This window comes from Chaetodon trifascialis, chromosome 21 (genome assembly GCF_039877785.1).
Source record: "Chaetodon trifascialis isolate fChaTrf1 chromosome 21, fChaTrf1.hap1, whole genome shotgun sequence".
In the NCBI taxonomy this organism is placed as follows: Eukaryota; Metazoa; Chordata; class Actinopteri; order Chaetodontiformes; family Chaetodontidae; genus Chaetodon; species Chaetodon trifascialis.
The window spans coordinates 14,458,885-14,530,973 of NC_092076.1; the positions used below are offsets into that span (position 1 = coordinate 14,458,885).

The following is a 72,089-nucleotide window of genomic DNA, read 5'->3' on the forward strand; positions in this document are numbered from 1 at the left end:
AACAAATCTGTCATGCACTCTGTCCCTTGTTTTGAGGATTAATTCATCTTATTCTTTGGTTGTGTGTGTTGGTTAGGATGCATTTGAATTTAGGATCGGGACTTCATGAACATTGCTGCTTAAGAACCCTTTCTGTTTTCCAGAAAGTTCCCAGGGATCCAGCGCCTATGACGCCCTGGGGCCACATCTTTTGGTGAAGGGCTCTTTTCAATATCCATCCCCTGCTTTTAGAGGCTCTGCCAGCCACCGTCTATTGTGGCACATTAAGCTACTTGTGATTTGAGGATTTCTAAAACAATGGCAACCTACGACTGAAAATGCACAAAGTGGGAAATAAAAATGGGGGAAAAAGCTCCCACGCCTTTCCTCGACGACAAAGCATGCTAGTGCTGTGCGTATTCCGGGGCTTTTATCATAATATTTTACAACAAAGGCTCTCTCCTTCTCCCTCTCTCTCTCTTTCTGTCCTCAGCCCTCGCAGTCTCACTCCCTCCCCATGTTTCCCTCCTCCTCTCCTTTTGCGCACCAGGCTCTCCCACCCTCGCCTCTTCTATTCGCTCACTGCGCTCTCATCCTCTGTGCGGCTTGTGTCTCTGCCTACTCCTGTGCGTAAGAGCGCACCGATGGACATGTAGAGCGATGCACTCCTGAAAACGCCAAACCCGACGCTTGCAAATGCCTTTCAGAAAAGACGTTCCGATGCGCAGCAGAGAGCGCGCGCTGGAGAGCTGTTAGTCGAAGTCAAGTTCATCCCACGGAGATTGTTTTAATCCTGCGCGGTTTCCCCCCTTTTTTTGGATGATGATATGTTAATAAAGATGTTCATCAGCGCGGATGACGGTGCGTTGCTATTTGGATGTGTGTTTCTGGACTTTTCAGCATATCATGACCGTGCGCCCTTTTTCCTCTCTCCAAGTCTTTTCGTTTCTGCGTGAAGTTGAACGAAGGAGAAAGCACGATGAGAGGGAAATACTTTCTCTTGGGCTTCTTGTTGCTCAAACTTATGGCTCTTGTGTGCAAGGCTGACGGGGAGCCGGGACTGCTCGGAGGCTTCGTAATGATCGCCACCTCCAACGGCTCCAGGGAGGAGGAGAGCGTGTCCGAGGAGACCCCGCACACGGAGGACAAATGTCGGGGTTACTACGACGTGATGGGCCAGTGGGACCCGCCGTTCATCTGCAAAACGGGCAATTATCTGTACTGCTGCGGCACCTGTGGCTTCCGCTTCTGCTGCTCCTACAAACACTCGCGACTGGACCAGAGCACCTGTAAAAATTATGACACTCCGGTGTGGATGAAGACCGGACAGACCCCCTACAAAAAAATGAACAAGATGCACGACAGCACCAAAGACAAGACGAACTTAATTGTTTACATCATATGTGGAGTAGTGGCCATCATGGCTCTTGTGGGGATTTTCACCAAACTGGGGCTGGAGAAGGCGCACCGGCCTCAGAGAGAGAACATGTCCAGGTAAGCCCCCCCTCCTCTCTCCCCCCTTTCTCTCATCCCCGCGCTCTCTCACTGCTTCTCTCGGTGCGCTTGTTTACAAAGAGGCTTGCAGTAGTAGCCTACGCGCGCAGTGATCTGGAGCGCGCAACGTGTCGTTCTTTTCTTCATCTGCCTCTGTGCACAGTACATAATGGGAATACATAGGAGCACGGCAGCATAGCATTATTAAACTAGCATTTGCTTCACATGTATTAGGCATATTCTGTTTCACACACGGGCTGTGGTTTCTGGGCAACCAGAGCAACTTATGTCACCTTCTGTATTGAGACTCTTTATGATGTGCACGCTCTCTCCACTCCAGTCCATCTATCCATTGTGGTGTAGCATCACATTACGTGAGCTACTCTTCCCTCATCAGGCGGGGGCGGTTTCTTTCACTGGAGTAAGGCGGCATTGCGCTCCATTGTGTATCTGTCTGAGTGGAGATCAGTGAAAATGCTTTTATGCACCTTCACAGTGTAATCTGATAAGCACGAGAGCACAGTGTGTGCAGTGATGGCAGCAAAAACAGGACGAGTGAAATCTTTCTCATTCATCAGGGGATCCCAATGTTTTGCACTTTGCTGCACAGTTTCGTGAAAAGATGCTGGGCAGCAGCGGAGCCAGTGTGAATAATTAAATTATGCATGTTATGTACAGTTCCTCATGTCTGCACCCCTCATCCATCACCGCCTCTCTTGTCTCTCTCCCCTTCTCTCTTCTGTCTGTCTGACAGGGCCGTCGCCAGCGTGCTGCAGGGCGGGTGTCCAGGTGAGCAGTATCGGGGGGAGGAGGCCCTCGGGATGCATTCACAGCACTATGTTTCCAGGGCCACAAACCTCCGTGAGTTTTTTATTTATTTATTTTTATGTTCTGGGAGTTTTGGACAGCTCTTGGCCGGCCGTTGTGAACTGTGTGTATAACTTAAAGCAGCATATGGAGGTGTGGGTGGGGTGTGTGTCAGCGAAAAAAGCTGCTGATTTGAAGCGATGTGAATGTGTCCAGGTTGGTGTCAGAGGCCCTGATGAAGTCATCTGGAGGGATGTAAGTGTGTGCCAGTTAGGGATCAAGTCGCTCGAGTGTTTCAAACCAAACTCGTATCTGGTTGATGGTGCATAGTTGGAAAATCCTCAGAGATACGGCATAAGCACAGGGAGAACACACACATCCCTGCAGGCGTGTTCCTATTTTGTTTCAAATGACAGCATTGGGTTTTTGTTTTATCTCGCACCGGCCAGATATCCATCCATTTCATAACAGGCTCGAAAGAGAAGATCTGCCTGCCTTTTCTGCAGCTTTTCAAATCCAACCGGTTTTGTTCACCGTTTTATTTTGGTTCATGCCCACATGATATAATGAGAGAGAGAAAAGGGAAGTGGGTGTGTGTGTGTGAGTCGGTGAGGAAGTGGTGGTGGTAGTGACTTTGTGTGTGTGTAGGGGGATCGGGGGGGCTGGGAGTTTGAAGGGTGGTGTTGGTGGTGGTAGAATACAGAGTGTATGAATGCCATCTATTTCTGTTGTGTCCCGTGGGCTGCAACAGCACCGAGCTTCTTTTTGTTTTAACACCGGAGATCAAACAGATGAATGTACACAAAAACACACACACCAATGTGCAAAGGCCAGCGCATACAGTAGACACACATCACAAATACATGGAAATAGTCAGTAAACAGACTTCAGATTCCCTCAAAGCCAAACTGTGTTACTTGGGCCAAAACTAAAAGCAGATCACCATTGAGGATATGTTTGAGACACGTAGTGACTGCGCTCATGCTCGTCTTTTTAGAGGACTTTCTTCCCCTCGTTTCTTGTGCTACTGTCAGGCTACACATGAATGGCACCCTGTGCAAGAGCACCTGACTGCAGCTGAAATCTGCACATCAGAAAAACTGTATCTTGCCTTTTTGACTGCATTTCACACTTTTGGTGAACAGTAACTAAAATAATGAATGCATCTCACTAAGTTATTTAACCTGGTGTTGGGTTTTACAGTCCTAGTTTTAAGAGGACTGAAAAGTTTTGCCCGTTGGAGATTTTTTTTGGCCATTTTCCAGTGCAAATAAAGTGGCATCAAGAATTCGTGTTCCTATTGGAGCTTCGCTTTTGCTTGGGTTGAAAAAAGAACGATTTTTTGGTCCTAGACACAAGATTAAAAAGCCAATCTTGCCTCTTACAGCTTAGCTTTAACAGTTTCGTAAAAGCAGCAATAGTGTCCCCATTTTTTTCCTGCAGGTTACGGCTCCTTTTTGAAAACTTTACTCACAGTTCACAGTTCAAACCATCAACGGTGAGCAGGAGAGAAATTCTGGGATTTTTGGGAGCTGCCGAGTGCTGTAACAGACAGGAAGTGCACATGTAAGGAAGTGGTGGGGGGGTTGAGTAACTACTGTTTGCGAGAATGAGATAAATATGTAATCCTACAACAGCTCCCCTGGCTAACGACAAGGTGACATAACCCTACTCAGCGTGAAGCACTACGCCCACAGACTCTATCAACATCATGATGAGAGCACAGCTCACGGAAAGGAGGAAGGAAAGGTTGCATTAATTAAAATGGTGAAATTTGGGGGGGGGGGGGGTTCTCAGTCTCAAAAAAAAAAAGCGCTACCAAGAAAAGAGATAAATAACACCCTCAGTCTGGGTCTTCTTTCTGTCCTCACAGTGGGAGAGATGAGATAACGGGGTGACCTATCACCGGAGTGGAAGGAGGACACTGCTGTGAAATAGCGATATTATTTGCAATGTCGAACCTGCTCTGCTGACCCCTCTAATCCTCTGGCTTTTGGGTGATCATGTGGAATGTTATTAACCTCGGTGATCTGCCTGGATCCTCCCCTGACGGCAACCTGATTGGTTTACGGGGCCCTCAGAAGGCGAAGGAGACGATTCATCACCGGGCGTGGGGAGGGGGTGGTTGGAGAGGAGAGGAATTAGATATGGATTTGCTGGATATGGACATGTTATTCTTATTTCAAATGATTAGCGGAAGATAAATAGGCTGGAAAGGGTGAGATGATTCTTCATGAAGAGCGCCGTTGTTAATGCAATGGATGGACGAGGAAGGCAGGAAAAGTGTGAAGAGGGAGGCAATTGTAATGTACAGATAAGTGCTCGGGTTTAAAGGGTCAGTGTACGTGTGCACAAGCAGGTGCAAACAAAGGGAGTTTGCTCAGATAAAGTGCACGATTGTGCTGGAAAATCTATTTTTAGTGCAAACCATGTATTGATTATAGCTTATGGCCAGATTGCCCTATTACCGGTATCAATTAATCTGGTCTGGCAGGTCTTGACTCCTTGTATAGGAGGAGAAAATTACTTTGGGGCATCATGTCAGTCAAAGAATGTTATTTGTTTGCAAAGGAATCACCGATGACCACATTTCCTTTATCGTTTATGCACTTTATTCATTCAGAGGTTTAAAAAAAAAAAACATGTGATACTCCTACCCTCAATGCAGGCTTTGCTGTGTCTTGATAATTTGTAGTCATTATCACATGCGCCATACAAGTGAGAAACACACAGCATCAATTAGTAATACAGAAGCCCGAGGTTGGTGTTTGTTATGTCGTGGGCCCCTGTGCGTATCCAGCAGGGCCCTCCCTTAAACCGACTGCATATTAAAAATGGACATTTTGGTTGCTTTGTGAACCAGAACCATGCCAGCCCACCAATCCCCGAGTGGGCCGGCTGGCAGACTTTCATGTCATCTCAGAACCCCGAGACTTTGTTTGAATCCTTAAAAGGCTGAAAATCCCACGTCTCTTCACTTTCAGCATCAAAGAGCTGAGGAGAGAAAGAAGGGAGGGATGGAGAAAGAGGGGAAAGTGAGAGTGGTGTGAGGAGAGAAGGCAGTGCCACTTGAGGAGCCAAAAGATCCAAGTGGCAACACCCAGTCTGATGGCAGCGACCATTTTTGGGGGTCTGAAGGACAACAGGGCTTAGCATCTGTCATATGCTCTGGATGCTCTTGGATTGTCTGGAAAGTCTGGAAACATCTTGAGCCTCTGCCGCTTCATTCAGGGTGACCTTAACTGCTGCTTTTGGCACTAGAAACTGGAAGTCTTGAGGTTCCTTAAGTGTAAGTGACAAGCAGTGGCAGCTAATCTCATTGTTGCTACACTTACTGTAATCTAATGAAGAAGCTAGTCTTGAAATTTAATTGGCAAATAGTCTTTATCCTCGTGAATTATAACACTGAACACTTCCTCCAGACAAATATTGTACTTCTCAGTCCTGCAATTGTCATTTTGGGTATCACACTAAAGAGCTTTAGGTGGGCAGCACTATTAGTTTTATTAAGACAAAACACACACAGCTACACACACACACTTGCACGCATACGCTGCACTCTGTATTCACAACCCAATTCACCATTTGCTGGCTTAATTACCTCCCCAGCAGTTATAATCTTTTCCTAAACATTCTGAGATGGGAAGGATGAAATTTTAATAGGTAATTGCTTCTGAGATTGCACAGGCACGAGAAAAGGCCCTGTCTGCAAAACACTCCTGCTCCGCCTCGTGAGTGCGCCTGTGTGTACAAGTGCGTGTGTGTGGGTGAAGATGCATGCGTGCGGCAGTGTGTAAGTGTGCGTTTGTGCACGGCGCAGGCCTGTCAGGAGGAGCTGTGCATATCCTTCGTTAAAAGTAGGTGACTGTGTGACCTTGTCTTCCCAGCTGTCATCTGAGCCTTCAGTGTGTCACATCTGATTGCAGAGTGTCAGAGCGGAAAGAGGAGCTCCAGCTAGTGAACCTACACACCGCGGCACAGACCATAGAAACAAGCAAAGAGACGCTGTGAAAGAGGAAAATGACAGAGCTGGAGGTAGTTATCTGTGAGGCGTCACTCCAGCTCCGGCTCTGTTTGAAGCTCAGCTTCTGTCCTCTTGTTCAAACAGGAAAGAGAGTAGGTGAAGCTGAGGTTCCATCCCTCTTTCAGGCTCACAGCTTGACGGAGTGACAGTAAAGCTTCTGCTATATCTACAGCTAGTTTTCTTTCATCCACAGCATTGAGGGAAATGTTTGTTTCGTTCATTTTTTTATTGATTTACTGTTGTTCACACTGCCTATTTATAAAAAAGCCAAGACTTATCCTGCACCCAAAACTGAAACAGGCACTATTAACAAATTTAGTGAGCATTTGCATATATGCAATACATGCATGCATACATTATGCTTATTCACTGGCTTGCCAAGAGTTATATGAAAAGACTGATGCCCTTTCATATCCGTATGCTAAACATGAAGTTGCAGCCGGCAGGCGGTTAGCTTACCGTAAAGAGTAGAAGTGGGGAAACAGTTAGCATGTCATTTATTACAATCCATACAAAAAACTTGAAAGAAAGCAAGTCGTGGTTTTATGCTGGTTATGTGCAAGGTTATTTTGGGTTGGATAAACCCACATAATTCCCTATAAAACCAGTTTGTCATGTTTACATTTAGTTTTTGTATGGATTAAATAACAAGATCTAACATTTTGGATTAATTTTCACAGAGCCAGGCTAGCCGTTTCCCATTGCTAAGCTAAGATAAGCATTTCTCCCTAAATGTCGCACTGTTCTTTTAAGAAAAACACAGACCCGACATCTGTGACATCACAAGTTTCTGAGAAGGCGTTTTGATGCCCGGCTTCAGTACTTGCCACCATCTTGATAGCTGATTGTACCCATAGGACTCAAATAAGGGCAACAAGGGGGAGAGACTTCAGGTGAGGAAAGCAAGAAACAAACAACTCAGATTGAGAGTTATCGCCTGAGACACCTGCCAGTCAAGACAAACATGCTGCAAAGGAGGCTTTGCTTTGTTCTTAATGAACTATTACTTTCAAAATTGCCACCAAACACATTAAACTGTTTAATAAACAAACAAAATTAAACCAGCTGTTGAGACCCAAATGCCAAAACCAAGAGACTACATCAGTGAGACTGCAGTTCACATAATTGACTTAAGCTGTTCATAATAGATTTGCTGCAGTCTTTGGCACAATTGATCTTTTCTGCTGGCTGTCAGATATCAACATCTGCCTATTCATAACACCTTGGATTAAAGTTGATTTAGCTTGTTTCAATAACAAGGAACAAATCACCCTGCTTTCTTCATGGGCTCATGCATTGTTCTCATCATACCAAAGATGTAATTCAGGGCACAGTGAGCAACAAGGTAAAAAGACAGTAAGTCACAGGCTGAGATTGTCAGAAAGTGTGTCCTCCTCCTCTCCAGTGCCTCATTCCTGCATCCTCTCTCTGCCTAATTATCTTAATGTGAGGCCCCTCCGTAGCCCAGGGACGCCATTAGACTCGTATTTATTGGGGCTCTGGGGTGGCACAGTCTGCAAGCACAGACCAGCGGCAGACATCCACTCAGTTTAGGCACAAAAGGAGGCCAGCCAGGGAGGTGACAATGCAGCCAGGGAAGGGGGAGACTGGGGGAGACTAGGACTGTGGAGAAAAGAAGTGTGATTTCTCCTTAACTTAATATCTGAAATCCTAAAGAAGCAGCTGTGCCATGCTCCTGTTACTGAGCATTAGTGTCTATGTGAAAGACAACAGGCACTCAATCTGTGGAAGCAGTATTTCGATGGGCAGGTGAGTGGTCTAATGCATGCGGCCCATCCTTCTCTGTCCTTAGTGTTTTGCATCACCCGGTGTGTAATTTCCCATCCTTGTCATTGTGGTGCTTTAATAAAAGAGGCAATAGGGACAGTGAATATCTTAACTTCTAATCAGCCAACCGCCCCTCCTTCCCTCGCCCTCCTCGCGAATATTAATCAGTTCATCTACTCCCAGGAAGTCACATCTTACATTTGACAGGTCATTACATCTCTGACTGTGCACATGTCCAGGTCTATGTTCAATTACCTGTTCATCATACATGCCCATGCATGTGCGTGCGTGCATTTGTCAAGCACATGGCCTGTGGTGCACTTCAGTCAAATCCTGAGCATAATAGCATCTCCATCTATCTTAGTCTACTTCAGTCTTATTTACATTTAACTATCAGTAATGATACCACATTCGCAGGCAGTCATGGAATAAGCAGACAGACTCCCCATCTGTATGTTTGAACAGGTGGTTATCACCACTGGTTTCTAATTAACTGCTACACTGACTCTCCTTAATCGACTATTCAAATTAATGAGTCAAGCCTTTTGCAAATATTAGGATTATTTTCTGTCATATGAATTCAAACAAAACTTTAATTATTACTGAAGATAACGCCAAGATAACGCCACAGTCTTTAAGTCTTGGGTTTTGTTTGCAATTCTGGCTCTGTTTAAGTTTTGAGAGGCACTTGGCTCAATGCATGCATTATATTTGTCACTGCAGAAGGGGAGCTATTGAGAAAACAGCTATGTTCCTTTTAGCAATAACAAGCTCACAGTCTGTCAGACATACAGCGTGGCAAGCTGAATCTCATAGTGGCATTATAAGTCTATTTAGGCCTCCTAACATGTAGCTGTGTGAAATCCTCTGTAATCTGCAGCTTTTGTCACACAGTTTTCCTTTTATGCATTTTCTAACAGGAACATAGAGCTCTAATCCTCTTTATTGCTGACAATAATAGTACATATATATTCCTGCTACTTCCCAACAGTGTTCCAGCTGCATTCTCATAGTATTCACAGAGGGAGGCTCTCCTCTTATACAGTGATTCCCAACTTGGAGTACTGGTAGCCCAGGACATACCTCTGCAGTTGCCAGGCAGTATGTGGAAAGATTGTGGAGTAGATTATTAAAATTTGAAAGAAAGAAAAAAGACAGGTTTCAGTCAAAAATATAAAAAAATATATGGGTTCTGATTGAGAGTGTGTTAAAACAAGTTAGCAAGCAAGCAGATATGTCTAAAGAGTTGGTTAAAAGTAAATTAAGTACAGTACAGTATGGATAAATTGTTGAAATAGCTAAAAGCAACAGGTGATTTTAGGGTGGATGAGGGGGTATGCCATCCCTCTTGTTAACCTGCCATCTCTGCTCTCCATAGTAGCAGAGAGGGTGCAGGCATTTGAACCTGGCTCTGGAGTATCATCATGAGTCCGTGGTGCTGTCCGTGGTGCTGAAGTAGCAGACTGATTTGTAATCGTGCCTTTTTCTCTCAGTCTCTTCTGTCAGCTTCGCCTTGGATCTAAAATATTCTCTAAATGATATACTATAAATACTCAGGTCTATGTAGGGTTAGGGTTAACTTTAGGGGGCAGGCGGTGCTCCCATTGAGCCATCCCTAATATCCCACCTAACTGGCTAAAAGTCATGGAGAAACAGTTGAGCTAGTTAGCTAAAAGTAAATCTTTAAATGTCTCGCTCATGTCACTTTCAGCACAAACCTACACAATGACAACTTTATGAAAAAATAATGTAACAATTTTGACATTTATATAGTTAATAGTGTTAAATAGCATCTATTTTAAAAACACCTCCTATGACCACATTTTGTTGAGTTGATGAAGGGGGTCTTCAGTTCGTCTGACAGAGCTGTGGTCCATCTAAAATACTGGTAACCCCTGGAGCACAGTTCATCTCATCGCACCTCTTGTGTTCGTGGAGCTGAGTGTCGGCCAGTCTCCTCTCCATGTGTGTATTTTGAAAGTCTTGGCTCTGAAAGAGAACAGTCTGTTTTGGATGCAACAGCCAAAGTAAGATCACGTCCCATGTCCCTAAGGTGCTGGATGCTTTTTTCTTTGCTCCTCCATATGCACACGCATGCATATGGACACCACGAGGAACCCGCACGTGTACACACTCCATATACACACATGCATTCTGTCCCAGGCCTGTGTTTCACATGGCCCGGGGGCAGGCAGCAGATTTGCTTGGCTGGCTGAACGATGCCACCAGCGATGATAAGTCACAGGCAGCTCATACTGGGAGCGCATTTGTGAAACCCCTCCATCCCCATGCACCATGTATAGCAGCCCTCCCCATGCAAACACACACCGATCCCCAAACTCAGGGCGGCGGTCTTGGGAGAGCAAGCTCCACCTCTTGCTCTCTCTTTCGCCCGCGGGCTTCAGTATGGCCTGGCTCGCTCATCGCCCTGCCCTGAGGAGGTAGGAACACATTGGCAGCCTTCCCGCCACTCACCCTCCCACCCTCGTACTTACATATGGACACACACAAACACTGACACACACAAACTCTTGGATGGGCTTACAGCCCCCGTCCCCACCACCCTCCATCCTGCTGGACGTTGGCCCATGGATAGGGGACATGTGGCTGGGTGAAATGCGTCACGATGCTGGGCTCTCACTCCGACAGATCTTGTGCCTGTCTGCCTGCCTGCAAATTCCCAGCCTGGAACGACTCACAAAAACAGAGAAGGAGTTTTGTTTTGCACCCGTCTGATTGCAGCATTCGCCCTGCTCTCAGCTCCCGTCGGCTTCTGGCCACTGTTGCCTTCTCTGTTGGCACGTCTTGTCTCCTATGGCGGGAGCTAGTTACAGAATTAGTTCGTCTTTATACTTCTGGTATTGTTTTTGTTGCGGTTTCTAGATTACACTCTCACCATTTTCCCCAGAGAGGAGCGTGTGTTTCTGTCTGTAGCCATCTGCAGTATATATATGCAACAGGTTTAGAAGGCACTAATAAACATACAGACTCATATTATTACATTGCGTATAGTTGTGAGATTGGGAATGAGTACAAATAAACAACAAATGTCCTTCCTTGGAGGATTTAAATGAGGAGATCAGATATTTTTTTTTTGTTTTTGTTTCAGGACCTTTTCCTTCAGGAAAGGTCGGATGTTGTCTTTTTTATTTGGCCCACATATAACCTGACACTGTTAGTGAAAGCTTCACACGGGCAGCCCAGGACCACCTCAGATTCAAAGAAGAGAGTCAAGGAGAAGACACTAATTGAATACATAATGCCCCCAAATCTTTTATCTGACCCGCTCAAAACTGCAGGAAGACAGCTGACGTCAACGTAAATTAACAGCAGTTACAATGGAAACCCAAACAGTGGCAGTAAAGGAAAGGTTTGACATATTGCAAGATTCACTTACGTGCTCTTTTGTCATGAGTTAAATGAGAAAAATCCTGTGCAAATTGTTATTTTTACACTTCAGTTTTTGAAAGAATTAAACAAATGAGATATATCACATTAATTAGGGATCTTTAAAAGTGCTGGTTGGTGGGTGCTGTTAGCTTCAGACAGAGCCAGGCTAGCTGTTTCCCCCTTTTTCCAGCCTTGATGCTAAGCCAAGCTAACCACGTGGTGGCTGTAGCTTCATAGTGTAGTGGTATCAACCTTCTCATCTAATCCTCGGCAAGAAAGCAAATAGCAACATTTCCCAAAATGTCAACATATTTTAGTATCAATCCATCCAATCCAAGTATCCAGTCCTGCAATATAATCTACTTGAACTCTGTATGCTCATAAACTTTTAGCTGCACCATAACATGTGTAAATACAAAACACTATAATTTAGCTGTTTATGTTTGTCGCTTGCAGCTGCGGTTGCACACATTGGTCCTGAGAGAAACTAAAGTGATGGCCTGGTAGAAGTAATGTGGCTAAGAACAAGTGTAAATCATCTGATAATGCACATCATAAAAAAGTCTGGGAGGCGAAAGAAAAAAAAAAAGCTCTTCCTGTATCATATCATTTCCTGCTGAGGTGAACTTGAGCAAGATAATAAATGCAGGTGTGCTGGGAAGCTCCAAAGTCTGTGTGCCACAGAGAAATCTGAAGCACAAGTTTAAAAACGCCAGACATGCCATCAATCCTTCCTGAATACACAACTAAGATGTGCAAATGAGATATTTCAAAGCCACCAAATCTGAAACCCTCCATGCCAAAAGCACTCTCTTGTTGGTCTGGTGAACCCGTTGGAAATATGGATCCTTTTCCTGCCTGCTCATTGGCTACTGTTTGGCCTCGTGCGTTTATGCAAATGCACCATTTCAGTATCGTCTCATCAGATCACAGGCAGCAGCATGGCACTGTATGCACAAAGCAACTTAATGAGCTTCATAATCCCAACAGGCCTTACCTTATTGGAAAATCAGAGAGCATGTTAATTTAGTTGGATGCCCTGTAATATATTATATACAGGAAGTAACACTGTGTCGATGATGATGCATTCAAGTTTTATCTCGCTCTATTATTGTGTGTATGTAACAGACAATGCAGATTTAATACTTCCCTTGAGCGACTACCCCACAGCCTACAATCATACAACTCCATAAGTCTTTGCACATAACCATCTCCAATCACACAAGAAAAAAGTGCATCTTCACTACAGAAAGATGGCAATTGCATCGAGAGCTAAAGTGGACAGAGGAATAGGAATTGTAGAGAAGACTAACAGACAGGCATCCAGAGGGAGAGGTACCTTTAGATGTCAACGTCAACCTCAACAGCAGGCAGCGATTGAATCAGTCCCCCTCAGGAATCTTGGGAAATGGAAGCAGAGGGGATCTGAAAGTGCCTTTTCTCCCTCCTATTCTGATATACGGAGCCTGACAGAGAGTAGTCGCACATGCCAAGTCTGAACGATAGAGACGGCGAGAGAGAGAGAGAGAGAGAAATAAAGTGAAGGTACAAAAATGAGACGGGCTGAGTGCAAGAGGAGGACGAAAGATGAGAAAAAGAAGATTGTGAAAAAGGAGGAAAGGCTGGAGCCGAGAGTGTTTGCTGAAAGATGCAGTGAGGAAATCTATACTGAGACCATCGATCTTTCTGGCCACTCTTGAAGGAAGACACAGCGCAGATAGGATTCAGAAGAAGCTCCCTGTTGCTATTCGCCTTCGAGCACACAATGGCAACATTCCACTGTTGTGGTAATGTGGCTTCTGTGCTTTGACGTTCATTTAGTCCTCAGTTGGTCTCTGTGTACAAAGTCGCCATTTGCTGTGTAGCATCGGCGAGTCTCTCACAGGTCAAATGCGAGCAAACAGTATTGACGTGAATTCGGCAGGTGCATCGGTCTTACATAGTTTGCAGGTAGAAGATGAGAGATATCGATTTGTTTCCTTCCGCTGGTAGACAATGAGCAGGAAGTAGATGGGTAGATGGAGAATTAAATTAGGTCTGAATGGTGCGTTTTCTTTGTATGAATGTTAATGTATAAATGCATGCATGCAGAGGTATTTGGTACAAACATGCTTGTAAGCAAGTGTGAATTTGTTTTTACTATGTGTGCTGCTGGTATCAAATTCAGACTAAGAATATATTTACAAAAAACATTTTTGGAATGGGGGTTGTAGGTCTTAATTTCGTGTCTTTGTCTTCGTCATTCTTGATAAAAATAACACTAGCCAAGACAACTGCTAAGAGCTGGGAATATTGCAGCTTTACTTCGCTAATGGGTGATGATCACAAGCAGTCAGACAGGATTTAAACAAACACCCAGGTTGACTCGAAATATCTGGAAGAGAATACAAAGATGTCCCAGATCCATACTGCATAACCTCCCGAGCAGGTTTTGACTATGTCGTTTGCTCACACTGAAAAAGTGACAAATGAAGTCAGTATGCACACTTTAAAAACCGTGATGCTCAGTGTGCTGTTAACATACACTTCTCTCCCACAAAGCAACGAACAAAGGGAATGGAGGAGCTAGTCACAGCTGGGAAAAAAAAACTAATTATGGATGGTGATGCAACAGCATGAGAAACACCTCAGAAAACAAGAAACATTCAAACAATTTCAATGTCTTTTTGTTAAGTACGTGTTGTCATGTCATCAGTCCCGTAAATGCACAGGTCTAATAATGAAATATTCAAGGTTGGTGGCTGTGCAAAGCCTGACACTGTTTTATTAATTTTTTATTGCCCCGGGATTTTGAAAGGCCAAAATTTGATTCAAGTTGAGTCTTCAGGAAGTTCTCATTTTTGTACCTGCACTGGGCCGCACCAGCAAATAACTAAGTTCAAACATGTCCTGAAAGTTCTCTCTTACTTCTGAAGGAGTTTACATGCCGGTAACGGTAAGGGTTTCCTCAGTTGAAACACACCCTAACCCTAACCCTAACCCTAACCAACATAGACAAGTTACAACTCAAATCTAGGATCTAACCCTTGGTGTAAAGTCCTCTATAGCAGTGGTTTCCATCCTATTTTCCTTGAAGGCCCCCTTACCTGTGTGCAAGACAAGCCAGGCCCCCCCAGCCCAAACTCGTACGTGCATACACGCACTAAAAGAATAAAGTGATAAATTACAATCTTTTATTTGCAAAAATAAAAGCTCAGAGATAATAAATAGCTTAATGAATTTAAATGTTTTAATTTGGATTATACAGAGTTTTGATTATCCAATTGGGTGTGTTATTGGGATTTTATAAATATAATGTGCAACCTCATGTGGAACCACTGCTCTATAGAATAGTGGCTGGCATGGTATCATTTTGAAAGGTGGGATAACTTGGAGGACAAGCAGAGCATTACACCATACTATCGGCTAGCAAAGCTGGTAACATGACTAAATTGACATTTTGCCAGTGTAGGCTTCATTATGTGTTTGTTGTAATGTTACAATTTCATCTGCCCAACAACAGATTAATGTTATATTATCCTGTGTTGCAGTTGATGGTTTCACCAGTGGATGGCGCTATTTGTAGATTAAGATTGCATAGTTATCACCGAATCATAATGCTTTGTTCTAATCTAATTTTTGTACAGTTATGCTGTTTTCTGGTGATTAACATTAGCGACTTTCAGCCGTTAGACCAGGCATGTCCAAACTATTCCACAAAGGGCCGTGTGGCTGCAGGTTTTTCCTCCAACCAATCAAGAGGATGCAGTCTGACCAATCAGCTGTCTGAAGACTGAGATCAGCTGATGAAATGAGTCAAGTCTGGCGTGCTGCTGCTTAGCTGGAAAGAAAACCTTCAGCCACTCGGCCCTTTGTGGAATAGTTTGGACATGCCTGCGTTAGACTCTTTGCTATTGCACATAATATTTGCACTATGACGTAAACTGGTGCAATGTGCAACTGAAACTCAAATCCAAGCCTTCTAGTCCACAAGTCTGATTTCTGTCCATCTCAGTATGTCAATTCAAGTGCATTTGTACAGCACGTCGGCTTGAATGTGATGTTTTGCATGCATGGCCTTGACTTAGCTGCACATCTGCTCCTCGTATTATTTCAGCATCATTGTGAATTTCATCTGGCGGTGCCTCAGTCACTGAGTCCAGCCATACATATCGATTTTAATCTGCGCCTTCAATATATCCCATCATCCACTTCCTCTTCTCATGCTTCTTTCTCTGCTCGTCTCCTCCTCTCTGATTGTGTACATTGTTCCACCAGGCTCTACCTCGCCCTAAGATCAACAGTTAAAAGCCATAAATGATGTATAACTCATTCCACGCAGCTCTGCCTGCGCAACAGATTAGATTTATGTATGACTGCCTCCTCTGACCCACAGTATCCATCTCCAGCTACCTCACTCTCACACCGTTCCAGGTTCTTTTGTGAATGTGAAAACAAGCTGCTTTTCTCTGTAATTTGTAGGTAAAAAGTTCAGCTATACTGAAGTCTCAAAGTGTGAGCTTTAATCAGCTGTCAGTTTGAATAGTTTCATTATCTACATACAGCATTCAGCATTTGAATTTGATACCTTCAAGTAACTATTATAAACAACTGACCTTTTGCTAAATTCTTCCCCCAAACAGCATTTGCCCAATCGTAGCTTAACAACCATAATTATAAGGAAGTGAAGGCCTGTCAAGCTTTCTTTCTCCCTGTGCTGAAGCACAGTAAGAGAGATATTCCCCTTTTAAAGAGTTTGGAAGGTGGTGTATTTTTTAAAGCCGTTCCAAAAGCAAAAACACAAGAGTAAAAGTGAAAGAAGTGCTTTAAGCAGTGTGCTTATCCAAAGCTGCCCACATTAATATGTCCGGCTAACAAGCTTACTTCCTAGAGTTGTAACCGACCATTAGTGCCGCGGTTCAATTGAAACCAGGGACCGTTAGGGCATATCTTACTTCTCTCTCTCTCATCTTGTTTCCTATCGGCCTCCGTCTGCTATTAAACACAGAGCTGAAGTGAAACTGGAACTTCCCAGTCCTTTTCTAGGAGCTTCATTCAAAATCCCACTAATAGTATCTACTGTCATAACTAAAAATCCCCAACGAAACAGTCTTTCTCAACAGTATGTCATGTGGCTCGCTTCATATGTTTAGATAAGGACGAAAAAGACATTAGACATTTTTGGACAGCAGGGATTATAGCAGAGAGAGATTGCACTGAGTTACAGAAGCTAGAGGAACAGAGGCTAGCCCTGAGCCAGAGGCAACCCCATCCCGCTGCCCAAGATCGTGTTAGGATCGCTAGACACATCGATCAGTCCTCACCCTTTTCTCTTGTACTGTTAATAGTCAAAATATAATCATGATACAAACAAGTCTGTAAAGCAAGCAGCCAAACAGGGTTACTCTACACCAAATTACCAGTCTAGCAGCTGGCAATCAACCCTGCTGCTTTCTAGAATCTTAACCTTTAAATTAAATTTCCTGTCGGGCCTTCATGTCTTCTATATTTTAGAAATGCTGTAAATGCTTGTGTGTTGTGAAACAATCTCCCCCTGCCATAAATTACTCCGGCAAAAATCTATATTAGTGGCAAATAAAGCAAAGGGCAGCCCGACAGAGACTGCCGGTCTTCTCAATTTTATTTGTTTATGTCTTGTTGGGTTAATGGTTTGCTGATGGTAAGAGGCAACACCTTCAATAGCCTGTTTGTCAGAAATTGCACACTTTGCGGATTAGTCAATATTTGTAAAGAAGATTACCATCATTATCTTCAGTAACATGTGTGTTTACAGTGCAGATGTGCAACCTGCCAGACATGTATCAATATCATCAGTTCTGAGAAGAAAATCTAACAGACTGAAGTGTACTTCATTGGCTTCTACCCTACAGCTGCAGCAACCCTGGAGCGAAGGTTTTAATATCAAACAGTCGACCTCTGATTAAACTTGCAGCAGACGTCTTAAAATTTTATAGAATACTATTGGTTTGAATATCAAAATACAGTCATGAAACTGCAGCACAGGCTTGCATTGCCAACCACCACTCTGGCCAGAACCACCATTACCATCCCAGCATCGGCTCAGTCCTAAATTATTTATTGTATTCTGATTGCGTTTGCTAACTGACATCTCAGGTTTCTCCATCGCCTTGTCCTCACTCCTACACTGTCTACCCATCTGTGGTGGATGGAAGTCCAACACTGCCTTATCCGCGAGCGTGGCCATCACTGTAACATTTCTTTATGGCAGTGCTTATTTATTTTCAGGGATGATTTGCTAACAGCAGGAACAGGGCACACAGGTTGATAAGCAGGGGAGAGAGAAAGGAAGGGGGAAAACAAGAGGGGGGAGAGAGGGAGACAGAGAGTGATGCTAGCTAAACTGTGTTTTTATGGAGGATAATTTTCCTCCCCAGAAGGCAGTGATTGGCATTAATTACCTAACAGGTGCTAACAGCGATGAATCTCATAATTAACCAGTTTAGATTTAGTTCATTTGGGAAGACATGACGATGAGACAGTGGGTGCACAAGTGTGTGAGCATGTGTGTGTGTGCATGCAAAAGACAGAACAGAAGTGAGAGACGAAGTGAAAGCTAACGCCAGAGAGAGGCTGTTTACAGTATGTATGTATAGTAAATCCGCATGAAAATGTGTGTGCTTCTGTGTTGTATTTGTGTCACTGTGAGCACCAGTTTCAGGCACAGATCTCCAGACTGAGATCATTCTTCGTCACAATGAGCTCTCTTGTGGTCTCTATCTCACAGCTTGGGCCAAGTTATCAGCTGTTGGAGCTCAGACTTTGGTCGTGTGTACGTGACTAGAATGCGCGTGGAGCAGGGTGAAATCGGTTTGCCATCAAATGCTTTTAAAAGCGGACGTTTTTGTCCTGCTTTCCCCTAATACTAAACGGGTGAAGTGGATCATCCTTCTAACCCTCAAAGAATTTAATTGGTCTTGATTTCAGTGTGGAGTGTTAGTGACTTACTGATCTGGATGCTTTTCAGGAGGCATTTTCAATATGTGTGAGGGTAAATCTTCATCGTCAGCCTGCAAAAACTCCCCGTGCACTACCCTGAGTTCATACAGTGCATCTAAATACTAGTGTGTTGCACCTCTTGCGACCTTGGGAGCAGCATGAACTCCTCTGGGCATAGGTTCTTAAAAATGCTTGTACGAATACGAACTGTGTATAATCTGACCTCTGAACATCACCCCAAAGACACATGAATGGGTTAGTATTTGGAGAGCGCGCAGGCCAGTAAAGCTTCAGCAGGAAAGCTCTCCTGGAGCCATATTTGGTGGAGGTTTTATTCTGTGGTGTACCAGAGGGGTCCATCCATGTGCGAACAAACTGTCGTGAAGAAGGAATAATAATATTGAGGAAGCCATCCTGTTCAGACCTTCTTCAGTGGGTATAAAACATCCTCCACATCATCACACTGCCACTGTGGACACCAAAGAGCCAAGGGCTTTGGCCATCAGACTACAGTTTTGAAGCCTTGAGTTTGGCATTAATGGTTGTCGCCATTGTTGTCCATTGTTGTTTTTTGGAGCCACAAGTGACCGTATTTGGATGAGATGGTGGAGCTGCAGAGGGTACGCATTGCTACGTCTCTATCCTGATTGGATCTGTCTGAGCACCCGATGACACCCTGTTGTAGTGACAAGTCAATCACGGGGCAGCCACACCCCAAAGCATACCCTGCTTTATCGTCTATTTTACTCAAGATGGGACCATAATTTACAAAATACACATCATGCTGTATTTAAGAAGACGTGAACCTAGTGACTCAGAACGTAATCTCATTAGGAAACTGTTTCCTCAGGTAAACCAGTAAGAAGTGGGGTCATTCTCTCATAAGGTAACATACAGTTAGACTTCTTTTTGCAACCAGTAGAGTAGAACTGTGTAGGTTTAAGGCACGTCAGTATTGGCTTCACTTTAAAGATCCAGACACTCAGACTACTATTTATACAGTCTATCATCCAGACTCTAAAGTCAGGATCCTTCGTCCTTCAGTGTGAGAAGCCCTGTGCTTTGGATTTTGTTTGATTTCTAGGTCAAACTTTTGTACCGCTCAGTAGTCTACATTTGACGCTCCTTTGCACAATGGAGACACGTATTCTCCCTCTTTACACAAATGTTGAGTTTGGGTGTGATTTGTCTGTTAGGCAGCATTCTTGTCATTCTCCTTTGATCCCTCAGATCCACAAGCTCTTTCTATGTGCTTATTCTATTCTTGGTAAATTACTGAAACATCCCCAAACATCAGTCATTTGGTAGAATCAGCCCATCACCAACATTCTTCCCTTATTCATCATTTTTCCCAAATATTTTTGGACAAACTGACTGTAACTCACTAAGTTACACTGACTGTGTGTAGAAACTGAAGACACTCTCTATATCGATTTCGTCTTGTTTCGTCTTTCAAAAGGTTGAGCAGCAAACCAGCAGCCAAACTTTCTGTGCAGTCTGCAGTTTTGCTTTGACATGTGTGACTATTCCTGATCTATTTCACCATCAGCACTGATGCATGCAAGTGTGTTGTGGTTCCTTTGAGGAATAGGGCAGAGTGTGTGTGTGCATAGTGTGTGGTGGAGCAAAAGATAGAGAGAGAGAGTGCCGGTGGCTGCACTCAGGGCAGACAGGTGTTGGTGATCGGAGGACAGGGAAAGGTTAGCAGTCAGTAAGTGTACAGTGTGGGTTACAGTTTGCCCATGAATTAACACTGCAGCTACCGAAGAAGCTCTCATGTCTTGCTTCCTAGCTGCTGGGTGAAGGTGAAGGGAGTCAGTTAAACCTTGAAGTGCAAATTAACACTTCCGGGCACGGTTAACCATGGGATGCAGCTGAAATGCAAGCCTGCATGGAGCTGGTGCAGACAGCTGCATAGATTAAAATGAGAATGTATCTGTCGCGTGAGATGTGGGAGTGAAAAACCCATCTGATACACTTGTGGTCCAGACATGAGGTAACGCTAACTGACACAAGAAATGCCGGTCTTCCACATGCATGCAGGTACATGACTTGTTAGAATGTAAATCTGTGTCACGGCAGAGATTGTTCCTTATAAGCTGGTAGCAACTCACTGTATATCTAGCCAAGCTATTGTCCCCTCCATGCATCGCTCTGGGCTAAGGGTTAGTCCTGGAGGGCTGCTGGCAGCGCAGGCAGTGCCCAGCGGGGTAGGGTGTGGACTTGGGGTCGTCCATATGGGGATTTCCTTATGACCCACTTCTTACCTCCATGCTGTTGCACAGAAGCCATCTCTCGCCTGCTCCCCGCTCTGCTGCATTCGTCAGGCAGAAGGAGGTGTCTTTGTCTGCTCGCACTGGTTCCCTCACACTCCCTGTTGCCAAGACACGGAGCCGTGCAGAAGAGCCGACATTTACACTGGCACACTGCAGGACCATTGCCTTGCACATGAATGCTATCATATAACAGTCAGTGTTTTGTGCACGCATGAAACAAAGGCATGGAAAAACACAGGTATTCATGTGGAAAGCTTCGCTAAACTGTCGCACACATGAATGCTCAATGCAAACACCCATGTAAGAATGTGCATGCATTGTGCAAACACATGTGTAATTAGCACGTGCACTCATACAGTACTCATGTGCATCAATATATGCTACTGTTTCTGCTCCTGTTTGTACAGTTCTTTCAGTCACACACGCAAAACTCAATGGCACACACTCACACACTGTACACTTTGCACCCTGCCTGCGCTTGTGTTCTCCTGCTTACAAATGGAGCAAGGCAGCCGGTCTTTCTTCAGTAACCTACTTTTTCTCTCCCCTCTCCTTTTTTTTCCACTTGCATCCTTAACTCTCTGAGGGAGTATAGATGTCTTGCTCAAGTCGATTCCTGCAGCACGGGCCATCAATAAGCGTCGCGTTTAGTTTATATCTCTAATAATAGAACGTCACCGAGGCATCTTTGTGGATGAATGGAGAGGTCCTGTGGAAGAGTGTGGGATTCAGTCACGGGCTAATCTCCGTCTTAGCGCGGAGATCCCTCAGGGACACTGACGTTCTTGGAAGAAATATTCCTCTCCCCTCAAATTTTACATCTTTCATGAGCTGGAGGAAAGCAGGGGAAAGGTATCAGGTGCCCTTCTCGATATGTGTACAGCGGTGCAGGGAAAGTGCACTGACCTGCTGCCTCCCTCTCTGAGCTGCAGCGAGACGAGGAGGCAGAGAGACGGGCAGATGAATACTCAGGATGCTTCTGACAACAGATGGACTGAGGGAGCAGGGGATTGAGAGGGAGGTGGAGGCACAGAGAGAATGAAAAGACAGATAAACAGGTACACAAATAAACAGGCACACAAATAAGAGAGTGTTGCTTACCATGCACTGATATCAGACAGGCATATGGCAGCAATGGCGAGGCAGAGACAGAGAGAGAGGGGAGATCAGTCTAAACACCAAGCCTCTCAATCTGGCCCTGCGGATTGCCTTTCTCCCTATTCGTAAACCCGTGTCACATCTACAATAGAGCACCTAATCACATTCAATTAAAGCAAATTATATGTTCACCACTCAGTCAGGAGCACACACAAATGGATGCTTCAGAACATAGCAAAGCAACACAGGCTGATACTAAAGACTAGCAGCCTTCGTGGTGGAAAAAAAAAAAACCTCCTGTCAGATTACCCCCAGCAAGCAGACAGAAGGCAAAATCCCACTGTTTTTATCTGAAGGAGGAGAGGAGCATGAGACAGATGATGTACCTCACAGATGGAGCAATGCGCAGGATGCAAGGCTATTCTGCAACCTCACTTTGACTCACTTCATCATTGATGTCTTATGGTTTTTAGGAGGGGTGGGGGGAGAGGGGAACATGACAGAGAAGAAAATAAGAACGGATTGTGGTTACAATGTTGTTGTTGAGGAAACTCCTAAATGTCATGAAGCTATGAATCTGTGAGCAAAACAAATTACGTCTGTAGATGATGATAAAGTATCATGTTGTCAAGCTGTCGTGCTTCAAGCCAATTCTAGCAAGTGTGTAACAAGGGATATTTGTACTGTAGCTCTCGAGACATGCACCTAGAGGCCATTTCTTTGTTCAACCGAACACAGAAAGCCTTTTAATTGCAGTCTGGGATTGATTGGATTGTTCTGATGCCGTGTAAACTGCACGCAGCTTAAGCCGTTAGCGCTCACATTTAACTCCCAGGTTCGCCTGAATTCAGCAATTATTGTCATGCATTTCTTATCCCGCTGCTGCTGGCTGGCTGGCTGCTGAGGGATGAGTGAGGGGAAATCTGCCTACTGCCCTGTCTTGTCTTCGCAGGCCAAGAAAAGCCCCTCACAGCTGTGCTCCAACATTTAAACCTGCCAGGAATTCAGCCCAAGGGCCAGGTGCAGCAGACTAAAGCTTTTAAACATAAAGCCTCTCTTCAGCAGAGCCACGGGGGCAGACTGTGGGTCAAAGACGGAAGGGGAATACTATCTGAGGTTACACTTAATTTAACACTATCAGGTATTATAATCCTGTCTTTAACATAGACCTTTAACTTAGAACAGAGAATGCTGGATTAGGGTGAGACTAATAGATCCGTTTAACCGCTATTTAAAATCAGATATCAGCCAGTCACGTTGTCCATTGCTGGTATATGAAAATCCTTCTGAGAACACAAAAATAAAAAAATAACATTTCATTTAGTTATTTCTTTGTAAATGTATTATTTATTTAGCTGGGCTACGTCTACAGTCATGCTCTGTGAGGCTGTACTCAGGCACAGCAATGCTTTGAGCTAAATGCTACCATCAGCAGGCTATCATACTGATGTTTAGCAGGGTTATAATATTTGGTATTATGGAACCAGGTTCATAATCTTAATTTAGCATGTTAGCATGCTAACATTTTGTAATAAACACAAATTACAGCTTGAGGAATGTCACTAGTTTTGCAGGTATTTGGTCATATGCTAAAATATCGTATAAAGTAAAAGTCTGACCTGACTATGGTGCGATTTTAAAAAAATCAAATCAGTTGCTGTGTATCAAATTTCACAGCAATCCATCCAAACGTCAAAGCATTTCAATCCAAAATTTTAACCTCATAGTGACCAAAGTCATAGGTTGCATCATCTGAACCATGAGTGTGTGCAAACATTTCATGGCAATCCATCAAATTTTTTGGAAATATTTCAGATCAACTGACTGATCACGCTAAAACACAATAATCTGTTCAGTATAGACACTGAATAAGTAAGACGGATCATTGAGGGATCAAGGAGATGCTAACTCTAACATAATTTTACAACTTGATATTATAAGTAAGAGTACTTCAGAGTTATATAGGTTTTCCTTCCCTGGTACGGTATTAATTCAGCTCAAATTCAAGTAAATTTAATATATGCACAATACTGTATAATAGTCTTTTACAAAATAAAGTTAGCTCCCGAGTTTATATCACATATGTTTTGCTTTACTTTTGTCATCGTAACTACCTGACAAGCAACCATTGGTAAGCAGTGTCCTTCCTGCCTCTCTCCGGTGGTATCTGGGTCGGTGCTGCTGACATGTTGTCAGAGGTGTCAGCCCCCTGTGGAGACACACATCATTATCATCACCATCTCCCACTGCCTCCCTCCCTATCTGTCTGTCTCGCTTTGTCTCTAGCAGCATGTTGCCCTCAGTTGATGGAGCGGCAGTCCCACTGCTGACTCATAACACTGGATGAGGGGGGAAACACTACAGCCCAGTAAGTCAAGGTGGCATTGCAGCGGAAGCATCCTGCCAATCAGGAAGCTCAGAAATGCTCAAAGGAGCTCTTGAAGCTCAGAGGGAGAAGAAAGGAAAAAGTTTGAAGTGGACAAACTTTTTAAACTGTCCTCTTTTTGTGGCAAGAAATCCTAAATAATCAGGTCATGACTTGAAAATGGAACATTGCTCTATGAGAGAGACAGAAGATCATTGAGAAAAACAATAGGTCCAGATGTTATTGTGGATGCTCTGTTACCTTGAGTGGTGCTCCATCATTATGATGAATAAGGGCTCCTCTTTGTCAATCACGTGCTTTAGTGGAGCAGGTACTTATTTCTCTGTTCTCGCTGTCTGCCCGTCTCGCTCTCTGTGGCTCAGTGACTGATGAGGCCTGTCACAGCGAAGAACACCCAGTCTGTAGCCACCGGAGATGGCTCCCAATGCACCGAGGAGATAAAATCATGTCACAGAAATCTGAATTCTGATATTTTAAAATGCCAAGAAAGGAAAATTGGAAAGGCGAGAGCACGGAGAAGAATATGCACAGTGTCTTGATTAGAATTTAGTGAGGAGATGTGCGATGTCTCAGTCCGTTTTCAGGGTTAAATGTGACCTCTTAGCACTCAATGTTAACCCGAGGAGCCAGATGGTTTGTTACACAGAACCATACGGGAAGTCATCCGTGAAAACTGTTTGGAAAAGGGCAGGCACTTTCAAAAGATACTTGGCAGGTGATTGAATGAACCATCTGTCTATCATAACTTCATCCAGATCAACCATCAGATCAATGATCCACATGACTTAGTAGGAGACAAACTCTTTCCGATGCCAGTCTGGAGAAGAGCGAAAGCGTGTTTTCTATCAAGAATGCCATCAGTGCCATTCTTTGTTTGTCTGTCAGTGAAGAAATACTCCCCGGTTCTGATATAACTGATAGTATAGCCTCACCAACGCTAACCTATTGATGACCCACAGCTTCTCTCGCAGCCTACAGACCTAACCCCCCCCCCAAACCAACCCATCCTCCTCTCAATAAGGTCAGTATCTGGCAGAATCAGATCAGTATCTGCCTGGCTGGTACCAGTCAGATGAATCAGATTGGTTCATCTCTTACTGTTTGTACTCTCCCATAAGATTAGTCGGGGTCCGATAGACCAGATCGGTTTTGGGGCAGATTTTCAGCTAATTAAGTGGATTGGGCTTCTGCAAGGTGAGACCGATCCATTTTAAATCCACTTTCTTTGTCAGTGTCATTCAATCAATCTCACATTAATAAGTATATCAGTTCTCATCACCACAGCCTCGTGCTACCTGATATAAAATGACTGGTATCTGGTAACTGGTACGAAATGTCAGATCAATTATTCCTATATCATGATTGTATGGCTCGGGCCCGACTACAGCTGTCTGTCATGCTACTAATCGATTTATTAAAGCTTATTCAATACACAATGACAGAAAAAAACCAATGCAGTGTTTGATTTGTGGTTGATGTGAAATTGCAGTTATTAGACAGTACTCCACAGCGTTTCTTTCCAAACAACTTTTTGCACGTTCTGTTTTCTACCTGGTGTTCTCCCACACATCTGTCAGCTCTCAGCAGCACAGAGGACTTACGCTTTTAAGCGTCTGATAAACAGGTCTAGTTATCTGGAGGTGTTATTTTGAATTTCATTTGCTCTAACGCCCTTCACGCGTGAGTCGCTTCCATCCACTCGCGCGGCGTAGATGCCACAAGGTAGATTCTTTCCCGTTTAAATGTGAGTGTGAAGTCAGATGTAATGACACATTATAATACCGTTACAAATGGTTGCCCCCATCTGCTATGGTTTAGGAGTTGGATACAGATAAAAATCTAAGACAACTTTCCTGCTTTACAGTATTTGTCAGAAGCGGTGGGAAGAGAAAATAATGCAACGTGTTCAAAGGAAGTCTCTTGTGGGACAGTGATGGTCATCATCACAATTGTTTTGACACAGCTCCCGTATTTTTTGAATCCCACACAGCTTACCTTTAAAACACAATTCCCTTTCTACACGAAACAGCTAGCAGGTCTTTAAACATATCAGAGCGATATCTTACTATTGATTCAGTGACCAGCTTTAACAATGTCCTGTGAGACTCAAGTCAATGCATTGTCCTGTGACAAGACGACGCCAAAGGGAGATGGCTGTTGAATCCTGCTGAAAAGGCTCCGCTGTGAATAGGAGAGAAAAAAACGAGGAACAATAGAAATCTATAGCACTTCAAAATGAGGAAGGTATGACGGAAGGCTCTAATCATAAAAGGGTGCAGCGGAAGTCATTGTGCTTTCAAAGGCTCAGAGAGGAACAATTAAGGGTAGATAAGCTATTCTCTCTGCTATCTTTTCCTGCCGCCATTTTCCCTGACAGACTTTTCAATAATATGGCTTTCCCTGCATGGCACTCCTATCTGTTTAATGGTCAGCCCTCATGAGAATTACTCTGAGATATATGATCGGTTTTGGAACAGAGTTGGCTGCACACATTTCTCTGTATCTCTGGAGCATTTCATGACACACTCTCTGCCGTGCCCCCCCTCTGAGCTCTCTCTCACTATCTCTTCGTAAATGGGAGTGTGCTGATGCGCTAATGAGCGAAGACAAAGCTAGCAGCATATGGTGATGATAATGAGATGAACAATGTTTGGAAAACAAGGCCATATATAAGGCTGAGGATGTGACACATTGCTTTGGAACACACACACAGTTTTGTGCACTGAATGCCATACAGCAGCCTTATGGCTGAGTTAGTGAGATATATTATTCATGGCCATGCACACCCAAGTCCTCAAGGCAGCGTTTCCAGGCAAATAAATGAATGGTGGTGCCAATGACTTGGCTTAAACATAGTAGGATCTTTTAAATGTTCATGCAAGTTCTCTAGAATTGAATGTGTCACTGAACAGCAAATTTCTGCAATCTTTACCATATGTACCCCCACACTGCCTAGTGAACGTCCTCAGTGCTACATTGCTAGGCAACACAGTGGTTGTTCATGTCCCTGTCTGTAGTTAGTAAGCACTCACCTCTCTGAATGTCGTTCTCTGAGCCTGGTGCACCATAAAGTCCACAACAATTTGCTGTTGGTTCGACTTCTTTGGCTGACCATTCTCAATGCATATTATAACCAGTCCTTTCAACTTCTCTGTCCCATTATAACCAGTCCTCCGTGCGCTGTGCATTGTTGTATTGTCAAATGTTCTGCAATATTTGCTTAGTTTGCGCTCACATCCCTAGACAGCTTCTTCAGGTCCTTTTAGACACAATGTGTTTTGAGCTGCTAGGCTGCTAGGTTAAGCAGTTTGACCTGGAAAGGATGTTTTCGTTTGACTGAGTGTCACGCTGGTATGAACATGCGGCTTTGCTCAACGCAGCGAAAAGCTGTTATGGTATGGCAGAAGCCACTGGAAATAATGGCGCATACTTGAGTATCATATAGGCTACACCACTGCTCTGTTGCTGTCACACTGTTATGGCATGAGAACTGTTCGAGCAGCATGGGAACATGAGACTGAAGGAGAAAGCGATACTTTGGCATGTGGACTGCCAAGGCCGGGGTTTGAATCACCGACCTCCTATTTGGCAACTGCTCTACCTCCTGAACCACAGCCAGGTTTCACCTGAGGAGGAGTTGGGTAGAACGGTCCGGTGTGCTCTTTGTCTTCTTTTACTTGAGTACGCCACAGTCTTTCTACATACCCCCTGGCAAATGCAGAAGCACCCCAAGAAGGCCCATCCCTGGTTGGGATTTACTATGCTAACGTCGGCTACTCCTTGACTTTTGAAGCACCTCTAAAAGTTGTATGACGTTTGCTCAACTGTCATAAAGCTGGCCTTCGTTCAAACAGTAATGGGTGTCAAAGAGTTTGTCTGAGCTTTCTGGCCCTTAGCCTTCAAACTTGCCCCCTACTGCTGAAAATACCAGCAGGTACTAAGACCAATGCAGCCCCGGACATCTGTTCTTCTCTCGCTGCCTGTCTCTCTCATTCTAGTAAACTTTCTTGTTTATATAGTCAAGGATTTAATGAATTTTCTCCCCCATATCCAATAATCACATATGTCACGATTCACCTCAGGGCCCAGAGTTGCCTTCCTTTGGTCAAGCTTCCACATGAACTCCCTCACCTTACCGTCCACCCCACAAAGGGGATATTACACCCAGCTCCCGGCGAAATTCCCATGAGCTCAGCGGTCACATAGCGAGGCCTTTGCTCACTCTGTGATCCTCGCTGTCCTCCATGCTGCAGGAGAGAGATACGGGCCGAAGGGATGAGGTCAAGATAGATGCAGTCCTTCTTATGTACTGTAAACAGACAGGAGGGCAAATACAGAGGAAGCTCTGCACTCCCGCCTCGCACAGGCTCACACATAACCTGCTTACCATTTTTGGTGTGACTAAATATGCATATGCAGAGAAACAGAGTGGACCCCACACACTCCTACACGTACACAAGGATGTGTGCGCACTGTCGCACAGGGGTGAATGATTTGGACGAGTCAAGAGCTCTCAAAGCTACATATTAAACAGAGAAAGCTTCACACATTAGAGATTACCCATTTTTAGTCTTGGGATGCATTTTTTGGGCACATTCTTCTGAACTAATATCACAAAGATGTTTACTGTCACTCTCAATTTAAAAAAAATACAGGCAGCAGCTTTGGACAACTGCACACGTCTCATCTTTCATTTTCAGGCTCTATTTACACAGGTTTTCTTCGTCGGTGCAGACTTTTGTGTCAACATCTATTCAACGTCAAAATGCTTTGCTCGGTTATACCCAAAGATGACTCATAAAATTGCCTTTTTACCAAACTAGAGCAAGTCTTTCAATAAAACATGCGTGCTTTTTTGACAACGCCTGACAAAGCTGTTAGGATGTGACCTAGAACAAGCTCAGAAGAGGCAAGCAGACACGTGAAGAATAAGTGGAGAGAGATGAACAGACAGACCGACAGAGCAGCAGGCAGCATAACATAGGTTGCATAACAATGACTTTTTCAGTACAGTACAGCCGGCCTGCCTGTTGATATGTGGGCGCGGGTGACTGCGGGACAATGCGAACTCGCGGTGTGCTGCAGAGCAAATACTACACGAGAGAATACTGTTGCCATGACAAGAGAGAAGAAGAGGGAGATGGAGAGGGTTGAGTAATGACAGAGAGGCAGTTTTGCAGCTGAAGAAAAGAAGAGGGTTTATCCATTTGCAGAGTGAGGAGAAAGAGGGAATAATAGATGAGTCAGCTGCTTACAATTTTCAGCGCCGAATCAAACAAGCAGTGAAATTACACTGTACAGCCAGTAGCAATGGAGTCAGGCCAAGCATGAGATAGAAGCACTCCTACATACATGTGCTCTGGCTCTCTCTTGATGTCTCTCTTGATGTTTTTTCTTCCTCATTTTCTCTTGCACACACACACACACAGCTGTACAGCGCACATCAAGGGACCCAGCTGAATGTGTTGTCTACTCTATTTCCAACAGAATATACAGTATTCCTGTCTGGGGCATGAGAAAAGCACAGATAGCATTTCTGCCCCGGGAGGATTGCCTCTCGGCTCCATGCTGGATGTCTGGCTTCCCACGAGGGCGACAGCGAGGCTTTGAAATCATTCTGTGTTTTGGTGCCGTATGACTCTGCCTCTGCAGTGTTATGTAGTGCACACTCATGTTGTTCGTTGCTGACTGCACTGTCTGCTACCTGGCGGTCATAAGCTCATCATCTACACGCTGTCTCATCAGTGCAGTCACACTTACTGTAATCCTGACATTCCTGCACCTTCGCCCTGCAGGGTGAATTCATGTAAATGTCTTTTTCTTTTAACTTTAAAAATAAACAGTGGCATACGTTTGAAATCAAATGCATAATCAAATCAACTGCCTTTACCCACATCTCCTCACATGGTACTCTGGGATGACTTCATATTAATATATGCCCAGTTTCCTCCTGTCAGTAATTGATGTGACATAGCAATGATTCAACCTTAAGCCAATTTGGAGCCACTTTTACAATATACCCTTACAAACAGCCAGTGTTGTGTGCAGTTCTTAAGAAACAAAGGTATGCAGGAAATGAGAAATCTTTGATACTGGGCAGCAGTAATCTTGCAAAGCCAGACATCCATCTTGTCAAGCTCACCGTGGTCTGACAAAAATCAAACTGACCTTTAGAAATCTTCTGGCAGTCCTTCAGCTTGCTGTGAGGTGGAAAATACCTGCCTATGGAGATACTGTACGTAGATGGATGTGAACTGTGGATTCCCCACTGTAGTGAGAAAATATAATAACAACAATAAATACATTTAGACTGTTCTTTCATGCATATTTTCTCAAAGTTGGCATGACATCAATCAAAAGTGACTCTTAAACAGGTAGCAGCAAACATTACTTTTGTCAGGTTTGTATGCTAAGTCTAAAACCTAGCTATTAACAAACTATTTCCTGGAGTTCATATATATTCACTTTTATAATAAAAGAGGACGTACTGTACCTTTGCAGTTTGGAAAACTACTGGTGCAGCAAAATAAGAAGCGGTCAGTGGGAAATGGTCAGATGAAGATGGCAAAGCATAGACCAGCCTTGGAGCTTGGAACTGCACTGTAAAAGAGGACAGTGAAACAGTCAGCACCCAACGGTTGCATTGAAAGTCGAAAATGGAACACTGTCCATCCAACAAAGGCTCGCATGATGTGCGTGCAGAGGCAATAACTCTGAAACTTTGCTTTATGTTGGAAAAGCACATAGTGCCTATAATGTTAAACATGGTGGATGGTAAGGGATGTCATGCTCGACTGAACTACAACGAACAAGCTATCGTTATCGTCCTGATAATGTAATGTAATCTAATGTGTAATGGAAGGATTGAAAGTTTATTCCAGTTTATGGAGTAGTCAGAAATATCGCTTCAATAAGTTTAGATGATTCTTGTAACAATGAGTGAGGGTTTTCTAGGAGCAATAATATATCATCTGCATAGAGACTGATCTTATGATGTGCGATGAATGTTTTGGGTGGGAGTCTTTTTAGTAATAGTGAATAGAGAGGGGAGAGAGTGTGCATCCCTAACTAGTCCACCTGTGCAGTGTGAAGCTTTGTGAGGTTTGTCCATTTCTGCATCTAAGGTGACCGTGATGGTTCCTGTTTGTTCAATGATGAATAATCGATTAAATTAAAAAGCCTTGGTGTGTTACTGGCTGAGTGTCTTATGGAGGAGAGAAATGGGGCAGTAACTCAATGGTAAGTTTGGGTCTTTGAGAAGCCCAATCTAAAAATATGACAAATGATTTTCAAATAGAGATGAAGTACAATATTAAACTAGGTTCAATTTAGTGTTTAATACAAGCAGCAACCTCCAGGGCTGGAAAATGAAGCCAAAGCCCAAGTGCCAAAATGAATGGCCACTTGAGGCTGGCTCCAAAATCGAGTCAATCCCCATCAATGCCACAGATATGTTTTAGCCTGGAACAAAAAAATGTTTTGCCCTCTGTAATTTCCTTGTTCATGACAACTGTATGATGGAGGGGGTTGAATTTTTATATAACTCACTCGTTTAAATTGTATTAAGGGTTTAAGTTATGCATGATTATGGCCATGGCCACTTTGAGGACTTTGAGGATTTAATACAGCTCACAGTGAATTAATAAAGGCTATGGACAGATAAACAAATCTTTGTCATTCTTTGAATTGAAATTCAGATTGTTAACTGCACACAAAGGAGCAATGTGGCTATCTCAGAACCTCATCCCAGAGTGGTTAAGTTTGTTCATCTTAATGCTTTATTAACTGCATTGGTTGAAATAGTAGCTGTGCTCATGTTTACTGGAAATTTTATTTCAGTTACCAGTTGTTGGTGAGGAAGAAGTCAATGTGTGAATATGAGTGGTGAACCAGTGAGAAGAATGAGTATTCCCTCTTGTCTGAGTGTTGCAATCGGCAACTATAGCCACCAAGATAGCTAATCAACTGTCAGACTGTGTTTTTGTGGACTGCCAGAAGCACTTGTTGTTTGAAATGCTAGTTCTGTCTACTGAAGGGTTGATTATGATTATAATGTGACGTCAGAAAATGGGCTTTTGGTCCAACGGGACATCTTTTGGACTTGACTTAGTGTGGCACCCTTCTTCCTATGTTGCAAACAAAACATAGCTAACATGGCTAGCTACAAACAAGCACTGTACTGCACTGTAACTTACTGTAATTCATTTGAAATGACTACACAAACATTAAAATGTTCTACCACGTATCTGTGCTTGCACATTTTTGTGGCCAATGCAGTGTGAGTGGTAGGCAACAGGACCTTCTGCTTCACCAATGCAGCCTCACTGAAATGAATGGGAAAGCCTGCATTTTTGTCTCTTTGCTATTGTTAGTGTAAGGATTAAGTCTCCTAGTAGGATTACACCCGTAGGCAACAATAAATATTTTCAATAGCACCCAGAATGGCTAGTCAAGAGCACAGACAAGTGTTTTTTCACAGCTCCTCAGAAAAATAAGACTTTTCTGTCGTTGTGTTGGACTTCAACACAATGTGTTGGAATCTGTGGAAGACGCTTAGGTGTCGGTATTAGTGTTTAGCTAAGAGACAGGATTGGACTGCCACTTTTAAGAATCCCCAGCATCCATCATCAGCCCTTTATTTTGAAGGGTCTGAGGGAGTCCTGAGAGCAGATGATCAAAATTTAATTTCATTCATCATTAAAGGCCTTTTGAATCTTTCATTTGAAAAGTCTTGATACAAATGGAACAAATGAATGAAGCAATTCAACATTAAGGGATAAGTTAATCAGTTTTAACCTGTTGTACCCCCAGCAGCACAAACTGCAGGTTATGTGATTTAATCTTCATATCTTTGTTGTAGCACCACCCTCAGTCCAACCTTTCAGTTTTCAGATGAACATATCTAACCATTGTCATAAACAACATATTTTCTGCACAGTCAGGCTTCCAACAGGACAAAGCCTATTGATTTTGTTGACCTCATGACCTTTCACCCAGGAAGTCATACAACAGCCATCTATCCATTTATCTATTGAGCTCTACTGATCAATTTTTCTCTTAAGGTTCCTTAAAGTACTCAGATTTCTTCCTCTCTCAATTGAACACGCTGAATTTTTCGATGAGCTCCGACTGGCCATTTTGCCTGCTACACATTCACTGCTCTGTTTCCTTTCTTTGGATTTTGCTGCTGCCCTCATATTGGGGAAACACTGGAGCTAGTTTACAGGCTGCAGTGACCTCAGAGAATCAGTGTGTTTTGGTTCAGCTTGGTGAGGCAGTGACCACACCAGCAGACTCCCACCGCGCCCCTTTCATCATCCTGATGGGCATCCTGGTGACAGCTGTCAGTCACCCTGCTGAATGGGTTTATAGTGCGATGATGTCGTCATGGTGCTGTGTTTGTTTTCACTCTGAACTGTTGCGTATGTGTGTGTGCGTGTGTGTGTGTGTGTGTGTGTGTGTGTGTGTGTGTGTGTGTGTGTGTGTGTGTGTGTGTGTGTGTGTGTGTGTGTGTGTGTGTGTGAGATCTTTTCCACGATGATCAAAATGCAGGGATGAGAGGTTTTTGCAAAGGTGGATCCTCAAACAGAAAAAAGTAGGATAATAGAACAGCTGGGTGGGAGTAGCAGAGCAGTTGGATATATTTTTGTTTATCTCTCAAGATTGCATGAGGCGAGGAGAGCAATTATATGTATTTTGGCTCAAATTTCTATTATCTTTGTCACCCTTGTCAACCAAGTGCTTAAAGAGAGCTAACAGTGATTCTATGAGCCTGAAATGACAAGCAGTGACTCGCTCTGTAAACAAACAGAAGCAGAGGAGAAGAGGTTGTGGATTGTTTTTTCACTCTGAAACAGAAGTGTATTAGAGTAGCGGAGGAAACTGTAATACAGAAGTGTATTAGAGTAAACAGCGGAGGAAACTGTATGACAGTGGGATTCACAGCAAGCAGCAGCAAACAGTATTAATTCTTATCTTATGCATTAGTAATAAGGATGAATTGACATAGGATGCCTCAATTAGCAGTGCATTTATAGACTGCATAGCTTAAAAATTTGTGGTATGTGATAAACTGCAGAAAATGTTCTTCACAAAATCAGTACAAAGGGTCCAATAAATCCACTTGCCCAAATGTTGTAACCACAACCCTACAGCACAGCTACAATTTCTTTTAGAAATCAGCATTCTTAGTTGAAGTTATCCTGATAATATATTACATGCATTGCTTTTAAAATGGATGAAAGGAATCTGAGACAGGTCCTGGTTAAAGCAGGAGGTATTAAAGGCAAAATTTGGACTGACAGGCTTGTTCTTACACTCTTGTAATTTTAATCATCCATTACTGCAACACGTTAAACCATCAGGGAGAGGTTGCTGCAACAGGTAAACAGCACAGCCAACATATTACACTTCTGCCTTTCAATGTTTTATCGCTCCCACTTACATTTAAAGGAATTGTTTAGCATTTTGGGAAATGTGCTCATTTGCACTCTGGAAGAGAGTTAGATTGATCAGATTGATATCACTTGTATGCTTAAAACTGAGCTCCAGCCTGCTCAGGAGACAGTTAGCATAGCATAGCTTGCCCTGTAAAGAGGTACAAGTCATGAGATGCAACGTGGTAATTAGTGGTACCGGCAGGCTGATTTTATTACCTTTGCTACTTCAAGCTACTGTGTTTTGAGAGTGGTATCAATCTTCACCTCTGTCTTTGTGCCAGACAGAGTTGAATGCACCACAGTGGTAGCCAGATGTTTATCTGTGGCTCATTGAGACTGTATAATTTGATTTGCCAGCTTGTCACACCCTGAACAGACAGCCAAATGGCAGAGCAGACACGAGTCCAGGACACTCCAATATGTTCTTTGTCTCTCTGGTATGAGACTATGTAAACCACCTCACCAGATTTGTCTTGACTAACAACATAATGTATTTGCATGCGGTCATAATGTGTCATACAGTCCACATGTGAGGTGGGCCGAGTCTCCTCTTTCGTTTTGTAAATGTGGGTTTTACAATTGTATGCTGCTATTTCATGACTGCAAATCAGAGTGTCTGAAAAGTAGGAGATGTACCTGAGCTTCGCTAGGATGTTGGATTTCACAATTGTGCTCTGCAACCAAACAAAATCCATTACAAGAAATTCTAGTAAATGTATTGAAGAGAAGGGCTTCATCTCCATCCCTACAAAGTATCTCCAACCCTCTCACGCAGCATCTGTTTCAATTTACCTACATTCATGTAGCCTTCAGTGAGCCAGTCATCTATATGAATGAACATCACGTCTGCTCCTTCTCACCAAACACCATGGGACATTTCACCACATTTCACCACATCAGGGATTCTCCTACCCTTTCCTTGACACACCTCACACTGTTCCTCACTCTGATGATCTTTTTAATTGTCTCTACTCTCTCTACCTTGTCAGTCAGTCAGTGTGTGTGTGTGTGTGTGCACGTATGTGTGTGTGTGTGCGCGTATGTGTGTGTTTGGTTTGAGTCAGTGCCAGAGCTAAGTGATTAATTAGTAACTACACAATTTGTTTTGCCTTGACAGTCGGACTGTGCAGGTTGAAAGCATCCGAGCACACCTCGTGGCTCAACAATGCACCGCTGAGATGAAACAGCGAGAAAACGGTGGAGGAAATCAATATTGTGGGGTTGTTGCCATCCAACTTCCCCCTCTGTTTGCCGTGGAGCAACAAAAGGCCATCCGTTAGAGCACCTATAAGAGGGCGAAAGGAGATGAAGGGGAGGAAGAGCTTGTATTAATAGGACTGTGTTGAGAGTGTCCATCTTTTACTGTCCGTCCACATTCTTTTCTTGTGCTTTCTGCCTAAGTGATTCTGTCTCGCTCCCTCTGTGCTTCACACACCTTCTTTGTTTCCCTGCCAGACAAACTTTTTTCTCTCTCTTCATTCTTTATGCATCCTCATCCCTCCCTCCCATTTCACTTCTTCTCCCCCTCATTCCCTCTTCTCGCTCTCTGCCCCCTAACTTTTTCTTACCTCTCAAATTATCAAGTGGCAGCACTGGGGCTTTTAAGCGAATGCATTCACTGAGCAAGGATCCCATCGCCTTCAGTAACAGGAATTTGCAATTATCTGTCAGGCTCAGCACAGCAAGAGAATAATGCTGCAAAATTCCCACACATATTTTAACATTCAGCCGTGCTTTAAAGTCAGACTGTGCAGTCCTGCTACACTTCCCTGCCACTCTATCGAGCTGCAGGCCTTCATATCCATCTGTACGTTCGCGGATGTGTTACCCTGCCATATGGTTTCTGCATCTTACAGAGGAGGTGCAGCTGTAGGTGCAATTGTGGAGGAAGGCTGGTACACTGACTAATCAATTATGGCCATGGTTTAGAAGGATACTTTGGCTATAAAATATGCTGGGGAGCAGAGAACTGATTGCTTGCTAATCACAATCAGAACAGAGCAGGAGTTCCTGTAAATAATCAAGGTTTTACTGTGGTTTAGAGGCAGGAATTTAAAGCTACTGGATTATTTCCAGCTGTGTGTGCTGCAGTGATGTTGGAGAATAGACTCATACATTCAACATACCTTTTGAAATCTAATTAGCACTTATTGAATTATGGGAATACATTGCAGTTAGCAAATTTTGCTATCATGGATACTGTAATTAACCTAAAACAGCTGTAACTTCCTACACCACCTACCCACATGTGGCAAAAAAAGAGTTAGTTTCTTTTAAAGCCACATCAGGCAACTTCACATGCACATGGATAGTAAAAGCAAAAGAAATGTGGAAAGCACCTCAAATAATTTAAAAAAGCATTAACACATACTGAGTGAATACATACATTTGAGAAGTCTAAATAGTTAGCTAAATGTAGTGGATAAACAATTGTGATAGCTAAAGCTAATTTCCCCTGTCACTCAGCGTAGGGAACACATCACTCCGGTCCTGGCTGAACCACACTGCCTCCCAATCTGCAACAGAATCCATTTTAAGATCCTACTGATCACTTTCGAGTACTGACATGGTCTGGAATAACACTGTGGATTAAACTCCCCCTCAACATCAGGTCAGCTGAGTCAGTGCCTCAGCTGTTAAAAACACACCTGTACAGACTGCCATCTGTACAATATGTTTAGGATGTCCTTTTAAATGCATTAATTTTGATCTTTTATATTAAGTTTTATCTCTACTTTCTCTGTGGACAATGCTCTTTCACATTCACTGTATTTGCACCTATACTGTATAATATTGTATTTTGTGGGGCAACACTGATTTTGAAGGGCACTATGGAAATAAGGTTTATCAGTATTTATTATTATATTAGAGGACTAAAGCTCTTTTTTGCTGCAGTTTAATATACATAGTACATAATAAATATTAGCTCAGATATATACTGCAATTTGTATGCTGCAACATGACAATTTCAGCTCTTATACTGACTTGAATGTATTAGCATGCTTAGTGCAATTACTGGTTAAATCTCATGTAAGAGGGAGCAGATGCACCTTATCAGTGTACATACAGGCACTCTGATAAATGTGTATTAGGCAGCATGATATACAACAGGCTGCAGCTGTAGAATGATGGCAAGAGTCCATCAGTTGATGGCACTGGATTGAATGGAAGTTAATGTGCCCTGAGAATTGTGGAGCATGGATATCATTTCTAAAGCAGCTGATCACACTGGATCAAAAAATGAGGAGTGAGTGCTGGGAAATGTGAATGAGAGATCTTCCTGTCACGATGCCCAAGATGCTCCCACATTCCCGTCCTGAACCTGACTCTAACCTTGTCCTGTCGTGTGTCCTTGCCCCGCAGAGGGTGGTCAGATCAACAACAACGTGGGACCGGGCTCAAACATGGGCCAGCAGCACTCCTACCCCGCTCTCAGCCAGCTGGCTCACGTCTATGAGCAGCAGCAACAACAACAACAGCAGCAGCAGCAGCAGCAGAGCAAGGATATCAACAAGTACGCCTCCCTGAAGGCTGTGGGTGAGTGTCTGTCAAGCTCTCTTATTATCTTAACATCTTTAAATTTTAAGATGAACTGCAGAAGAGAGGAATGTTTTGCAGTGTTGATTTTAGCAGCCGTTGCTGCTGGCTCTGACTGCAGCAGTGTTTGGACAGGGTGGATCATCGTCACAATTATTCCAGGGAATCCCTTATTTTTGTTCGCGGAGTCATCATCTGATGCATCCTGTGCTGGCAGTAAATATTTCAGGATCCAAGCACAAAGGGCACCAGATGATTTTTTTTTTTTTTTTGGTTCCAGAGGTGTATTGTGGCAGCCCTGCAGGCAGCGTTATTGATTACACACCAAACTGGACATGCTGTAAAACAGAAGCAGCCTGCTTATCAAGCTGTTTGACAGCTTAATGCATGCCACCAAATTCAGGCCCGTGCAGCTGGTTCTGTCTATATATTATTGGCAGTGGCATCAATATTTCATAACCTGACTTCAGAAGTTGAGATTGACTAGAATTGAACATTTCAGTGTGTCTGTTAGCTTGTTAATGAGTTAAAATTCAGCCCACTCATGCCAGGTATTATCTACAAACTCATCTAGACATCTGTAGAAACAGCTACAAAATGCTATTTGTCTGCATTTGTGCGCTTCATTTGAAAATAATCAGACAGGCCCGAAAAGCCTTTTTCCTGGACGCAAGTAAAACATTTCATTCAAGTGACAAATGTAGGTGTGAACTTTCTCCATATTGTAAATGTAAATGCTATTTTCCAGCTCACACTGCATGTGGAGGGCCCTGACTCATCCTCAGACATGTTACAGTAATAGATTATCATGATTGTTTATGCTGAGAGCTGCTTTGTGCCCTGGAAGCAAGAAGATGTTGTGTAATTATGATAGCAGTTTACATAATTGCCAGCAAAACTGAAAACAGAGAAGCAGATGAATAATAAGTGATAAGTGGACACATCATCTTTGAGCTTAAAGGAAAGCCAGCTGACAAGGACATCAATGAAAATGGTGATTAACACCGTCATCATGAGTCCTGGACCCTGGCATCTTTGTTTGGTGGTGTATTTTTATAATTCCCAGATGACCGACTAAACATAGACATCAGGCAGTCGATACTTCCAGCGCAGCTACAGCTGTTTGATTGCAGAAAATTGTTCCGTTATCTAAAATGCCAAACGGAAGAAGTCTCTGCGCCGGTCCCCGAGGATCAGAGAACAAAGGGATTCTTTCTCAACTCAGCGTTTGGCACCGATATTCAAGAGGGAGAGAAGGAATCTGTCACGGGAGGTGCAGAGACAGGAGCTTCATGAGATCAGAGTGCAGCGCAGAGCCACAAGACGCGTCACGGTTTGAGGACGGGACACAACCTCGCTGTTCCTCAACTGGAAAACCTTCCTCTCTGATGTTAGGCTACAGCCCGCCTTTCATCTCACCGCACTTAAAACCAACAGATGGATGCAGCACATGCTCTGAGGATTGAGGACGGCTTTTTGGGAAATGCAAGAAATGTCTAACTGTGGGAGAAATAGCCGAGGCAGGTTGATGGAAAATAGGTGGAAGGAAAACGGTAATTGAAGACTGAGAGTGTACCCCTCACCCTTTACGCTAACAAATATGTGTACTTCTCCCCTCGTCCTGCCTTAAAAATACTTAACAATTAGCTTTGCGAGATGAAATATTTTGTGGATCCCTCCTACCCCATCATCCAGAGACGGATGTTAGAAGAAGTCTGTCTGAGTTCAAAGAGCTGCTCCAGCACAGCGTCGTGGCTAACGACGAGTTTTTAACGCATGCAGCAGAAACAGTGTTCTGCACGCTGGAGAGAGAACATAGTGACACCACATTGGACGGCAGTGCTTTTGTTTTTTTTTTCCCCCTCACTCCAGAGCACATGGAGCAACTTGTTCTACAAAAGATATTTAGCCAGATATGTCGCCGAGTAAATGACACTTTGATTTCATTATGCTCATACAGGCAGAAGACTGCAACATGCTCCTAAATGAATGCAGTTAACCTTTTCAAATAAAAAAGCTGCACACTCCTACACACTTTTCTGTTTTTTTTTCCTGTTCGACAGTGACCTTCATGAAGACCGTTTAGCTTAATAACTGCCAGTTATGTTTCATATGGCATTTCAGCAGACCACAAACACAAGTGAACGATGTGCAGCCTGGAGTAAGAAAAAACTGAATTAAGACTGAAACAGCTTTTTTTTTTTTTTTTTGTTCCCATGAACGAGGACACAATTGCTCCGAAAACTCGATCCAACGATAACTTTGACAAAAATGTACCAGACAAAATGATTACAGTATTAAGTCTATGCAAGTGGATTTTCAGAATGTACTGACATGTTGCGAGAGCCGTGACTGCCTATGGGGAATAAAATCAATCTAAAAAGCTGTGGCGGGCTCCGAAAAATGTTGGACTCCCTGTAAAGTGAAGACTTTTTAGAGTTAATGGGATAAAATGTTCAAAGCTACCAGTGTGCCTCATTTAAAATGAGGCAAATTTGGCCATTTGGGTTTGCACAGGGCCTTCTGTGCAGAGACTGAAGCAGGTCCAGGCAGCAGTACAGAAACTGCACTGAGCGCATGTCTGTCAACGCTCCTCCTCTTCAGCTGCTTTCAGCCCCACTTCTTCATCTCTGCTTCTTTAGATCTAAAATGGCCCTTCACTGCTTCTCCAAGACCAATTTCCCTCCTCCTGTTTGCTCTTCTTACCTTTAGCGCCTTGGCTCGTTTTTCTCTCCTTCATCCCCCACCCCCCACCCCCTTCATTTCCTCTTTTCTCCCGCTCCTTCCCTCCCACTTCTCCCTATTTCCCATCTTCTCTTCTTCCTCCTTTCATATCGCCGCCTTTATTGTCCGCCTCCTGCCCTCTCCTCTGCATTTCCCCTCACCTTTTTTTTTGCCTCCCCTCCCACACCATCTCCTCTTCACTCCCTGGCCCCCACCTCAATCCATCATCCTCCATATCGCTCCTTAAAGAATCATTGGGCCGCTAATCTTGATCCTCCCTTATAGCGGCTCATATCTGATTCCGTTTCTGTAATTGAAAGGAGCCCCCCCCCCCACCCCCACCGGGCTCACACTTGACTGACAGATTTCCATTCCACAAGTGGTATTCAAAGATGCTCCTGTGAAATGATTGGAAACCTGTTCAGAGATACAAAGCACAGGAACTCTGGATTTCCAGAAGGCAAACTGCCATTTCTGAGTCAAATGATTAGAACGTCACACACAAGCTGTGAAAAATATGTGCGTGTGCGTGTGTGTGTGGAGTATGAGACAGGGTGAGGGACTAAATGACGGCAAACAAAACCAAAATGCCAGCGGTGGATCTTTCTGAAATCACCTTTGTGTGAGCTTCCCTAATCTTGAGCAACATAAATGGACTTTGTGCTCTCCTGCTCCTCTCCTCTGCTGCAGTCTGGTGTTTTCTCTGCCTGTTGACCCCCTGAGAAATAGAACCAGTTCAACACCATCTTCCCAACACCCTTGGATCGTCTTCTTTTCCTTTCTTTAATTGCCTCTGCCACTTTCCCAATGGTCTACCGTCCAGCTGATAAACCAGACTCCTGTCAATCAATAGCATCTCCTTTTTTTGTCTTCTTGTGCATCTTTCCCAGTATTAACTACCATGAGACACAGCACTGTGGGTTCATTTACTTTTTATTGATGTATCCTCTCTTGAAACTTACATGAAACACAACTTCCAAACAACAGTGTGACAGCGTGACTGTGTTACTTTTATCCTTGCCATTATCAATGTAAATCCTCAGTTTCCCCTAATTCCTATTAGTAAATCCAACAAAGAGGAAAAATGACATGAAATGAAAATTATTTATTTAATGTAAAATAAAAAAGAAGCACATTCTCTGTTCTATTAAGTCTTCGGTTAAGTCAACCTAAACCTAACTGATTGGGTGGGCTGCCACAAGCTGCCCCTGCACACACCGAACTTGGAAAAACAATAGCCAGGACTAAAGTTACTTGGTTTCTGCGGCAGCACGGTGTGACTTGTTTTGAAAGCAGACAGGTAAGATGGCTACTGCAGGTGGCAGATTAGCCAGCGCTGTGGCCAGCAGCCCAGCGGGAGCCCACCCTGCAGACACCCAACCTGTCCGCTCTGCCCAGCCCAAAGACAGTCCAGCAGGCAGGGTCACTGCTCCTCTGGAGAGGAGCAGCAGCAGGCCCACGACAGCCCAAGAGGTCTGTGTGTTTATCAAGGAACCTACAGCTCAGCTACAGAGTTGCACTTCATACTCCTATGCTTGACTCAATCGCTTCCCATTACAGCTCCGTAGGAGCAGTGACCCGTGTGAATGTAGTTTCCATGGGAACGCAGCCATCAAGGCTTTCATCATATGGAAACGGGCATTGTTTCATCTGAACTAGGATGGAAAAACAATAGACGCATTGCGTCCGCCCAACTTGAACTTTAGGCGGAAGCTTGCCGACAAACTACTGCACCCATCGGCGAGCACAGCTCAAACTGCGTTGGCCAAAAAGCATTTTACCATGAAAAGTTCTTTCCAAATCCTGCCTGCTGTTTCTCCCTGGTCCGGTCTGAACTGGTCTAAACTAAAAAAAGAAAAACAATTGAATATTAAACTGGGATAATGTCGCCATTACATTAATTTTACACTGTTGTGACGTGTAGGTTTTCATCACGCAATTTTCAGTAGATGACGCTTTAAAATGATCAACCGCTCATCATCTGATCATCACATGTGGATGTTGTGATTGTGTGCAGACTTTACAGCAATGTATGTGTGCTTACTGGGAAATGGCCAATTATGGTCCATGTCTAAAAACATGCTGGCACTAAAGTAAAAATTAGGGGATCACAAAAATCAATCGTCAATGCATGTATCGCACAAAATTTCACGACAATCAATCCAAAAATTAATGAGCTATTTCAGGGAGGAACAAAGTGTTGAACTGAGCTGAGATGCTAAAATTGTCATTCCCGGAGCCGTGGGACGCTAATCTGTTTATGGCCATAAGATGTCAGTAGTATTTTAGAACAATGTAAGCACTTTGTACCTGTGTCTCTAATAGCCCACACAACAGTTCATCCCCTTTGCCTGAATGTGCTGTATTTCCACAGCGGAGATAATAGCAGATCTACTACAGAAAGCAGGTTCAGATTACATCTCACACCCTGTGCAAGCATCGAATATCTTTATATTGGAACATTTTCCTGCCTAAGAATACAACCATTCAGTTGTAAACAGTTTATTTTTCAGAGTGAAAAAGGCTCATAGATAGCATTTTCTTCATCATAAGACCAACTCTCCACCAAAACCCACACCACCTGAATGCATTTTGTTTTGTAGGGTCAGTAAATACAAATTTTAATAGATAGAAGATAAATCTTTAGGTCTTTGAATTTGAAGAAATAAAATAAAATCTCCTAACATAATAATAGTAATACATTTTATTTATATAGCTTTTTTTTTTTTTTTACAAAAGAAAAAATAAAACCAGAGGAGGCAGATAACAAGAGAAAAAAGCCAAGGACAGAGGAAGTAAAGTAAAACAAAGGGAATAAGATAAAACAAACAGGAGTAAAAACAGTATGAATAAAACATAAATCACACATTTCCAAAGACTTTCAGAAAAAGAGAAGTTTTTAGAAGCCACTGTGTCTGAGTTCAGGCAGCAGAGAGGGCTCTAATGGCAAAAGCCCCATCACCCACAAACCGAGACCTGAGAGGAACCAGCAGGACTCCACACACGGATCTTAATGGTCCAGAGGGCACATACCAGGTCAACAGATTACAAATGCCGTCTAAGGCCTTAAAAGTAAGCAATAACATTTTAAACTCAATTTGAAATCAGACAGGGAGCCAGTGCAGGGAGGCGAGCGCAGGGGTGATGTGATCATGCCTCTTAACCTTGGCAGTAGGCAACCTGTTTGGTTAAGCAGATTGACTTCCTGCTCTAACCCTAATTAGGTTTTTATTTTATTGCCACTGAATGACTTCAAAGAAGCAGAGCTTGATTTTTTTCCCCGATGCATAATGTGTGTTTGTCTCTGTGGGATGCTGGCCTATCTCAGGCAGAAGCATGCAGAGCCCACACTGCGAAACAGCGGCGTTTTCCGTTTCCACTCACGTACGCCGCTGGAAGTGCGCGCCGTCGAGCTGACTGCCGCTGGATTGATTCACCTGTCGCCTGAGCAAGTTTGATCCCCAGGGGGTGAGATGCAGCTCTGCCTCCGCCCCCTCCTCACCACACAAGCCCTTCTCCTGCCCGCCCGTTTGTTCCTCTCCCCATCCACAGAGCGATAAACAACATTTCCAGTTACGACGGCAGAGCAAACTCGCTGAACTTTATCTTCAAGGATGCGGAGGCAACAAGGGCTGAAGAGTAATGACTGGACAGTGAACAGGGATTCGACGGAAAAAAACAGTCACATTTCGCAGTGATAAGAGAGACCGTAGCTTGGTGACAGTGAGTGACAGAGGAAGGAAGATATGTGAGGCAGTAAACGTGACTTCTCAAAGGCTAAAGAAACACACACAGGTGTACGGGAGATATGGGAAGATGCTCACACCAACAGATAGAGCTCAGTGAGGCTGACACTTGTGTGAGTAGATAGATACACATGAAGGTCTGCTGGGTGTGACTTTGCATGTGCATGCATGTTTGAATACTGAATACAATAACTGTTTTCCCGCAACTTTCTTGTCTGATTGAAAAATGTCTTGTATCTATCTATGTACCACCACTTACTGTCTGCACAGGGAAAAAATATATGTGTACCAGTCAGGCTCAACATGCCCAGAACCAACCACACTACAAATAATCAAAGACTTATTTTAGCTAGTCAGTCACTGGCTAGGTAGCCTGTTTGCTGAATGTACTCCTTCCAAGTTATATGATGCATTATAACCACTTATTACAGTTTGTGGTAGCATTTCAATAAGTCGCTAACATGTTCATACATACTGGATAAATTCTGAAGTCTAGCTACCAAATGCTGAGAGATGGCACCTGTGAGCCAATAAACCTACACCTACATTCCTGAAATCTTTGGTTTATTACATGTGGAATGGGAAATTGCATCCTGTTATTCAATGTTTGGAGTTGCAGACAGCGACATGTATAAGGAACATGGTGCTTTGTTGGAAGAAAGACCACTATAGTGCTTGCTGTAGAGTTTTTTCTGCAGATCCATAACTCTGTATCAGATAGCATTCTACCTCTGCAATTGCACTATCCTTTATTTCCTGCCTTTAAAGGGCAGTCGACAGTTGAGATTTTCTCTTTATTACCTTTAAGTCAAAAGGGGAAAAAAACGTGCCCCACGTTGAAAAAATTGACCACCACAGTGCACGCTGTAATGGTCTCGAATCTTCCTCCCAGATATTGTTCATCTTTCTATCGTAGCGAACACCTTCGCACCACACAGAAATGAGAGGATTTTTTTTTTCTTTGGCTTTATGAGAGAGGAAGAGGTGAGGTGGAGGAGACATTCTGGGCTTTCCTTTTGATTTAACTCCTCCAGTGGCACGACAGGCCTCTATATGCAGGCGTTTCAAGGAGCCCTGACAAGCTGCTTGGTCAGTTAGATGAGGACAGGCTGACTAACAAAGTTAAAGTACATGGGCTTTGTTAGACGACCTTTTCAGATTGTGGGATGTCTTCTATCCAAACTTCTGCCTGTGTGTGCATGCTCTCACATGTGCATGTCTTGGTTTGCAGCTGATCTGCAAAGTGCTGAAAGTCTAATTTTGTGAGTCACTCCATATTTTTCTTATTTCTACTTACACTTGCAAAATGGACAAGCTGAGGATATTGTTTTTCATAACTGACATGTCGAAGAGAGCAAACAGCCAAATTGGAGGAAAAATTCATTTAGATTTGAACATTTAACCCAAGATTTCCCCTGCGCTGTTTAGCAGCTCTTTCACGTTTTCATTAGCTTTTTCTCTCTCTCTCTCCCTCTTCTGTCAGCTGCCAAGTACAACGGTGAAATCTACAAGCGCCGGCTGATGGTGGAGCTGCCAACAAAAGGCGGGCTCCCTCTCCAGCCCATGGGAAACTCCAGACCCTCCATGGGCAACATGTCATCGATGACCACTCCAATGACTACCAACCCCATGGCTTCTAATCCAATGACCTCCAATCCCATGAACCCCACCATCACCCAGATGACCTCCATGACTCCAATGACCTCCATGATGCCCATGACTTCTATGACACAGATGACCTCTATGACGCCCATGACTTCTCTGACACCCATGACTTCTATGACACCCATGACCTCCCTCACCCCAATGTCCTCCATGACCCCCATGACCTCCCTGGGTCCACTGACTCCTGAGCCAGTGGCCACCTATGTCACTGAGATGCCCAGCATCTCCTCCGTCTCAACCCTACCAACAGAACGGCACTTAGCCGGTGGCGGCGGTGGCGGGGGACTCAAGCCTAATGGCCACAAACCCAAAGGCAGCCATGGCCACGTTGCCCACACCTCTCACACCTCTCACACCTCTCACACCTCTCACACTCATGCTCACAGCCACAGTAGCAAGCCGTCAGGACTCGGGGCTACCTCCCTGGCACACATGGCGGGGACAATGCCAGGTGGCACGTCCCTGGGCATCTCCAGGGCTGCAGAGAACGCCATTGGCTCCAGCTCAGCTACAATGGGCCGCCCACTGGCATACAGTTCCAACACAATCGCGACTGGGCATGCAATGGGGCTGGGGCTGAGGGGCTGGGATGGGACTGAGACGGTGGGCCGGAGGAAGACCTACGGGCACAAGAGGCCTCAGTGTACCGTCCTGGAGCCTAACCAGCTCCACAGCACCAGAGGCCACAGCCACAGCCAACACTTCCTCCCCACACAGCCCTACTTTGTGACCAACAGCAAGACAGAGGTGACTGTGTGAGCGAGGAAGAAAGGGAGAAACAGGGAAAGGATGCATGTGGAGTGGTGGCACAAGTGATGTCATGAGTTGAGACACCAACTCCTGGGTCGGTCAAAGGTGCAGATCTATGTGTGTGTTTGTGTGGCTCGTTGGTATACTGGACAGTGTGGTGGGACAGTGACACTGTGTCTGAGTGGTCCTCGTTTCACAAACAGAGTTCACCGATCAAATCACTGAACAAACCCTTGTTGTCAGGAGGATGGCATTTAAACTTGGTGGCATCTGAAAGCGTAACTTCAAACAGCCTATGGAGCAGCGATGTCTGTACACTTGTGGTCTCACAGCTAATATCTACTCGGTAATGATACAAATATCTGAGTCTTACAGTGCAACTACATGCAGATGATAAAGTGGGAAACTGCTGATAATAACAGGGATTGGCTTTACAAAGCAAACCTGAGAAGCAATATAAGGGATCAACTGTAAAGCACTGAAACATCACGGGAAGTACACAGGAAGTTTACCCACAAACCTCCCAACAAGAGTTCTGCTCATTTGCCCAACATAACGTTGAATGGTTTGGAAGAAATGACATTCCTGTATGATTCACCACCAAATCTCCTGAGGGCTTTGTAACAGACACACATGAGGAGGGCGCTGGGCTTTGGACTGCAGACATGCAGGGCTTTGTACTGTGGCTATTCAGAAGCGCCTTCATAAGCTCTGCAGCTGAAGGTCGCCCTTTTCCACGAGGCTCCAGGACAGAGAATGGAGGCTGTCACACTGGCATTGTTCTGGTCTGATCTCGTCTGTGTGGTGACAGCTGGCCCAGAGGAGGGATGAGGAGGCAGGGAGGCAGCATCTGGATGATGCTGCAGCTAGCAGAGGCTTCTCAGAGCATGATTCTCATACACACAGACACACAAATCCACACGTTCATGTACATGCAGACACATGTTTTCACACACAGAAACATAGATTGTAGAAATACTGCATACCAGGGTTTGACTGATACAGGATTTTCAAGATTCACACCGATAATTTTAGAATTAAGTTACAGATGGCTGATATTTTGTTTAATTTCTGCACATTTATCTTAAAATTTGACAGTTTGCTGTTCAAAATCTCGAAATAAACCCCCCAAAAATATAACTTGAAATGGCAGCTAAGTCAGAATGACCCACCTTATCCATTCAGTAACAAAGTTTGGGATACATAAATAACTTTAAATGAAAAACTATTACTAAACTTACTATTATTAAAGAGTTATACTTAAGGAATAGTTTGACATTTTGGGAAACACATGTTTTGCTTCCTTGGCAAGAGTTACATGAGAATATTGATACAATTTTTAAAACTCTGCATGTTAAATGTGAAGCTACCACCCGCAGTTTGTTAGCTTAGCTTAGGACAACAACTACAAACTGGAAAATGAAACGAAATCTGCCTATAATCACCTCGAAACCTTACTAATTAATATATTTACAGGTTTACAGGAGGTCATGTGGCAGACTATTTGTCAATCACAGTAACAGTCTTCACAAAATGTGAAACTATTTGATTAATTTGATCATTAAAATGTGCAATAAGCTGTTTTAATGCAGCTGTGGTCAGCAATGGCCTTGAAATTGAATAAGAAATATGTTTAAGACTACACACAAAATAAGGGTCAGTTGTGCATCTATATGCTAATTAGATGGACCAAATGTACACTTTGGATTCTCAACGTTTTATTTCTGCGCAGATTTTACATCCTTCTCTAGTTTTAAACAAAAACAGAAACTTCTGAGAAAAGTGGGTACAACAGTAATAAAAATACCACACGAAAGACAGAAGAAACTAGGCTTGATTAGATCACTCACTGTACTCAAGCTCCAGCTAAAAAAAAAAACATCACAAGCAGCAGAGAGAGAAAAAAAAAACTATCTGGGTTACATGACTCAAACATAAAAATAAATCCATAAGTCTGACAAATAGGCCAAATCTTTTAAGGGCTTCTCCGAGCCTATTTGCGTGTTTTGGAATGATGTGAGACTTATTAGCAGCTGCAGCCACAGTTATCATTTCGACCTTATTATCTAAAGTGCTGCTTCCACCTCCAAGACCCTTTTTCGATTAAGACGCATTTCTAGGTGATCAGATTTTAATCCGACAATGCTTACTCACGTTAACGTGAAAATGTGGCCGCACCCAAGAGACAGTGAGGATGAATTATGATTGGATCGCTGGAGGATATTTGCGTGCGGATCAAGCCGAAGCCCAAGCAAATCAGGTGATGGGCAGTATCGCGTTAACAAAAACAGATTGCAAGGACATTTGTGGATAGAGAACAAAAAAGAAAAAGGAAAAAAAAAAGATACTGATTGTCAGTTTTAAAGCATGTAAATAGAGGAGGAAGAGGTGCACATGACAATCTGTAGAGACGAAAACACATGGGATTTCAGTGTGACACATTTTATTGGACGCTCCAGCAGAGCCACACGCTGTTTGGGTACAGTGTGTATCCAGACTGCATGTAGATCTGAGGTGCAAAGGAGGGGGTGGGGGGTGGGGGTTGGGGGGCTAATACTACAGCATCTAAATCAAAAGCCAGATGAAACAAGCAGTTGAGCGTAAGATAAGGGGGTCTGCAGGAGGGGATATTTTTGCCTCACGCTGTGGAACCCCCGCTGCCTCCGGGGTCACATGACTGGAAATGTGTGACAAAATTGAAGGCATGGAACGGGATTTAAGGAGTTGTCAGAGCGTTGAAAATGTGTCACCTCTACACCCACACCTAACACACGCACACTCACACACACGCGCGCACGGAAAACATTACAGAGTGGACTCTGCTTTCCCTCTGCTCCCACAGTGCCGAGCGGCAGGCGTCATCACAGCAGGGAGACAAAGAGTCAGTACTGTTACTGCGCCTGTTGTACATGAAAGACTGTGAAACTCCAGACCTTGGCCCTTTGTAGCGATGACTGATATTATGCTTTTTATATATAAAGATATACATAGCCTTTCTCTCTTAACCTTTCTTTCTTTTCACCCTTTTTTCTTCTTCTTTGCTCCCTCAATGTCTGAATGGAAAGACCTTCAGAGCAGAAGTAACTGCGAGAAACACAAATGTGCTGAATCTTTCCTGTGATTGTGCGGTACAGTCATGATGAGACAGTGAATAATAACAATTCATTCCCCCACCTTGAAAGGCACGACGGGTTTCCTGTGATTGATTCTGTGTGCCAAAAAAATGTAATTCAGTCTGCTAATTTGTACCATTGTGTGTCCTCTTGAACACTGCGCACATTTCACTCTTTATAACTTTTTGTGTGTGTGTGTGTGTGTGTGTGTGTGTGTGTGTGTGTGTGTGTGTGTGTGTGTGTGTGTATATCCAACTTTGGCATATGACTATTGTCTCTAAGGAAGTCAGAACTCAAACAAACAAACCAAACAAAGTGAATCATATATAAATGGAGTTCACAATCCCATAAACCTGTCTGCGTCCGATGAGAAGCCTTTGCAAATTTTGTTGTTTTTTCTGCCGCTCTGTGTATTTATTTCCTCCTTTTCGTGACAGCTGGCGGTTTTGTTTGTAACAGAGTTGAGAAGCAGGTCAATGTTTGCTCAGGATGTGCATTATCGGCCCCAATTGACTTAATCCAGCAAGGCGGGGAAGTGGAAATATGAGCCCTCCTTGCCACCCTGTACTGCTCCAAGCTTAAGGCTCATTCAGCTCTGCAAAAGCAGCCACTGGAACAATGGGAAGCAGGCCGGGCAGTGGAAACAGTTGGTAAACAAAAACCTCTCTTCCCTCGCTGGAATTGGTTGCGCTGGCTGCGTCACGGCTGATAGGGTCAGAGCCACAGATGAGTGGGTTCAGGAGGCAGTCATGTCTGACATTTTTCATCAGACGAGTCAGTCAGACAAAAAATGCCACAGCAGAGACAAAAGGACACAGGTAGTCCCGCAGGCTCAACGCAGCCAGCTCAGTAACGGAGCCAGCAGGAGCTCTGCAACACCGAGCCTTCATCATTTATTGAAAATATATTCTTGTTTTTCAAAATTCGGTGTTAAATGTACCATTTGTGCTTATTATCAGTACAGTAAAGACATTCGGTACATCCAGTGGATCATATTCAATGCTAAGAGTCCACCAGCTCCAAAGAAAAAATGCCAATGCCAGCGCGCATTGTTTTGCATTATTCTCATTTTAGAGTGCTTTTGTAATCTGAAGGACAACAAAACAACCCAGATGGTTGCTTTCCTTCCAGAGCAACCAATCAGCTTTAAGTCTGTGGATTTTTATTCTCTTGATGGAGCTGGAGGTTCTATAGCTGCTGTTTATGCCAACAACCCACTCTTTCCACTATTCTTTCAGAAAGAGACGCCCTTATTTTGAAAATAATAACAGAAAGTATCGTGAACAGGGTATGGAATGAAACACTGTTATGTGGTATTATCTAGAAAATACATGTGTGGCCGGTCAAACCAGCACTGAACTGCAAAATTTACCATGAAATCAGTTAATTTGGCATTTCTGTGATCAGTGGATTTACTCATGGAGGTAAATCCACACATTTTTTTGTGTTGAGCTCAACCGTGGTGAACCCTGCAATGTGAATTTGAGCTGCTGATCAATAGCAAGCCCTAAAAGCCAAGCCGATCGTCGCTGTGTGGCGCCATTCACTTTTATTTAACCTCTTCTGTCAGACGATAAACTGCTCCATCACAGCAACAGTAGTTAGTGTGTCATTATGTCACCAAACCTGCAGAGTCACACATTTCAAGAAGACACATGAATGATTTGGATTTTTGTTGTGCCGCCATCAGTCAATCAAAATCCACTCACCCCGCTTGCCACTGTGACATCTTGCAGTGTAGTGCCAGTGATCACTTTCACCTCTTAGTGTCTTACTATCTACCATGACACTGCCAAATGAGCTCCAAATCCAGAGATGACCGCTCAGTGTGAAGTCTTTGCTCCAAACGCTCCAGGTCCTGATTTCCCTGCAGGTGAGCCACCGGCCACAGTTCAAATGTTTTTCATTATGATTTTTTTCTTCCTGGCTGAATGGAAGTCAGTGGAGGAGCAACTGGCCTAATTACAGGAATCAGGCCGAGTTCGAGGGTGCAGCAGTTCACCAGCACGCTGATCACTAACAGGCAGGAGCGAGGATCAGGCCAGCCGAGCATGTAGCCTGAAGTTGTGTGGTATTAATGCTTCGGCTGAACACGCCTTGGCCTTATGACCTGGAGTTAATCGCTAATATTATTTAGAGTTTTTTTTACTGATGCAATACTTTGACTGAGTCTCCATCCATCTTTTCAATATAGATCACAGAGAGGGGCCACAATAGATTTAAATGCGACCTCGCTCTCTAGTCATTTTCTTTAATCAAGTTTAATTAAATTGAATCGCTCTGTTCAGAGGACTCACCAGCCTTGGATCTTCTCTTTTGTCCCCTTGAATTACTTTGCGGTGAAGCACCGCAGATCCAGCTTCCTTGGTAACACCAAGCTAGCTTGTGCTACATGCAGCTTCTCAATGTCACGCTACATCATTTATTTATTTATTTTTTACTCTGTATTTGCCTGCTTTTTCTACCTTTTCTCCCAGACTGGCATGGCATTGCCACACTGTTTTCCTTGTCACTGCTGACTACCTACATGTCCTCCTGTAGACAGACACTTGTACGGTCACTACAACCACCCCTGACTGACTTCCCACCTGCAAAACACTGCCAGCTGTGCTCTGCTTGGGACATGAACCCAGGTCCCCGCAACAGAACTTTTTAACCCTGCATCACCTGAGCCATTACGCTGCATGACTCACCTCTTCCAGCGATGTAACCACCACTGTGCTCATTCCTGATGTGCTAGTGTTTTGAGTCTTGCTCTCACAGTCTCGTAAAGAAAAGCAAATGGCAAGAGCGGCAGATAAGCGAGAGAGACGTCTCAAAGACTGGAAGGCAAACACCCGACAAACTCACCCACCTACCCACTCACAAAACACACATCGAGTGAAAGTACTAGAAATGACAAAAGTGAGAATCACAAAAGGTTACAGTCCCACTAGCCCACACAGGCTTCACCGAGAGACAGAACGAGGCAGGTGACAGAGGAGAGGCATTTATAGGAGGTGAGAATGGGATTGTGGTCCAAGAGAAAGAGACGCTTATTAATACAAAAAAAAGCAACCCCACTGGACACTGAAATCAAGCTCTCCTGTTTAGCAGAGCAGCCAACCGCCAGGAGAAAACCACACAGCTGAGCATCTACAAGAAATACTCAATATGAGACAGAGAAGGAGCTGTACTGGGACCAGCGGCCAGGGGGGCTTTATGAGTCCTCACTGCGGTCTTTAATCACAGAAACCCAGAGAAACGTGGGGAAGAGCGCTGGTGCTGCGACGGGGACTCAGTCCACAGCGGCGCGCACAAAGACAGAAAAGGGACTTAATGTCAACACTTGATCGGGAAGAAGCGGTGCAGTATTGATATTGTGGCGCGCGGCACGTGAGCGCCAACAGCTCCATTTGGAAAGCTGTGAATCAGAGATGACTGTTGGCTCACACACACACACACACACACACACACACACACACACACACACACACACGCACACACACACACACACACACAGTCTTCTGTCCAGTGATTTCATGTTGTTACGGTATCATTACAGACATGCAGACTCACAGACTTGCAGTGATCATTAATGCAGCAGCTCAATAGATTTCCAAATCAATCATTGATTCCTCCAGATAGACTGACACTGAATAAAATACACTGAAAGATGCATCCGTCAGCTCCTGATGGGTTGAGTTTTTCTTTCCGCTTTCCACTTTGTTTCCCATTTAAGTTAAAGACATGAAGCATCGATTGTTAACGTCAGTCTGAATCAAGACAATGCAGTAGTCTGTAAATATTCATTTCCTGGTGCGGCGGTAGTGAATGAAGACTTTTTTCCCTCCATCACTACAGATCAAATGCAGCATCCTTTTAAGTACGCTCTTTTCATTAAGGAGAGAAAGGAGCAGCGTTATCGTGATCAGAAAGTGGGATATGTACAGTACATCGGGGATGACACTAAAGGGCTCAAACACAAGCTACATGTTTAGCAGATTTTCCTCCACTCTTTGCTTTTCTATCCTTTCCCGTTGCCGTTCGCTGGACTTCATAGAGCTGCAAACACACAGCCTACGAGGAGCAGCATCTCGAATCAGTATATCACTATATTATCTAAGGGGTTCGCGTCAGCTATGTTTACGACTTTGTATAGCATCAGTCCTTATGCGCAATGTTTTCACCGATCTGGAGCTGTCTACTTATGCACACGGAGACAGAGGAGATGCAGTGTTTGCTGTCCAGTAAAGCTCAACATCTGTTCTAAAAGGGTCTGCTCCTATGGTGTTCTTCAAATGTATGATTTTTATCATAAACCTATATGACAAATAGTTGCGGGACATTTCATTACCTTTGAAGAATCAATAAGCTATTTGCGATATGACTACTATCCATTAGCAATCATATCCTTTTATAGAATAACTCATTGATTAACTCATTTTGGTGTTAATCATGCATTACATACAAAATTATATGAAATCCAATTTTCTATTTTTGATGTCCAGACCAGTTTGTGGTATTTATGCATATGTGTATATGGATACATATGGCCCCAACACTGCATTTATGCGTGACTAGTAAAGCATATTTTCTATGGTAGAGCCCATCTCCCGCTATTGTTTGCACAGTAGCTTATAATATGCACCGTGATGCCCCATTGTCCTTTTACTGTTTACTGACTTTATAATTTGTGAAATTAAGTTATGAAAAAGCTGTATTTTGGTACTATTCAAATATTGTTAGAAAAAGAGATATAGCAGACGTTTTGTCCAAGAAATATATTACCATAGTGTTGCTATGAATCTGTCTGTTAACCTTATTTTGGGGAGGGATGACAGGGATATTTTTGTTCTTCCTTTGTTGTTGATTTGCCATCTGACAGTATATCACCATTGTTCTATATACAACTTTCTTACGTGGCAATAAAAGATGACTTCTGTAAAAACGCTCCTCTCTTTGACTTACTTTCATGTCTCTTTTTATTCTCTTTCGTTTCTTTGTCCTTTTGTCCTCAGGAAGATATATTTTACAATCCTCTCTTCATATCTCGTCTGTATCCCTTGGCTCTCTACTTCAAGGGAAACATTTTAAATGGATGTTGATAGAGTAGATTGGACTCACTCCTGAAAAACATGTAAATATACAAGCAAAGTGAAATTTGAAGTGACATTCATGAACAGCAGCTTCCTGCTTTGTTTTTGGAGGCTGACGCCTAAATGTCTCACAGATGTCCGTTTCCTGTCCGTATTTTTCCTGCCCATATTTTTCTATTTTCTTCCCAGTAAGCATTTGACAGATGGCGATGTGCACAAGACAGACATTAAAGTGATAAACCCTGCGTTTCATTCAATGTTTTAACATTCAGTATTTCCCTAATTAACCCCTCTATGGAGTAGTTGTTGAATTGTGAGCGGTGGGGTCCATCAGTCCCACGCGGGATTTAAACTGCCTACCTGAACTGGCAAAACATGCGGTGGCTTTTACTGTGAAGCAGTGGCAGGAAACACAAAGTATTTGTCAGAAAGTTTCGCGCTGACAATGATTATTCGTCATTTTCTCTCACTGTGCACAGCATGAAAACAGACTGCTCATGGCATGATGGAAAAACGGCCATTAATTGACTTTCTTCTTTATCATAGCAATGCAAAAAGCAAAGTTCAAGCTGTGTTTACTGCTACAAGAAGTGTGGATCTGTAGTAATAAACCACACTTCTGGATTATAATAAGTTTGTCTCCAGTTCTCAAAACAAGTCATGTAATGACAGATATCGCCTCAGCTTTATTTTCGTGCTCAATTTACACCGCCTTTATACTTTTTGGCATGTAGCTCATCACTTCTTCGAGTTACTTTTGGCAATATGCCTTCCATTAATAACTTCTGAGATAAAGATGGCAGAGTAGATGAAAGTCTACAAAGTCCCTATATTCAAATCAACATCTATTCCACCATGAAAACATGACAGAGGTCTTCATCTTCTTCAATATTTCTCCTTCTCTTACACTTCTATACCCTGCTGCGTGTCTCCACACATGCGGAGCTGTGAGCAGGGAGTTAATGTGTCCTTGGGCTTCAGACGGGAGATCACTGCCAGACAGAATCAAACGTAGTGTTTCGGTTGTAAATATTGTTTTTTTTTTTATTTTCACCTTCAAATGAACCGTACATGCAAGTAAAAAAAAAAAAAAAAAAAAAAACCTTTTAACTGCACACAAATGTTGCCTTCACACCCATCCGAACGCACACCACAACAGACACACGCATTTGCACAACGTGAGTTTACACTAATTACTCATGCTGCCAGTGCTATTGGCAGCGAGGGAACAGCCAGGGAATTTAACTAAAAACAAAGCAAACCTGCTTTTCCTCCCACTCCCCTGCCAATCCCTCTCCACCGTCCTGGATCCTGCTCCGCAGAGTGGAACTGCTTTCTCTGTGTTTTTAAGCCATCTGGTACTGATCTCGACTTCAACCTTCAGGGGCATCATCAATCAATTGATTTTTGGTAGTTCCAGAATTAAAAAAACACAAGTTTTTCGTCACAAACTTGACCGCGACGTGACCTGATCTGTGCACGCAGCTGTCACCCACCTCACGCTAGGTTCAGGAACCACTAACGCAACTGGAGCAACACAAGTGAAGTCAAGTGGAAACATGCGTAGGCTGGCGTCAGACTTGTGAAAAGTCTGAATGTAAAAACGGGGCCTTTTAAACCAAATTGTGTTGATATTTCTTTAAAGATTTGGTTTTGGTTTCGTGATCACATCGGTTGGTGTGTGTTGCCTGTCTGTTGATCAATTCAAGTCAATGTCTCATGACCTTAGGGCCAATCTGGTCATGGTCAATGTGGTTCGGCCCAGTTTACAGCAGGATTCCATCAGTCAAAGTGCATCTTTCTTATGTGAGTATTCAAGCTGGTGTGAATCGAGGTTAAGGCATTGTTTGATTTGTTTATTTATTCATTTATCTCCGTCTTAACCCCGTCTGGTCGGCTGGGTTAAACAGGTTTTCTGGGCCGGTGGTAAAATCCTCTGGTTCATCGCCACTTAAGTGAAGGAAATTTGCAGAGGAAGCTTCATGGAGTGATGCACCAGAGTATCGTCTGTGCAACAGTGACATGCAACACCATGCAATGACACTGCGGAATTTACAAGGAAAATAGGACTGGCCCTACAAATTGAACCCAGGGGCACTCCCAATGACATGAGGGCTAAAGAGGAGACCAGTCAGGAAACAAAAATGATACGAAAATTCCAATTAAAAATATTATAAGGCTGTGTCAGATATGTCATGCTGCTGCTGAAGACAGTTTATCTCGATGCCATGATGAACTGCATCAAAAGCTGGGCTGAAGTTCAGTAAAATAAGAATAGAGCAGCTGGCAGTCTGCACTCATTAAAGGAGAAGGGTGGTTTTGGTACTTTTGTGTTTCTGACATCACATCCAGTGAGTATTGGTATTGGTCCAGCCCCCATCAGCCGTTTTATGTTGTAATTTTTCAATCTTTCTAATCTAATCAATCTAATAGCTTCATTTATCATGACTGAGGTGGGGGTTTCCCTTCCCAGGCCAGAGGGAGGAAGCTGGCTGTTGGAGTTCACACCCCATCACAAGGCATGTACTGGGGGCAAACTGGGAAAAATCCCAGTAATTTATATATAATATTAATGTGACTGTGGCTGTGACTCATGATGACGTTATGATACCAACACTATGCGTAAAGAAAGACAAGTTACACATAAAGGTGGAGCTGAGAAAATAAAAGGGGAAAAAAAGGAGGTGTTAGAAGCAGAGGAAGCCAAATCTCTCTTTTTTAATTTCTGGAGGTCAAAGTATCTGATCTACTCTGCCTTTCTGTATTTGTGAACTTGGGGTCATAAATATTTGCTGTGGCCAGATTCGTGAGGGTCAATGATAAATCTTATTAGAAACTAGGGCTGGGCCATATGGCCTAAAAATAAAATCTCAGATTTTATTCACAAAAAACTCGAATTACGATTTTTTCCGATTTTTTTTCCTACTTTTTAAAGAAGACAATAATTACAAATGACAGAGATAATTCAAAGCAAGTTTTGCTTTTATTTTATCAAAAACTTAAGGTAACCCCTATTTCCCTCTGGGAATTAAAGTGCAAGCTGTTCTTTTGTTATCAAAAAGGTTTGTTGGTTGTAGCGGTCTTGTTCCCCTCATAAAGAGTGTCACTTCTCCCACTCGGCGGGATGCCTCTGTTTTAGATGCTAACGAATAAGTTTGTTGTGCTGCTGCCTTTTGTTCCTATGGGCTTCAGACAAACTTTGCAGCGTGCAGTCACCTGTTCCACATCTGTTGCTGCAAACCCAAACCAGTTCCATACCACTGTGTAACGAGCGTAGGTGCAGGCGGAGAGGCTAGCAGGATTAGCAGTTAGCGGAGGTTCCGGTTGGTGAGTTAGCTCAGAGAGTCGACAGACGGGGAAGTTGGGATTTCACTTAACAGTTTTATTCTATAATATGGAACATCGACCATACAAAGTCAGGTCTCCACGGCGCTAAACATACATGTGTTGTAAGACGTAGACAACATGACCAGCGCCAACTCATTACTCACGCTCATTAGCGATAGCCATGTTGCTGCTGTGTGTGCATTTCTGCAAAAGAAACAAAAGGGGAGGGGGGAGGGAGCTCCTGGCTACGGAAACTCCTGGGGGGCAAAAGGCGTGTCGTAGCAAGAGGAGAAAAACTCGAATTTATTATTTTTTTAAATCGCCCAGGCCTATTAGAAACCCACTAAAATGTTTGAATTTAAGTCTGCTCAAGCATTATATTTCACCGCACAGCACGACAGTTACGCAGTCAAAACACATCCAGTGTTTCGTGTGTTATCCTCCCGGCCCGGGGCAGTGAAAATCAGCGTCTGTGAAAATGAGCCATTACCTTCCAAAGCTTCAGACCAGGAGGAGTCAGACTCTAATCTGTGATGAGAAAAGCAGTGTACAGCCTGGAGGGAAACCACTGACAGTGACACCGAGACTCACTTTGTCGTCTCTTACACCGTTTGTTTGAACTTTGAGATCCAACGTAGCCGTGTTGTCTGTTTTGAAATTAGAAATGTGCCCCCTGCTGAGCTATTTTTGGTTAGAGATTGTGTTTTTTTTATTTTATTTTTTCCACATTTTGCCAGTTCATCTTTTATCCTGAAATACAGATTAGGAGGCCTCTAAAAATATGTGCAAGAAGAGGGTTTAAAAGACTCCAGCCCTGAATGCTCGAGGTTCTGCAAGTCAAAGAGGTTAACTAGAATTTAGATATCAGAAACAGACAATAGGCAAAGACAGAAAAAAGAAAGATGATCTGATAAAGCTGTATCTGAGACAGTACATTTTTTATGGTGTACTGGAGATGAGGAGGCTTCTGAGCAAACTGTGCATGAAAGAAGGAAAACGTTTTCCCCTCAGCTCTGATTTCCCTTTATGGCATTTGTCCCATCAGGCACACATGATTAGAAAGCACATCTCTGACCTTTAACCTTCACTGTAAGGGGCTTATGCTGCTGCTATGAGCACATCAATGTCATCCATGTCAGCGGAAGTGTAAAGCTGAACTTGAGCAGCGTAACAGAAGTGAACGCCAGGCCTGCCATCAAACATCAAAGTGTTTTTTTTTTTTTCTTCTCTCGTGACCCTCCTGCAGCAAATTATCTTATGCAGAAGGCATTGTATTATGGGACTACCCTCTACACAAAGTTCAATGAATCATCTTGTCAAAAGGATTGACCGGCCAATCACCCAGGAGACTTCTTCTCTCCTTCACACTCGCTCTTTCTGTCAAGATAATAGAGTGTTCAAACACACACACACACACACACACACACACACACACACACACACACACACACACACACACACACACACACACACACACACACACACACACAGACAGAGAGTGGGCTCTGGGCTCTCAGGGATAAAATGCACTATGCTAAGCTGGGCTCCTCTCCATGCTCTTTTGAAGGGTATATAATGTGGAGTAGTTGAATAAATAAGTTCCTTTCATACCCTTCTTTGTCAGACTCTGCCCTTGTTCCATAAAACGCCTTGCTAGTGTAAATGACAGGCCGTGTGTGTGAGTGTTTTTCATGTGGAGGACATCTATCCTTGTGGGTGCCGTTTTGAATGTTAGACATTTGGTTTTTTTTCACCCGTTTTATTGGCGCGATGTGGCATGTGGCAGGCAACATAAGACACAGGAGGCAACGTAAAGCTTGGGCTGGTAATGCTGGAGAGACAAGTAAGAGTTAGCTAGACTTTAAAGGCATCCAACTGGAAAAAATCCCATCCCCTTGCTTCATGTCTCCCTCCAAAGCTCCTACCCCAGAACACATGAAGGCGCACTGTGTGGCACATTGCTGTCACTGCTAGCTGTATCCAGCGGTCATGTTCAGCGAATGCACAGGCAGAGTGCACGCAGGTAGGCAGGTACGTTCACAGACGGGCTGCCATTTCGTCGTCGGTGCAATTATTTTATTGAATGTCAGGATATTGTTCCTCTACTTATATTTCATGTTATACCTGATTAAGCTAAGTTGGGTTTTAATAGCTTCTAAGGAGACTCTCTTTCAATTCAAAGAAGCATGAAAAATTAACTTTCGGATGCATTTTTATACATGAATATTATACCTGGTTAAAAAGGTCTGCGTGTATATTTCTTTTCTATTTTAAAAGTGAAAAGCTTCATTTCACTTCCTGTTTTGTCTGCCACTCTGGTCCGCTGGCAACTTGACATTCACTGGTTAAATACAATCTGCATGTTTATTTAACCTTGCATGGTTAAATAAAGGATGTCTAATCACAGTTTGTTTTAGAAATCTATGATAATATCACTGTCAATAGTTTTAAATGGTATTTTCTGTGCATATTGCCAAGTATGATTTTAGTTGTTATACAGCTTAGTTTTCGTGTGTGTGTGTGTGTGTACCATGACTGTGCTGTCAGGTGCACACAGCATGCAGGAGACACGGAGAGACGCTGCCACACACACTCTGCCTTCTCCAGTCATCATACCTGCCACGTCCTCACCATCGGCACATGGACTCTGTAAATTAGCAAAGTCTGAAAATGAAGCCAGTGACAGCTTTCGCACAATCGTTACACTCCATATCCTCATTAGCAGACCTGGCCTTCCTGAGTACTGAGGCTATTTGTGTTTCCAGAGGTATGTCAGAAAAATTCCTTCTTCATCCGGGTTGGGAGACGGTATCTGAGACCTGTTGAATGACACATCCTGACTGATAACTGCTGCTCTATAGACTATATATGCTAAAGCCATTTTTATTCAGTCACTGAATGCTGCATATGCAGATAAACAAAGGTCTGCTTTTTTACTCGCTCTCTTCAGGTTTTAAAAAGCAGCCACACTGAGAGTTACCTTGCAAACGATAAGGGAAAATACTGTGTGCGCAGTACCATTAGAAAAGTATCTATCTATATGGAGTTGTGTGTTGGGGAAATGGAACAGAGTATTAAAGGGGAAATCCATCAGTTTTATGGAGAAATGCCTGTTTGTCTGCCGCACATGTGAAAAAAGGTGGATAAAGCCTTTGTGTTTCCAGAGTGGATGCCTACAAAATGCTCCTAAAATAAAATCTTCACACTCACACGCTGCTAAATGCTCCACTAAGTTCACCAACTAGTCGCAAACTTTGTCTGCTATATGGTAGCGTACAGCTGGATTATCAGAACTGACAAAACAGTGAGACTGAGGAAACTTTTAACTTGGCTTTCTGTGTTTGTGTTACATTAAACCATCATGCTTTGGGTTTGACATTGGCTTTTATGAAACCATTATGAATGTGTCATAAATAGCTTTTTTGAGCTCAACTACAGTGGTGGTAGTCACTGAAATTTAATTAGGTTTTATTACATTGTCAAATGCTTTTGTAACGGTGTCATGAATTATTTTCTTTACATCAACTATAGTGGTATAAATTGGACTTGTCATTGAAATGTCATAAGGCCAGTTTGGCAACAGAGAATCAACTTCATTGAGGTGCTTAATGGACTTTCCTGATGGACATATATTTTTATTTGCTGCTAAAGTAAGCTAACCATTATCTGCTGCTAACTGTAGCATTGTTAGCTAGTTAGCTGGGTTGGCTGTTCAGACAGCGCTCTTATTAATGTAGCTGACAGGAGTGAAATATGGCAAGAAAACCATTTTGGTATTGTATTAGTCTCAGTCTCTGAGCCTGTGTTCACTGTGAGCGAGAATATTTACATGTGACCTGCAAATACAGGAAGCTATGGAGGGACTTGTCCCTGATGGCACTTACGGTAGCCAGTAGTGCTTACTGTGTGTTTTGTCCCCCCACCACGCAGCTCTCCTTCTTCCACACAGACGACCTCCAGATATTTTAAGAGCTCACATGTCTCACAAGTTGGAGGCCTTCCTCAGGGAGCGGCTTTGGTTTTGTAACCGAATGCTGAAACATTGAAACAGACAAGGCGGTGACCATCAAGGTCAACACGAACCACCCTGAAAGTGTTCACCACCCAAGTGAGAAAATTGCCACCCTGAGGCAGCTGTGTTGACATTTACAATACTGTGAAGTGGAATGGCTTTTTCTTTGATTAGGATCACATCTGCCTCAACTTTGAACCTCTGGATCAAAGCCTGCATGCTTACATGGAGGGCCGAAATAACCAGGGTCTTCTCATAACAGACCTTAAACCTGACAGTGTTGTGGCTGTGAACTGCCAGCAGCAGCCATTGAAAGTCAAGTTGATTGACTTTGGCCCGACGCATCCACTGTTCAGCCTGGTGTGTGCAGACCACATGGTACAGAAGTCATGCTGCTTGTTCCTTTTAATGAGGCTACAGATATGTGGTCCGGCCACAGGATACCCCCTCTACCTTTGGAACAGGGACTATGATACGCTGAGCTTCATCATCGAAACTCAGGGCCAGCTAGCAGACCATGTGCTGGATCGTGGGATGGGTACAGAACATTATTTCAAAAGACAAAGCAACGGCCAGCAGTATTCGAGATTTAAGACACCAGAATCGGGGGTTCCACACAACAGAAAAAAGATCCATCAATTGGAGGAGAACACAGGAGAGGTTCACCTCAGTTAGCGTTCATGCTTTTAGGTAGGAAAATAATCTGTTAACAAATTAGCCTGTGATCTAGCACATTCTGCTTATTTTCAGAAGACTCTGTCTGTGGGTACAAAGAGAAATGCTGCTGTCCAGGACAAAATAAATGGCAACAACATTCACACTTTAATCATTCCTGTTGATTAAATCGATTTTACAAAGGAGGCGAGAGCGAGCTGCCACCCGGGGTCAAGCATCTTCCCAGGGGTAAGAGTGAGCGGGGCCGACAGACGTCCTGCTACCAGGAGAGACTGAGAGGAAGCCAGTGATGCACCTGGACACCAGATGGTTCATCAGCAGGTCTCTCTTTGTCCTCGCTGACAGGAAATGGATCGCTGAGGGCCAGACTGTTACCTAATTACTACAGGGCCACACACACACACACACATACAAAATGCAAACAGACACAGATCAGTCACACAAACCCATGCCTGCACACACACACACAGACTGTTGCACCTGAGTCACCCCACGCATACACACAGCATAAATACATGCATGCTTGCTGCAGACACCTGGATGCACAAATACACACACATGCACGCACACACCACAGGCAGTGCACTGGCTGTCAAATAGGCCACTCTCTTGCTTTCCTCTTTGCTTTTCCCAGAGTGCATTTCAGCACAGGGCTGTCAGATGGCTCTTTATTTCCAACTGTCCCAGTGTGCCCTGCCAGGCCTCCCCATAGACACACACACACTATGACAGCACCGTTTACACACACACACACACACACACACACACTCACACACACACACACACACACACACACACACACACACACACACACACACACACACACACACTGTAAGAAGCTGTACATATCAGGGTGCACCTGAGATTTTATGCACAAATGCACACAAACTTGCTACACAGGCTTTAAACGCACATACCCAGATGCTCAGAAACATATTAATATACTTTTTTCTGAAGACTTAATCATTTATTCTTAGTCTTTTTCTTTGAGTTCTCTCTTTCACCCACAAACACAAACATTACCAAGCACAGCAAACAGACACTTTTTTTCCCCAAGTTCCCAAAGCAGCTTGAATTTTGTGCTCATATGGGTTCATATCAAGGTTCATGGTTGGTCACCTCTTGCATTATCACCTGTCAACTGCTCACTGTGAAGAAAACAGGAGAAGAGCAGCTAATTTGGCAGCATTTTATGTACAGACAGAGGAAAACAGCTTTGTAATTTATTGCAAAATAATGTCTGTGAGACACTCAGGTCTCGGCTTCACAAGACAGGAAGCAGCTGATGTGTGAACTTTTACTTCGCTGCTATATATAAACGTGTTTCCAAAGTTAGTGCAGTGTGTTCTATCAAAGTCTAACATCAAACGTGTACTGGAAAGTAGAGAGCCAAGGGAACAGAGAGGGGGAAGCGGTGGGGAAGAGGAAGATTTCACTGTATTTTACTGTACATTTCAGGTCTGGAAAAGTAGAAACTGCAAGAGAAGAGCAAAGAAAAGATTGCAGTATGTTCAACACACTACGATGGCAGGAAAAGGAAAAAATGCAGGTTAAATGTGTCATGACTGAAACTTAATCAGATCTGCCTGATCACATTTTGAGGTAGTTTGGCTCACACTATGTTGTATGTAAATGCAATCTGGCATCTGTGGGCTACACAAACAGGTATTTTGTTTCTAGCCAGCACATAATATATGTTGTTGCTATGAGCAAGCGAGAAGGCTGAAAGAGACGTGCCTCTAATTACTGATTATCTGTCTATTCTGTGCCGTGAAAGCAAGAAAAGATACGCTATTTAGCATGATCGGGGAAAAGAACGATTTATAGTCAGAAATAACTGTGAGCAACATGTCGCAGAGTAGCCTGCACACTGGGACAAGCTGACACAATATTTTTCATACAAAGGAAGAAATCACTTCATGTATTACATTTGTCAAATTCACAACAGGTGTCAAATAATTAAGAATTTTTCGAAGACAGCTTTCACAAAGTTTCTAAAGTTTTCAACAACTCACAAACGTCCGTCATCTATTAAGGGGCTCAATTTGCCACCACCTCAATTTAGTCATGCGCAGGTTTTGCTGCGGATGATCATGAGATTGCATTAAATATACAAGACAAATGAGGATCTTTTTTTTCTATTATTCAGATAACGCATGTGGATAAAGATCCCATTTAATCCCATCCCATTAATATGAGGTGTAAACAGGATCAAAGCAGGTGCAGATCATGTGCTGATCGCACCAAAGGTGAGGACACCTGTCATCCAATTACAAGACCCCTCTCATGTACATTAGTTGTATGTATAGTGTAAATGCACAGTTACTGCAAAAACAAATGTTTCGCTAATGTCTGGCGGGTTTTGGTCGGGTTGGCATGTACATGGATAACCCTGCGAATATGGATAAACTGGCAGCTACAATAAACAATGGGTAGCAAAAAGAAGTGGGTTCAGCCTGTCGGCAAAGGATTCTCGATGGACAAGAGGGAAAACTAAAAGGAAACTGACACTGATTAGCCTCGATGAGGAGCTCTCCTTCACTCACGTTTTGACAGGATACCACAAAATCCATCAGTGAGAAGGTAGTTTTCCAAAACATACAGCATTATCTCATTTGTCCCCACAATGACAGGTTCAAATGCTGTTGTAAAGAGGATTTTCTCTATTATGACCATGAAATGCAGTACGGAACTTCATATCTCTGGGAACTGTGACTTCTCATGTAAGGACTTCTCTCTGACTGTGCAAAAGCACAAAGGACTGCTTCTCCAGCCCTTCAACACCCCGAGAGCTGAAGAAATACCAAGATGCATCGGTGAATATACAGCCAAAGACTTAAGGCTGTTTTCTGTGGCTGACAACATCAGTAAACACATTGGAGCCAAAGTGTGCAATTCCACCAAGACCACGCTTCAGTCACACAGTGATAGCAGCTCTGTACCAAGAGACAAAAGCTAAAGTGACACACAGCCTCAAAGAAGCAGAGTGTAACTGAATAAGCACAGTATTATAGCCACAGCTCATGTTATGACCAGCGAATGGGAAATGAAAAGTTTTGTCCGACAGACATGGCCTCTTTTCCAATCACAAACTGGATTAAACATAACTTTGAAACTGTACATCGTTCAATCATTCATTACCAAAGACAAGTGGGGAAGTAGGGCAGCAGGCAGAGTCAGGACTGTTAGCTACATGGCTAACTGAGCTAACTAGCTAAAGGCAGCTACAGTTAGCAGCAGTTAGTGGTTACTTTAATTAAGAAGTAAAACTATCCATCCATCAGGAAACTCTGTAAATCACCAGCAGACTAGTATAGAGCCCCTCAAGTCCTGTTAGCTGATATTTATTTTATCTTTTTAACCTTCTGCACTCAAGTTAATAACTTGTAGCAATGACCTTTGTGTCGTCGCTCCTTATTTCCTGTTATCCCTTTAGATAATAATGATCAAATATCTTAAAAGATTTTGAAATACTGGTTTAACTATATTTAACTAGATGTATTGACTTTTAGTCTCTTTTTATGGTTCGAGCTCCAAAGATGCTGCATCCTACAAGTCCCATGATGCATCTTAATAGTGTCTTTTATGAGACCCTCCATTCCTCCGAAGTACCCGTTCCTTTTGGATGACAGAGTTCCAGTTTGCAACCCTGGTGATGTCATCAGGGTGATTCTTTCTAACTTGAGAAAAAGTGTTTCCACCAGCTTAGTGGTACTCTTTGTGGTGAGTAAATTGAAGTTGTAGCTTTATTCCTATTTGACAGCTTGGATACATAACTTCTTTTTTTTTGGTCTTTATTCCATGTCTGAAATGAATTGATTTTGTTGTCATTGTGTCCCGCCAGTCACCATGACAATGAGGGTGAGGAGGAGACTAATCTGTCGAGATGATACCCCGAGAAATCTCTTCAATAGGCCTTGATGTGAAGCAGAGACAAAGTCACGGCGCATTTGAAAAGAAAAAAAAAATCATTGACACTCAGACAAAAGAGTCTAAACAACAAAACACTGACACTCTTACACAAGTGTAATCAGTTGTCGGAGCGTTGATGCCAGGTTTTGGCCTGGTAAACGCAGAAATTTCCAACCCCTGCCAGAGCTAGCCTGCCAAAACACAATCCCATTAGCGTGACATCTCTAAAGTGCATTTTACTCACTGGCACAATACATTCAAAATGTCAAGTCTCCTGTTGCTGTTGTAATAAGCCTCTCAGTTGCCAACTGGCTGCTGCGCCTCGCGAGTGGCGCACAGTTTCAGCACCAGCTGTGCAGCATTAGCGTTTGCAGCAATATCTCTGTTCCACCAGCAGGGGTGTAGCAAGCAATTATGGGCCCGTGTGGAGGAGGGTGACTCTCAGCCACTTCCCTCTCCTCAACACTGTCCTCATGAATATTTATCCACAAGGCAAACACAACTTTTTAGCCCGTCTTTTACTCTCCTTATTTACAGGCTTTTAGCATACGCTCTATGTCACAACCAGGCATGCCATGCATTGTTATTTTCAGAATAAGTTATTCAGAAATACCATAAATTTACATGCAAGTTGCTCTGTAAATGTTCTCGGACAGTTGCTTTTAATGAAAGAGTAGTTTTATGCTGTTTTAAAGTTTGGGTTTTTTGACATTATGTCCACATAATTTTCAGCACAGCGAAAATGTGAAAGGGTAGAGGAGAGTGTCAGTGTCACAGAAATATAAGACTCATGTTGATAAGCCTTGGAAATGTCAAAATATGGTAAAATGATGTGTAGAATGAAAAAGTTAGAAAAAATGGATTTTGCCAATCCTACTGTTATTCTTCCTCTTCTGTGTTCCCATTTCAAAATGTTCAATGTTCAAATCATGGACAAATCATGTTTTTTCAACAGTGTGGCATAACCGATGGCTCAAAATACCACCCGCGAGCCTTGCCGCCATTTCTATGGAGAAGGATCCAGTCAGAGGATGTAAATCAGAGAATCAGAAAGTGAATCGTTTAAAACATCAGACTGTGTTTTAGTTTTCTCAACATCCACCCTCCTTAAGTGGCACATATAACAGAATTTGAAGCTCAGTGATTGGATGTCTCTTGCGGAAATGCACTTTGGGTGTTGTTAGCTTCTCCCCCAAATTTTTTTCACATGCATAAGTTCGAGCCTTAGTGACATTCAACCAAATATTTTCAAACATGGTTGTTCGTCTTTGGAGGTGATGATTTAACCAGGAGACTTTTGTGTGCATCCAAGGGGATAGAAAGAAATTACTACCACTTTGAAGCTTGAAATTGCTATTATGAAGTCAATGACAGCCTATATTTTACATTTTGACAAATTCTTAAGAAGAATGCCCAACTACTGATTAGCACTTCCTGTTTACACTGCAACCACTTCTAACTCGGAAGGAAACGTCAAACATGCTGATCATGAGGCAAGATCTGAAGTTAGAGGGAGCCTCTTTTTTTATGTTTCCAAGCCCATTTATGGACGTTCATCCTCTGAGAAGGAGTGTGATTTTTGATGCAAATAAACCAGAACCAGAGTGAAGCAATGCCAGAATATAACTCAGAAAGATCGCACTCCAGGCCAGACACTTTGATAATCACCACCGTTGCTCAAAACAAACCCCAAGTGCTTGTCTTGACACAATCAACACGCTGAATCTCCATCACTTCCACAGCCGCGGACCCTCCATCTTCCACAGCTCCACAGAGGCGTCGAGCAATTTCCATCGGACGGATAGCCTCGATCTGACGGTGGTCAGCACAAGCTGGCTGGAGCAGACCGGAGGGCGGCGCGCTTCCAACAACAGCCTGGAGGAAAGCCAAGCGTTGCCACGGTGACAGAGCTGCGAAGAAAATCTCTTTGTATTGTTACCAAGGCAACAACTGTGGATAGGTGGGGAGGGCGGGAGCAAAGGATGGACGTGGGGGGAGAGAGGGGAGAGTTGGCGAGGGGGAGAGGAGGAGAAAGAAAGGGAGATTTTGGGCAGAAGAATGAAAATAACAGGATGATGTGAGAGGAAGGAGAAGGGATGATGAGTTGCCATTCGAGGCACAGAGATATGAGCTCAGGCTTTATTATTCCCTCCATCTCTGCCTTGTTTATGCTGGATGATTCTCAACTGCGTGGGAGAATTTACAGTTTTCTGTAACCTCATCCCAAACAAAGTTACTCAGCAGATTCTTTTGAGTCACATGGATGCAGCGGCGCTTCTCTGAGAGGGCAGCTCAAACAGGACACAATAAGTCAACGGCTCCTTTGCTGGCTGCATGTCTCCAGGCTGGGTAGTGAGCTCTGCTGTAGCAATCCCACTCTCTTTTTTCCAAATCTCTACTTCTCACTATCACCCTTCAGCTCCTGCACTCTTCCCCCTCTGTCTCTTTCTGTTCTCCCTCTCCCTCTCTCTCTGAGTCCAAACAGTTTTTTCTTGTTTTTGAATTGCGACATCAGAACATTTATTGGAGGCATTATGATAACTTTTGAACTGCTTTGCTCCGGGGCTTCACTAATTCCCACTGTGTTTTAATTGATTGCATAAATCTAGGGAGGGAAGGGAAGACTAACACTGTGGAAGGGTTGCTTCTCCATATTTCTGCATTAAGCATATACCAGTGTGAGCGTGTGAGAGACGAAAAACACTCTTCTAAGTAGCTCCATCGCAGCGCTAACAAATAAAATGAATAATGTAGTAATTTTACTTTCTTCAAGGCCAGCGAAGTCTAAGTTGACAGAAGGACTTGACAGAGAGAGGATGAATGACTTTATTCCAATATGCTCTTGGTTACATTTGAGTTAAGAATGCAGATTTATGCAGCCCTCCCTTTTTCATGCTGCTCGTTACTCAAAGCAACTGGAAATTTCTCATCAGCACCCCCACCCCAATACTCTACACTTCACACACAGTTCCACACATTCTAATGCGCATGAGGGAGCGAGATTAGAGGGAAATTGAATCAAATCAAATCCCCCGAAATTGCACGGAGCTCGGCGGAAAGAGCATAGATCCAAAAGGGAAAGGTATCTGTTATCTAACGCCAGCATTGCATCTCATCTCCCCTGATTTCCTGGAGACAATCAGGCGCTTGGCGAACGCTGGAACAGAGGATGTCAGCTCAGCACAAACTTTACAAAACCTCCCGTGGTGGTGCAAATTTAGCCAGCCTTCGCCCTGTCCACATGAAGCGCTTTTTATTTGCTCGACACAATCAGGCCACTGGGGTGACAGGAGAAAGAGAAAAGCTGCGAGTGCCGCCTTGATCTTAATTGATATTCCAGCCAAGGAGTCAGAATATTCAAATGTCAGTAAGCTCTGTTATCTCACTTGGGATTCGGCGGAGATTAGGGGATAGGTGAACGAGGGGTGCCGGGAGGTATGACAGCGCTTAAACTCCTCGCATGCACACGCAAGAATTTGCACTCACGCACACTCCCATCACGAAAAAACACATGCAATTACGCACACGCGCACACTCGAGTCAGGCAATCCACCTCACTCCCACGGAGACGTCTCTCTCGCATGCACCTTTCTGCACTTTGTCACGAAAACACTCACTTTGTCAGTCACACACTTCACCTTTGTGTTCCCTTTGCATGTTCTTTGCTTGCAGGGAGGTCGGTGAGTGAAGGCAATTAGCTCAGCGGAGTCTCTCATGCTGTCTGTTTGGGCTCAACTACAAAGAACGATCACTGTTTCAAATCAATATTACTGGGGCCGGATCCTGGCTGCTACTCAGGGAAGAGAGCGTATTAACCCCCGGCTAATACTAAATCCTATCAGCTGCTTCCTGTTCCCTCTCATACATACTGCTTTATCTGACTCTCTATCTACAGTATCGATCTCATATACGCCTAACTTTGTCACAGCGCACATTATTCCCACAAACTCTAGAATTCTCTTTATGTTTTATTGCCTCCTCTCCTCATTTCTTTCACCAAAATTGCCTTGCTCTGGAGACCAAAAACTGAAACCGGCTCTCATCGACGCTCGCACGCACGCACACACAGGTAGAGGCCTTCCTCGTGGAGCTGATCCAATGGGAAGCTCAGCTCTATTCATACTGTTTTCCACTGAGACTCACTTGGAAAACAATTAAGGCACAAATAATCAAACACGCACATGCATATGCATTCATACGCTCGCACACACACGCGTTCTGTAGACCTCCTACTACCAAAATGCTGCAAGAATTTGTGGTTTGCTTCTGAGCTGATACCGTTTCCTCTCTTGACACAGCTTGACTACAGGCAGAAGCACACTACACACACACACACCACGGATACTGTCTGTATGTGGATACAAATGCAAGGAATGTATGCAGGGCTCATTTTATGAAAGCATGCAGATTTACACTCTGCAACGAGTTATTAAATGTAGGCCAGGAGCTACAATAGCATGGCGCAATTACATGTATGTATAGAAGTACAGGTGATTTATAACTCCCTTTCTGCATATTTTAACATGCAAAAACAGGCACATTCATCAGCCCTAGGAGAGAACCGTACAAACAAAACAAAGTTATATGAGTTTGTGAGTCATTTGAGCTTCAGTGGTTCTCATTGGGCACCTTTCTTCTTTAAGATTACCAGAAAAAAAACAAATCAGCCATGAGATTAATGTTTGAGATGTGAATAAATCAATGAAGCTTGAAAGCACTCAGGAAATGCAACTGGACACAAGATAGATATCAAAAGCCATGATAACAGATCTATATCATCTATATTTTTGTTCTTTGTGAGGCTTTTTACTGTGTATTTCTCTCCCTTTGCTATTGTCTACCATGATGCATTCACCCCGGCTTGTATTGTCCGCCTAGCAGTTGTTCACCTTGAATACCCCTCTGTCACTCT

General features: G+C 43.5%; 1 protein-coding gene across 2 annotated transcripts; it reads left to right on the forward strand.

The window, feature by feature from the left end:
• The first annotated feature begins 551 nt into the window (after positions 1 to 551).
• shisa9a (shisa family member 9a) lies at positions 552 to 49,377 on the forward strand. Of its 2 annotated transcripts, none has more exons than XM_070990079.1 (4): positions 552 to 1,473; positions 2,228 to 2,262; positions 38,002 to 38,175; positions 46,129 to 49,376. In XM_070990079.1, the coding sequence occupies exons 1-4, from the start codon at positions 959 to 961 to the stop codon at positions 47,067 to 47,069; spliced, it is 1,665 nt and encodes a 554-aa protein (XP_070846180.1). In that variant the 5' UTR covers positions 552 to 958; the 3' UTR covers positions 47,070 to 49,376. The 2 variants fall into 2 exon arrangements, with proteins under 2 accessions (XP_070846180.1, XP_070846179.1); XM_070990078.1 differs by having other exon boundaries at positions 561 to 1,473; positions 2,228 to 2,334; positions 46,129 to 49,377.
• Positions 49,378 to 72,089: the final 22,712 nt, after the last annotated feature.

Bases quoted from the DNA above. Each gene is read 5' to 3' on its own strand.
- shisa9a (XM_070990078.1), top strand. From the start codon at position 959: ATGAGAGGGAAATACTTTCTCTTGGGCTTCTTGTTGCTCAAACTTATG. The intron at 2,335-38,001 runs GTGAGTTTTTTA...CTTGCCCCGCAG, and splicing joins TTCCAGGGCCACAAACCTCC to AGGGTGGTCAGATCAACAAC. The intron at 38,176-46,128 runs GTGAGTGTCTGT...CTCTTCTGTCAG, and splicing joins CGCCTCCCTGAAGGCTGTGG to CTGCCAAGTACAACGGTGAA.